Consider the following 72,089-nt stretch of genomic DNA (forward strand, 5'->3'; position numbering starts at 1 on the left):
GAGAATCACACTTTGAAGTCTAGTGGGATTTGATTGCAAGACTTCGACAGGACTAGGGGAAACAGACTCCAATCTTGGAGGGCACACACAAAGTAGGGTGCACATTGGGATGCAGGGGAAGGAGCAGTGACCCCATAGGAGACTGAACCAGAACTACCTGCTGGTGTTGGAGGGTCTCCTGCAGAGGCAGGAGGTGGCTCTGTCTCACCGTGAGGACAGGGACACTGGCGGGGGAAGTTCTGGGAAGTACTCCTTGGCCTGAGCACTCCCAGAGTCCGCCATTAGCCTTACCAAAGACCCCAGGAAGCCTTCAGTGTTGGGTTGCCTCAGGCCAAACAACCAACAGAGAGGGACCCAAGCCCCACTCATCAGCAGTCAAGTGGATTAAAGTTTTACTGAGCTCTGCCCACCAGAGAAACACGCAGCTCCACCCACCACCAGTCCCTTCCATCAGGAAACTTGCAGAAGCCTCTTAGACAGCCTCATCCACCAGAGGGCAGACAGCAGAAGCAAGAAGAACTACAATCCTGCAGTTTCCAATCCTGTGGAACAAAAACCACATTCATAGAAAGATAGACAAGATGAAAAGGCTATGTATCAGATGAAGGAAGAAGATAAAACCCCAGAAAAACAGCTAAATGAAGTGGAGATAGGCAACCTTCCAGAAAAAGAATTCAGAATAATGATAGTGAAGATGATCCAGGACCTCGGAAAAAGAATGGAGGCAAAGATTGACAAGATGCAAGAAATGTTTAACAAAGACCTAGAAGAATTAAAAAACAAAAACAAAAAAAAACAGAGATGAATATGACAATAACTAAAATGAAAAATACACTAGAAGGAATCAATAGCAGAATAACTGTGGCAGAAGAATGGATAAGTGAGCTGGAAGACAGAATGTTGGAATTCCCTGCCATGGAACAGAATAAAGAAAAAAGAATGAAAAGAAGTGAAGACAGCCTAAGAGACCTCTGGGACAATATGAAGGGCAACAACATTCGCATTGTAGGGGTCCCAGAAGCAGAAGACAGAGAGAAAGAACCCAAGATAATATTTGAAGAGATTATAGTCGAAAACTTCCCTGACATGGGAAAGGAAATAGCCACCCAAGTCCAGGAAGTGCAGAGAGTCTCATACAGGATAAACCCAAGGAGAAACATGCCGAGACACATAGTAATCAAATTGGAAAAAATTAAAGACAAAGAAAAATTACTGAAAGCAGCAAGGGAAAAACAATAAATAATATACAAGGGAACTCCCATAAGGTTAACAGCTGATTTCTCAGCAGAAACTCTACAAGCCAGAAGGGAGTGGCATGATATACTTAAAGTGATGAAAGGGAAGACCTACAAATGAGATTACTCTACCGGCAAGGATCTCATTCAGATTCGACGGAGAAATCAAAAGCTTTACAGACAAGCAAAAGCTAGGGAATTCAGCACCATCAAACCAGCTCTACAACAAATGCTAAAAGGAACTTCTCTAAGTAGGAAACACAAGAGAAGAAAAGGACCTACAAAAACAAACACAAAACAATTAAGAAAATGGTCATAGGAACATACATATCAATAACTACCTTAAACGTGAATGGACTGAATGCTCCAACCAAAAGACACAGGTTTGCTGAATGGATACAAAAACAAGACCCATATATATGCTGTCTACAAAAGACCCACTTCAGACCTAGGGACACATACAGACTGAAAGTGAGGGGATGCAAAAAGATATTCCATGCAAATGGAAATCAAATAAAGCTGAAGTAGCAATACTCATATCAGATAATATAGATTTTAAAATAAAGAATGTTACAAGAGACAAGAAAGGACACTACATAATGATCAAGGGATAAGTCCAAGAAGAAGATATAACAATTATAAATATATATGCACCCAACATAGGAGCACCTCAATACATAAGGCAAATGCTAACAGCTAGAAAAGAGGAAATTGACAGTAACACAATAATAGTGGGGGACTTTAACACCTCACTTACACCAATGGACAGATCATCCAAAATGAAAATAAATAAGGAAACAGAAGCTTTAAATGACACAATAGACCAGATAGATTTAACTGATATTTATAGGACATTCTATCCAAAAACAGCAGCTTACACTTTCTTCTCACATGTTCATGGAATATCCTCCAGGATAGATCACATCTTGGGTCACAAATCAAGCCTCAGTAAATTTAAGAAAATTGAAATCATATCAAGCATCTTTTCTGACCACAACACTATGAGATTAGAAATCAATTACAGGGAACAAAATGTAAAAAACACAAACACATGGAAGCTAAACAATATGTTACTAAATAACCAAGAGATCACTGAAGAACTCAAACAGGAAATCAAAAAATACCTAGAGACAAATGACAATGAAAACACGATGATCCAGGGCTTCCCTGGTGGCACAGTGGTTAAGAGTCTGCCTGCTGATACAGGGGACATGGGTTTGTGCCCCAGCCTGGGAGGATCCCACATGCCGAGGAGCAGCTGGGCCCGTGAGCCATGGCTGCTGAGCCTGTGCTCCACAACGGGAGAGGCCACAACAGTGAGAGGCCAACGTACCGCAAAAAAAAAAAAAAAAAGAAAGAAAAGAAAAAGAAAACACAACGATCCAAAACCTATGGGATGCAGCACAAGCAGTTCTAAGAGGGAAGTTTATACCTATACAAGCCAAACTCGAGAAACAAGAAAAATCTCAAATAAACAATCTAACCTTAAACCTAAAGGAACTAGAGAAAGAAGAACAAACAAAACCCAAAGTTAGCAGAAGGAAAGAAATCATAAAGATCAGAGCAGAAATAAATGAAATAGAAAGAAAGAAAACAATAGCAAAGATCAATAAAACTGAAAGCTGGTTCTTTGAGAAGATAAACAAAATTGACAAACCATTAGCCAGACTCATCAAGAAAAAGAGGGAGAGGAATCAAATCAATAAAATTAGAAATGGAAACGGAGAAGTTGCAACAGACACTGCAGAAAAACAAAGCATCCTAAGAGACTACTACAAGCAACTCTATGCCAATAAAATGGAAAACCTGGAAGAAATGGACAAATTCTTGGAAAGGTAGAAACTTCCAAGACTGAACCGGGAAGAAACAGATAATATGAACAGACCAATCACAAGTAATGAAATTGAAACTGTGATAAAAATCTTCCAGCAAACAAAAGTCCAGGACCAGGTGGCTTCACAGGTGAATTCTATCAAACATTTAGAGAAGAGCCAACATCCATCCTTCTCAAACTCTTCCAAAAATTTAAGGAGGAAGGAACACTCCCAAACTCATTCTATGAGGCCACCATCACCCTGATTCCAAAACCAGACAAAGATACTACAAGAAAAGCAAGTTACAGATGAATATCACTGATGTATATAGATGCAAAAATCCTCAACAAAATACTAGCAAACAGAATCCAACAACACATTAAAAGGATCATACACCATGATCCAGTGGGATTAATCCCAGGGAGGCAAGGATTCTTCAATATACACAAATCAATCAATGTGATACACCATATTAACAAATTGAAGAAGAAAAACCATATGATCATCTTTATAGATGCAGAAAAAGCTTTTGACAAAATTCAACAACCATTTATGATAAAAACTCTCCAGAAAGTTGGCATACACGGAACCTACCTCAACATAATAAAGGCCATATATGACAAACCCACAGCACACATCATTCACAATGGTGAAAAAATGAAAGCATTTCCTCAAAGATCAGGAACAAGACAAGGATGTCCACTTACCACTATTACTCAAGATAGTTTTGGAAGCCCTAGCCACAGCAATCAGAGAAGAAAAAGAAATAAAAAGAAAACAAATTGGAAAAGAGGAGTAAAACTGTCACTTTTTGCAGATGACATGATACTATACATAGAGAATCTTAAATATGCCACCAGAAAAGTACTAGATCTATCATTGAATTTGGTAAAGTTGTGGGATACAAAATTAATGCACAGAAATCTCTTGCATTCCTGTATACTAATGACGAAAAATCTGAAAGAGAAATTAAGGAAACACTCCCATTTACCATTGCAACAAAAAGAATAAAATACCTAAGAATAAACTTACCTAGGGAGACAAAAGACCTGTATGCAGAAAACTATAAGACACTGATGAAAGAAATTAAAGATGATACCAACAGATGGAGAGATATACCATGTTCTTGGATTGGAAGAATCAGTATTGTGAAAATGACTATACTACCCAAAGCAATCTACAGATTAAATGCAATCCCTACCAAATTACCAATGGCATTTTTTACAGAACTAGAACAAAAAAATCTTGAAATTTGTATGGAGACACAAAAGACTCCGAATAGCCAAAGCAGTCTTGAGGGAAAAAAAACGGAGCTGGAGGAATCAGACTGCTTGACTTCAAACTATAGTGCAAAGCTACAGTAGTCAAGACAATATGGTACTGGCACAAAAACAGAAACACAGATCAATGGAACAAGATATAAAGCCCAGAGATAAACCCACACATCTATGGTCAACTAATCTATGACAAAGGAGGCAAGGATATACAATGCAGAGAAGATAGTCTCTTCAGTAAGTGGTGCTGGGGAAACTGGACAGCTACATGTAAAAGAATGAAATTAGAACACTCCCTATCACCATACACAAAAATAAACTCAAAATGGATGAGAGACCTAAATGTAAGACTGGACACTATAAAACTCTTAGAGGGGGCTTGCCTGGTGGCGCAGTGGTTGAGAGTCCGCCTGCCGATGCAGCGGACACGGGTTCGTGCCCTGGTCCGGGAAGATCCCACATGCCGCGGAGCGGCTAGACCCGTGAGCCATGGCCACTGAGTCTGCGCATCCAGAGCCTGTGCTCCGCAACGGGAGAGGCCACAGCAGTGAGAGGCCCACATACCACACACAAAAAAAAACTCTTAGAGGAAAACAGAGAAAGAACATTCTTTGACATAAATCACGGCAAGATCTTTTTTGATCCACCTCCTAGAGTAATGAAAATAAAAATAAACAAATGGGACCTAATGAAACTTCAAAGCTTTTGCACAGCAAAGGAAACCATAAACAAAATGAAAAGACAACCTTCAGAATGGGAGAAAATATTTGCAAACGAATCAACGGACAAAGGATTAATCTCCATAATATATAAACAGCTCATGCAGCTCAATATTAAGAAAACAAACAACCCAATCCAAAAATGGCAGAAGACCTAAATAGACATTTCTCCAAGGCAAGGAAGACATACAGATGGCCAAGAAGCACATTAAAAGCTGCTCAACATCACTAATGATTAGATAAATGCAAATCAAAACTACAATGAGGTATCACCTCACACCAGTCAGAATGGCCATCATCAGAAAATCTACAAACAGCAAATGCTGGAGCAGGTGTGGAGAAAAGGGAACCCTCTTGCACTGTTGGTGGGAGTGTAAACTGATACAGCCACTATGGAGAACAGTACAGAATTTCCTTAAAAAATGAAAAATAGAATTACCATATGACCCACAATCCCACTACTGGGCATATACCTATAGAAAACCATAGTTCAAAAAGACACATGCACCCCAATGTTCACTGCAGCACCATTAATAATAGTCAGGTCATGGAAACAACCTAAATGCCCTTCGACAGACGAATGGATAAAGAAGAAGTGGTACATATATACAATGGAATATTCCTCAGCCACAAAAAGAAACAAAATTGGGTCATTTGTAGAGACATGGATGGATCTAGAGACACTCATACAGAGTGAAGTAAGTCAGAAAGAAAAAAACAAATATCGTATATTAACACATATATGTGGAGCCTAGAAAAATGGTACAGATGAATCGGTTTGCAGGGCAGAAATTGAGACACAGATGTGGAGAACAAACGTATGGACAAAAAGGGAGGAAAGCCACAGGGGGGTGGTGGTGGTGATGTGATGAATTGGGAGATTGGGATTGACATGTATATACTGATGTGCATAAAATGGATGACTAATAAGAACCTGCTGTAGAAAAAAAAATAAAATAAAATTCAGATATATATATATATATATATATATATATATATATATATATAAATGGCTAATACACATTTTCAAATTGTTTTCCTTTACCAGTAATCAAATATATATATATATATAAATGAAAACAAACTATCTAACATCTACCATATTAACAAAGTATTTTGCTTCTTATGAGAATATACAAAACTTTTTAGCTGTGAGAGCCTAAGACATGACATTTTGGGAAAATAATTTGCAATAAATACCAAGCACCTAAAAAGTATTCTAACTTTTTGAATTATTAATTTCATTTTTATGAATCTAACTCAGGGAACCAACCCAAAATACTGTGAAGAAAAATTATGCCATCTTTTTACAGCAAGGAAAAATTCGAAACAACCTAGAGCTACAATAAAGAGCGAAATATGCAGTGGAATGGAGGAAGGATGGGTTGGGAGTTTGGGGTTAGCAGATGGAAACTATTATGTGTAGAATGGATAAACAACAAGGTCCTAGTGTACAGCACAGGGAACTATATTCAATATCCTGAAAAAGAATATGTATTTATATATATATATGTATATATATAAATCACTTTGCTGTACAGCAGAAATTAACACATTAGAAATCAACTATATTTCAAGAAAATAAATTTTTAAAAAGAGAGGGGAAATTGTTACATCTGTACAATAAAATATTATTCAATCATTAAAACTTATGCTTACCAAACTTTTAACAAAAAACATGTTATAATCATATGTGAAAAATTAAGTATATAAAACTATATGTAGGGTATAGCTAAAGGACTAGATGAAAAGTATATATCAGAATGTTGACAGTATGTATTTCTGGGTAGTAGGTGTATTGGTGACTTTTTTTCCACCTCATTATATGTTTTTATACCTTCCAAATATTCCATAATGAAAGTCTATTATTTTTATAAATTTAAAATTAATTAAGGATTTTTAAAAACTTCCTCAATAAATTGGAAGGAACTGGATTCCATCTTAAATTCTTCAGTCATCCTCACCCTCTTCCCCTTCAAAACAAGTCCTTTCCTCATCTTTCCCATCAGGACTGTTGGATTATATTGGCCAGGGGGTAATGGGTCAAGTTGAAAGTGAAAAGTACAAATTAACCTGAGCAACAAAACTCAGGCATTTGACAGCACTTCTCAAAAGCAGGCATTTCATGTCTGAGATGTTGAAATGTGTTAGGAAGATTTAAGAGTAAACTGTCCTATGGGAAGTTGCTAACTTGAAATCCAATATTTTAAAAATATGATATCTCAAGATAAATAGTTTTCTTTTAAATTTCAGGTTGTGGTCAATGGGGATTCCTAAGACTAAGAATCAGCTAATTTTTATTAAAAACTTAAAAATGACTTAGTGATTAAGGAAGTTGTGTCAGTTTGAGTCCCTCAAGAAACAGACACCAAGGCAGAATTAGAATTTTCAGAGATTTATTGAGAGAAAAGCCTGTGAAGGATGAAAGTGAGAGGGGGTAGTTAAGTAGGGAGAGCATACAGACCAAGATGCCAGTCTGACATCCAGGAAAGGAGAGGGGGAAGGGAAGTGGGTTGGTAGGAAGAGCCCCAGACTACAGGGCAGTTCTGAGAAAGCCTTGGTCAAGTCAAAGAGGACTGCCCAATAGTGGAGTCCCATGTTGGGCAGAAATGGCCCAAATCTAGCACCTCTGCTGGGCCCAGTCAGTGGCAAGGAGCAGCCTGGGGTGAGCCTGATCTCAACATCACCACTGCAGTGGACCCTGAGCATAGCATCTGGAGGCTGTCAGCCAGGTGCAAGAGGTGTGATTAGTGCCCTTCATGGCTGCCATAGAAATGTATTTAAAGTATGCTCTCTTCCAGAGCCTGCTTTCCAACCCCCAAATAAAAGCAAAACCAAAAAACCCACTCCCTAAAACAGCAACTGGTAGACTGCTTATATCTAGAGAAAACATTAAGCTTTCCTTTAAGTGAGATCGTAGAAGAATTCAGAACCTAGCATAGTGCCTGGCACATTATATGGACCTGTATTTGCTGACTAAATTATGTCACTTCATGTCTCATGAAGTATAATAACATGGCACTCTTGTTTAAACCAGATACCGTAGACAGGACATTTCTACAATGTGAACATTGTTAGGTGTCTTTACAGGTAGATACATTGAGGCTCAGAGACATTAAGTCACTTGCCCAAGGTCATACAGCTGGTAAGTGGTGGTTCTGGGATTCAAACCCAGTGCTGCCCTAGACCAGTAGTCCTCAACCCTGGCTAACCATCAGCATCACCTGATGATCAGACTTTACCTCAGACCAATAAAATCATTATTTCTGGAGGTGGGCCCAGGTGCCAACGTTTTTTTACAAAGCTTTTAAATATAAGAAGTTCTAATGTTTCCAAGGTTGAGCGCTACTGGTCTACTCCAACCCCTTCTCATATTGCAAATTGGGTAACAGTCTCATAGAGAAGTTATCACACCCCAATCACATCCCAAAGCTTGAAGAGTTGGAACCAGAGCTCAGATGAAGAGTTTCCTAATCTATGCTGCCCTCTGGCAGCTCACTTGGGGTTGGCTATTCTTCCACAATCTGTTGTACCACATGGACCAGGCAAAGGCAGAGGGCTCGGCCTATACGACAGTCCTTGTGTGCCCCCTGATGGGTTAAAATGGTAAAGAGCCACTACCTTGGACAGTACTTAATAGGTAAAAGGATGAAGAACTCTATAGGCCTGTGGCTTGTCTCATCAACGTGCTGCATGTAGGTTTATACAAGCCGGCTGTTAGCTGGTGGCGCTTTACATCATCCTTGTACTTGGAAGGAAGAAAACCACAAAAACACATCAACACCAAAACACAACCACTCTGGATTTATACAGTGCCTTGCCTCTAAGCCTTGCTATTCAAGGCCAACTTTAAAGCATATAAGGCACTCCCTCATCTAAGAACTCTGGGAGAAATTTTTTTTTATCTTTTATTAAGGCAGTAGAGTCTTGTGGTTCACCTCTCAGGCTTTGGAGTCAAACATACCTGAGGACAAGTTCTAGCTCAACAATTATTAATTTTATAAACTTTGGTTAGCCACATGGCTCAGTTTTACCACCTGTAAAATGGTCATTATAATGCCTAATTCATATAGTTGTTGTGAAGAGTAAATGTGTATGTAAAGTGCTTGTCACTGTGCCTGCAATGTATTAACCCCCCCTCCACCCTTATACCCCATAAAAGGTTATTGTTACTATTACTGGAGTGGACCCATGGTGGGTGCCTTTTTGCCGGGCCTGGACAAAACTCTCAAATAGGAAAAGACTGTGCTCTCTTAAATGATCTCTGCACTGGTGTCTGCTTCCCCTCATCCCTCAGAGAGAACCTTCTGCTCTCTGCTCCCCACTTCACTGCATCCTTTCACACACCCTCTCCCCTGGGAGAAGAATCTGGAACTCTGAACTTTCCTGCATCGAAATATTCTCATCCCTGGGGCAGTCTCATGTGAAAGGGATAGAAGATGAGGAGAAACCAGCAAAGGAAACTAAGAATGAGTGATGGGTGCAACAGGAGAGAAACCAGGAGAGTGTTATCCTAGAGGCCACGTGGAGTGTCTCAAGATGGAGGAAATGACCAACTGGGTCGAATGCTGTGACAGGTCAGGGAAGATGAGGACTGAGGATTGACCATCGGATTTAATAAAACGGAGGTCGCTGGCCACCTTGACAAAAGCAATTTTGCTCTCGTGATTGTGGTGAAATTCTGAGTGGAGTATGGAATTGGGTACATTTTTCTGTAAAGAGGAGCAAAGAAATGGGGTGGGAGCTGGAGGGCAAATGTTTCTGTTTTAATATGGAAGAATTAAGAGTATATTTACAATGCTGATGGGAATAATCCAGTGTGAGAGGGAAATTGATGATGCAGAAGGGAGAGGGAAGGATTGCTAAAGCAGTGCTCTTGATAGAGCAGAAGGAACGGGATTTAGTACACCAGCGGAGGGCTTTCCACAGGAGTGCAGACACAGTTTATTTATGATAATGAGGCGAGGGGCAGGGTCTATGCACAGAGATGCCCTTAGCTGGATAGATGGGATGGTAGCCTGTGCAAGTTCTCTCCTCATGCATCTGTCTTTTCTGTGCAGTAGGAAGCAAGGTCATCAATGAGAGCAGTTACTACTAAGTGAAATAAAACTCCCTAAGAGAACAAGTGAAATCTGAAAAAGAATATATATATATACATATATATATATATATCACTGAATCACTTTGCTGTACACTTGAAACTAACACAACATTGTAAATTAACTATACTTCAATTTTCAAAAAAAGAGAGTAAGTGAAATATTCGTTTTTAGAAATATAACTCAAAGAGTGATGGTGAAGTGGTCTACTGGGTAAGAGTCTTTGCTGAAAACCCTTAAATAATGAAATTCACATGAAATGCCAACTGAAATTTGGATAGCAATAAACACACGTGATGCTCTGAATGTTCTTTATTTTCTAACAACTATTTAAACCACTCAACAAAACACTCTGTAACATAATTTAAGAAAACTTGTGCAAATTTTAGTGTAGAAAGTAGACCCCGTTTACCTACCATCAAAACATCATGCAAACACTTATTTTCTTAGAAGCTATTTAGCTTTGTGGTATTACTTTCAGGTGATGGTACATTTTAATTCCATACACCACAATGAGCATTCACTCCAAGCACGTAACTCTTTAAAATAAAACAACATACATTTCTTTTGAACCATTTCAGATTCAGTTGTTTGGGGTTTTTTTTTCCATAAGTTAAAACTAAACTGAATCTCCTTCCCCCAGTCACAGCCTCGAGCTCATGGCAGATTTGTACAAAGTACACCAACCACTCCTCAGAAACCTCCGCTAGGGATGCCCGTGGTTCATGTCATCACAGGTAGAAGAGAGAACTGGCTAATTCCAAACTTGGTTCTTTATGAGTGCTTTGTGCCACCAGAAAGGTCAGCTTGTGTGCATACTGACACGGGGCTGGAACACTGATGAGGCCCTAAGGAGGAAAAAGTATTTGTAATGATTAAGAGGATAACTTCCTCTTCAAAGTGATACTTTTTTCCTGAGTTTTTTCATCCACTAGTTTTATACACGATAGAATGTAAGTCAACTGGAACCAAACCCAATCAACAAAGGGCACCCTTTCTCCTGGGAACTTAAATTCACTGAGCAAGATGGGAGAGCAGAGAGGGCCAGACTGGCTTCCCGGTGCTGGGACCTGCGAGCCACATGCTTAGGGCTGATCTAAGTTTCCTACGACTTGATGTTCCAAGGGGCTCAGAGCAAATCTTGGCTTTGGACTTGGTGAGCAGCTCTGGGCCTAAAGTATAGGAATACAGAACAGAGCCAAGCCTGTTACTTTCCCACCGGCACAACATCTGACTTGTCTTCAATTGCCTCATCTGTAACTTGGAAATAACAATACCCTGATTTCCTCCCAGGCTGGCATAAGAAAATGTATATAATAAAGTCTTCTAGAAAAATTATCAATGCTAATGCATTATAGAGTTACTGCTATTTTATGCCTATGATAGAGTGGGTTTCATCCACTGTGGACTTAAGAAGTCATTCATTCATTCATTCATCCCTTCTTTGTGGAAAATCAGGCATTGTGCCAGGGGTTGGGACACAAAGGTGAATCGGGTGACAGTTCCCTGGTAGGCACCTTGAGTACCACTCTGTACCTAAATAAACAGGTGTCACTCACTGGCCAGTTGTAGTAGAGGTGGCACAGTTTGAATGTGAGTCTCTGCATGTGGTCGGGCTTCAGACCGTTGTCATCATAAATGACATTATAGTAGGTGGGATTAATGGTTCCCTGACCGGCGACCCGGCTGATCAAGTAGAAGTCATACCTGAGGGGAAAAGGACTGTGAGAAAGAAGGCTCGCAGAACAGGACCAAACCTGACCACACACAGTCGAAGCTTTGTTACAAACGGGTTTTCTAACAGACTTGCCATTCAGGCCGCGTTGCTCCTGAATCCACGATGGTGCCAAGTGGTGGGTTCTGCAGAGTTCGGCCTGTTTCCGTCAAGAATCGTGGCGTGCACTTCTTCCTGACCACGATCACTGATAGTTTGGGGCTTGGAACAAGAGAGGCAAAATAATTAATTAATAAGTAAGTAAGTAAATAAATAAATAAATAATATGGAGAGAACTAAACCAAGCCATGCAACTTTCTATTTATTTTTTTTTTGGTAATTTTAAAATGAAATAAATTAATTGACCAGCGGAACATTGCAAAACAAAGAAAAGAAAAATTACCCCCAATCTCCCCTCCCCCAGAGACACAAACAGTTTTTGAAATCAAGGATTGTCTTCATTTGTTGCAAAAGCGTAGTATGCTCAGTCCTTTGACCAATTTATATCACTGAAGGGCGACAGGGAAGAGTGGTTCACAGGACAATAAACCACAGTCAGCACTTCTAAAGAAAGAGTTTTCAGAATTATCCATGGAGACAAGATTTTCTTCCCATTAGCAATCATCTCTCTATTTTCGCCTTTACTCTTCTCAATTTCTGAATAGCAAAGGAAGAACCAGAAGTTCCTCTTATGCTTCAAATCAACGCTTCTGAATCCTGCAGAACACACACCTGGGAGGATCAGTGGACAGTCCACATACACATATGGGCCAAATGCTAAATGACCAAGTGTTAAGTCAGTATTTGGTAAAATCCAAATCCAAACATTCACCCATCATGGAAGAAACCTCTAGGATGCAAGGGTCACTGAAATTTCACTTTAAGTGTTTTAATTTTTTTTTTTTTTTTTTTTTTTTTGCGGTATGCGGGCCTCTCGCTGTTGTGGCCTCTCCCGTTGCGGAGCACAGGCTCCAGACGTGCAAGCTCAGCGGCCATGGCTCACGGGACCAGCCGCTCCGCGGCATGTGGGATCCTCCTGGACCGGGGCACGAACCCGTGTCCCCTGCATCGGCAGGCGGACTCTCAACCACTGTGCCACCAGGGAAGCCCTAAGTGTTTTAATTATTTAAAAAATACATTATTAATGTTTTCAATCTTGAAACTTTTTAAAAGTTGATGTTATAGTGCAGGAGAACTAACTCCTTAGCACCGTCAGCTGCTAAATTTACTCCTGTGATCCCCAAATTGCATGGAGGTGATTCTTAATAAAATCTAACTAACCCAAGGTCAGCGGGGAATGAGAAATTTTGGCTCTGACAGTTTGGATACAGCTAAAGGTGGTTCTGCCTCCAAACTATGATTCTCTCCCTCCTTCCTGATCGAGGCTCAGCTCCTTTGGGGCTCGTGGCTGCTACACTTTGGTTGACAGTGGTGATGACATTGTAACCCTACAGACCAAGCTCTATGCACAACAGAATAAGATGCTTTCTGAGGATTTTAAGAAGCCAACTTAAGATTGTCATCTTCCTCCGTTTTCTAGTTCTAACATTTTTCTTGCACTTAACACTTGACACAGTCACGGAGGAAAATATACCAAGACATTGAATCTAGAAATGTGACAGCAGAGCAAGGTACTTGGTGTTTAGCATGGTCTGGTTTTCATATGCAGCCCAGCTTTCACAGCACACATACCACTCTCAGCACCTTCTGCAGACCTGAGCTGCACATCAGTGCCTGCATGTCAGAGGCTTTTGCCCTGTGTGTTGATTTAGGCCTCAAATTTGAAACCACAGCTTGTTTTTTTCCCTAGCATGTTAATAGGTATGAAGCATCTTCACCTGCCAGCAGTCCTGCAGGCTTCCTGCTGAATCTCAGCGCCAGGTGCTCTGGAGGATTCCCGCCTTCTGCTGCTGCCCCGACCCAGGGTCCCCAAAAGCTCATACCACCCAGACTATTTACATAATACCATCCCAACTACCCTCCAACCTAGGGTTGGTTGTACTCGCATAATGCAGAAACGGAGTGAAACTTAACTGCATGGGGAAAAAAAAAGAGATGCTGGCATATAGTAATTTTAATAGTTGCGATGAATGTGCTAGAACTGGAAGTGGGGAAAGGATACTAATTTGATACCTGGTATTTGAACTTGCTTCTGTCACACTGCTCAGTAGCTGTGGAACTTCATATTCAATGAGTGTTTTTAGCTGACCATCCCCTACACCGTCACGGTACACAATTATCCGTGCTGGCAAACCATGGTTATGCTTGTACCATCTGTTCAGTGCCCCTGCAGGATTTGGTGTTAGTAAGAAAAGAATGACTTGCCTGATGCCAACAAAGAATAACATTCCCATAGATTTCAACATTTAAATAGCTTGCTAGTTCAGACCATGATAAGATAGGGTAATACCTAATTTGGGTTGTATTTGCAATAATATAAAAATGGTTACCTTTCCAGAACATTCCTGCAACTCTGCTATTTAAGGAATCATTATGGTTTCTATGGCATAATATATTCTCAAACTTAGCATATCTCTTTAGTAAAATTTTAATATTTAAGCAATAAATTAAAATTTAATTCATGCAATAGACATACAAATTTCCCAAACCCAAATTAATACTAATTTAGTTTCTTTAAATCTATAAATCCTCTCAATAAGGATAGACTGGGTAATTTTATGTAAATTTCTTCTCTAATGAGCATAAATATGAAAACATAAGGAAAAGACTTGGCTGTTCCTCTGAAAGCATCTCTTCACATGGACTCACCCATCAGTCTTGCTGACAATATGAACTCTGAAAAATTTCCACTCGCTCTAAGAAATTGCCTAAAGAGCAGAAACCAGACAGTAACTCCTACCCAACAGAAACTTTTCATAACTGCTACTAAGGTTTTGAAGTGAGGGGAAAGTAATATGATAAAATATTTCTTTTCATGCATATATGGCACCATTGTTTTAGGAGAGTTTATTGTCCAGGAAATTCATTTTAGTTTGATAGAAGATGACCATATATGTAAGTCCACTACCAAAATATGTCACCAAATTCACCTTTTTTGGAAACAAGTATTTATGACCCCCCAAAGTTTATAGTTGGGACGATTTGCACAAGTCACATTGCTAGGGAATGACCAAGCCAGATTCAGACCAGAGTTGGAAAGGGCATGGGAACCCCAGACCCCCTCTTTCTACTGCATCCCATTGTAAGGAGGGCACCCTCCCCATCTGCTGTTTTTCCTATCTTCTCCTGCCATGCCACACTTGATTTGTCAGCATCCCCATCCCAGTCCCAAAAGCTTCTCTCCTATTTCTAGACCTAATGCTGGTTCATAATCCTTGCTCCTCCAGGGTAGGTTTATTTTGACCTTCAAACTGCTTGCAAGAGCCACCAGCAGCTACAAGCTTTTTTTCCTCCTGGCTTTTAGTTTATCACACACAGACACAAATGTATATTCTACAGAGCCTGTCTGTTAGCTTGAGTCCAGCCACAACTTCAGGGTCTCCTACTGGGTGCCAGTCAACTCAGGCAGGCTTGAGAAGTCTGTTTCCACCTGTCTGGTCTGCTAGAGGCTTATGAATTTTGGGTCTGAAAGAACAGTGCTTGGAGCCCACCCCCATTGTTACATTTTTAGTACCAGTCATGAAAACTTTCAAGCAATCTGCAACATCAGCCATTGTTCTCTGAAGGATACAGCGGGAGAACCATCTAAAGTAAGCAAAGAACAAAAGTAAAGTTCAATTTCAAAATTTCTATTCTAAGCATGCATTAGTATTAAGAAATAGACATAAGTAAATTAATGTTCATAACTTTATATACACTGTATGATCACAATTATATTAAAATGCTCTCCCTCACCACCCCCCCACCAAATAAAATTTATTGATACGAGAAACTAAAGCACAGTGCTAGCATCAGACGTCTCTGGGTTCAAATCCTGGCTGGTATACTCACCAGCTATGTGACTTTGCTATGTGAACCTAAGCCTCAGTTTCCTCATTTGTGCCAAGGAAATTTATAAGATAGTAAGGTAGTTAGTACCTCATAGGGTTGTTGTAAAAATTAAACTAGATAATATATGTAAAGTACTTAGCACAGCACTTGGTACATAATAAGCATTGATAAATAGAGGCCACTACACTATTATTATAAGGGAATTTATTAGTTTAGCAGATCTACTTTTAAAATATTCAAAGATTTCTCAAGCATAAACTTCATTTCTACAGGTAAGCTTTTGGGAATTGAAATCTTAACATGATTAACTTATTTAGATTTCAGAAGCAAGTTCTCTTGCTAAAATTATTCATTAAGAGCACTTGGAAAATGAAGATCATGACTTAGTGGTATATATGTGTCCACATTATTCCAGTTCTCTAAATCTGTGCAATAAGAATGATGCAATTAGAAATGCTGCTAACAAGCCGGAAGTCCCTTATGTGCTTGATTAAGGAAGTGGCACACAGAACAGGGATCTCATACAACCTGGACTGAAGTCAAAGGCATGCAGTTACATTGCTGCTTTTCCTGTTTCCCACAATCCCAAATATATACCTGATCACAGTTTAGTGGAGTAAATCACATAGCTTAATTCTAGGAAGAAAACATGGTTCAAAACGGCCTCAAAACACATTGTTTAGTTACGAATATTGAAACACTTCTAAGAACTACAATTTAACATGTACTATGAGTCAATGCTTAATGTGTTATCCCTCATCCTTGCCTATGGTTTTTTTTTTTTTTTTTTTTTTTGCGGTATGCGGGCCTCTCACTGTTGTGGCCTCTCCCATTGCAGAGCACAGGCTCCGGACGCACAGGCTCAGCGGCCATGGCTCACGGGCCCAGCCACTCCACGGCATGTGGGATCTTCCCGGACCGGGGCACGAACCCGTGTCCCCTGCATCGGCAGGCGGACTCTCAACCACTGCACCACCAGGGAAGCCCCTTGCCTATGTTTTTAATAGCTGTGTAAACAACCACCACATCAAGTTTCTGCAAGCATTAAAAACAACGATAACAGCAAGCATGTCTTGAGCATTTACTGAATAGGTAAGTGACAGATCAGGATATAAATCCAGGCAATCTGATTCTCAACTGCTTGACATCGTGTATGTAAACTTCCTAGTATGGAGCCCAATACAGTGCAGGTGTTCAGAAAACAACTGCACAAGAATTTCTACACGGCCATCATTTGGGGACTATGATTTACATACAAGCAATAGCTTGTCCTAATGTATGTATAAAAATAGTTTTTTAATGAAGCTACATTTTACCCCAATATTATCCATCACATTTATATATGTAAGTATAATTTATGACCATAAGTGTCCATATTTTAAAAATGAGTGAAGAATACAAACTATTCCTTGCTGTAAAGTCTTTAGTTAAACCACAAGTAATAGTCTAAATAACTGAAGAATATGTTAGGGTAATTTTAAAAGTACCTGGTGATCCTGGGGTTAATACTGGCCACAAATCCAACCACCACCATTTCCTGGTTGAACGCATCTTTACAGACATCAATACCAACCACCATCAGGGACTTTAACTGTAAAATTAAAATTTTTCATGATTTAATGGAATGAGGTATTTTCCCAAGCAATGATGTAATATGAAGTTTTCAAAAGACTGTCCCTAGTTATTGAATTATTTAAGTTAAGCTATGTGCCAGGGAGATCAAGGTTGAGATGAGGCAGATTATTAAACCAGAAATCAGAGAAACTTAAAGATGGAGGGAATAATAAGAACCTGCTTCAAACAAAAAACAAACAAAAAAAAGATGGAGAGAACAATATAGTACATACTTTGCTTAAGAGACTCATTGTAATAAAAAATGGCCACCATTCTTTATGGGGTTGGGCAAGGGCCATCAGTGGCTCAAGAGATTCTGGTAAAGTGGCCCATCCATTTATCCCGTCTCTAGGCTGAAGGAATCTGAAGGGAAATTCCTTTCCCCATTCTTCAGCTCTCTAAGGAATCCTCACTTGTCTAAGCCCTCCAGGAGGGGCAGCTGGGGGTAACCTTGTACATCCTGGTTAAGGGAATAGGCAACATTCCCTCATTCCTCACCCTCCTCACTTCCTCCCATGGTGGCCATAGTTCAGGAAAGAGGAGAAGATTTTCTCAGTTCCCAACACAACTTGGAGGTTTGTATCACAGGCTCTGCCAGTTCTCCAAGCTCTGGGGAGGTGGGGGCGTCCCATCCAGGGTGCAAGGCTACTCTGCAAAGTATTACCCTGCTAAAAGCAGGTAAAGGCAGAGGCCATGGAGCACAGATTTTAAACCACGGCTGGGAGGCTCCAAATCAAGTGTCTCCAAGTCGATGCCAAACTAGATTCTCTTTCACAAAAGATTCTGTTATTAGCTTAACTGAAGCTCCATGAGAACAGGGGCCACGCCTCACCTTCTGGATACCCTCCCAGTGGCTGGTGTAATGGAGCCCAGAGCAGACAAACATACAACCAACCAACCCAACAAAGCAAATATTTTTAGGATCACGTGAAAAATATCTCCTCCTACTTTGATTTAATTTTTTAAATTCATTAATAGATAGATTGATGACTAAAAGAAAGAGAGTGATGGTTCCTCACAGGGATCTCCACAGCCCACAGCTCGCCTCCGAGTTTACAGGTCATTTGCAAGGCAATCTTGGTGGCGATGCTCATCATCATCCCCCGTTTATTCAACGTCTGAGCAAGCACACACTGGCTGGGGACTGGGCAGTCGGAGCTCAAATATTTTTTAATGGAATCATAATAGCTCTTCTGATTAGAAGGCAGAATACACATTACCTGAAAGCAAAAAAAAAAAAAAAAAAAAAAACAGAAGAAAAGTACACTAGTACCAGTCATGAAAACTTTGTTCAGAGGAAGCTTATGTTCAGAGGACTTATGTTCAGAGGAAGCTTTAAAAAACCCAGAATATATGGATGCAAACATCTTTTGCCCTTAAGTTCCCAAGAAGCAAATATTAACGTACCCACAGTTCTTTTTTTTTTTTTTTTTTTTTTTTTGGCCACACCACACAGCTTGCAGTATCTTAGTTCCCTGACCAGGGATCGAACATGGGCCACGGCAGTGAAAGCACCAAGTCCTAACCACTGGACCATCAGGGAACTGCCCCTACAGTTCTTCTCTTAAATGGCCTTTAAAGAGCAATGAATCTAAGCCATTTGAAATGTCTTCTCATCAGCCATTCACTCTGCAGAGCCCCCCTCCAACCCTACCACTTCCCTTGGCTCTTCCTTCCTCCTTGCTTCTCTGCCAATTTGATTCTGCCAGTCTCCTCAAATTCCCTTCCATCATAGCTCTTCCTCCAGCTGCCTCCCTTACTGCAGTGATCTTTCCCTGTAGGTCTCCAGCTATCATCCCCACTGCCTCCTCCCCAACTTCATCCACAGATAAGCAAAGTGGAGAATTAGCTTGAATTGTGGTCTTTTTCCCATTAGGCACTGGACAGGCAAAATAAAAGGAAGAAGCAACAACACATTTTTTAACTTGGACTTGAGTGTAAGGTATGAGGGGAAGGAAAATAAGGAAAAAGAAGCTTCAGGTGCTCTGGTATTTTTAAATTCCACCCTTCTCTCTCACTGCCTCTACTTCCCATCAGGTACTTCCCTCACAGAAGGCCCTCTCCTGGCCTAACTCCATCTCCTTCCTATGTTTTATTCTCTACTTTCAAAACACCCAAATTACAGAAAAGATAGGCACTGTCATGATTAACAGAAAACAAAGTGATATTTTTCACCTATAGGGCTGTTCATTATCATAATGTCAAGGGCTAAAATTATTTACACTTAATTATATATATAAAGTTGGGAAAATATTTTTAAATTATCAGAAAAATTCTCTTAGCGGGGTTTCCTGCCTTCCATCCCATGAGTCTGGGGTTAAGCAAGGTAGGTGGCAGAACAAGGAATAGCCCAGTGGGGACCAGGACCAAAAGAAGGTGGGAGTCAAGTGAGACTGGTTACACACCAGGGATAAAGAAGTAAGCAAGTATGTGGAGAATAATAAGGGCCATGTTTCTCACTCTTAGAGAGATGAGGTACAAATATGGAAAGGGGGAACACTTTCCTGTGGCACTGGGTTGCAACTGGAGGCGTGAACACGTTTTTAATATTTAAAATTTTAATAAAATATTTTAATATATACATAACTACATATAGTAATAAAACAGATGCAAGTGTGTATGTATATATATGCACACACATACATATACATATTTCTTAGCTTTGCCCATTGGAAAAGCCTAGGGGCAGTGACACCCCAGTAGCAAATAAACACACCCAGTGCCCAGATCTTGGTTTCTAAATACTGTTCTCTACCAAAAGGAATCAGGGCTCATTGGGAAAACATATGATTCTAGAGTTAGACAGTAAAACTTAGATTAACCTGGAATGTCTTATTGTGCCATACAGTAAGGAAGTGTTCCAAGAAAGATGGGAAGGTGTCAAAAAGACACAGAAGTCAGCTTGAATGGGGCTCCCACTGGCAAAACCAAGGACAATTTGGATATCGAAATAAATAACAGTAGTGATAGACTATAAGCTGGAAAATAAAATAGGAATCCATGAATCCATACTGATGTAAATGTGAACAAACAAACAAATGGGAAGAAGAGAAAGCTCTTCCTTATAATGTCAACTAATAATTATAGAAGGAAGTACAAAATTAGAAAGCCACCATTTGGCAACCATCAGAGTAGTAATGGATTCAGACAAGAATTATCAATGTATTCTAAAACTAGTAGGAAAAGTTTGATGAGGAACAGGATATTTACATAGTCTCAAAGTATCTCCCTACCAAAAAAAAAAAACCCTGATTAAATACAAAGAGAAAAAGTGTAACTTTACAATGGAGAAAATTGACAGAAACCACCTTAATCAATGGAGTCCCCCCTGGTAAGATGCAGTAAGAACACAGAAGCATTGATGTGATACTCCTGCCAAAAGTACATAACCTGAATTTAATCATAAGGAAACATTAGACAAACCCAAATTGAGGGACATTATATAAAATAACTGGTTTATGCTCTTCAAAATTGGAAGGTCATCAAAGTCAAGGGAAAACTATGGAACTGTTACAGATTGAAGGAGAGATTAAAGAGACAGGGAAACTAAGTGCAACATATTAGACCCTTTTAACAGAGAAGACATTTTGGGGACAAATAGAGAAATGTGAGTGGAGTCTGTGGATTAGCTAGTTGTACTGCTCCCTGATTTTAATGGTTGTTCTATGGTTCCATAGGAGAGTGACCTGGTTTGTACAAAATGTGTGCAAATGTATTTTTAAAAAGGTAATGGGCATCACGCCTGTAACTTACTCTCAAATGGTTCAGGAAAAAAATAGATAAGATAGATAGGAAGGGAGGGAGGGAGGGAGGGAGGGAGGTGGAAAATGATAGAAAATCATAAATATAATAAAATGTCAAAAATTGGGGAATCTGGGTGAATGCTGTATTACAGTTCTTTGTACTATTCCTGCAACTTTTCTGTTAGTTTGATTTTACTTTTTAAAGTGAAAAATAAATGCTCTTAGGATGATAATTTCCTGTATTATAACATCCTTATGGGCCATTTTTTGTGGAAACAAAGAGATAGCTAAGCTGCTTTGCATGCACTATGAATAGGAAAATTGGGAGCTGGGATGAATGAGCTATGGGGGTCAGACAGGAGATGGAACAGAAAAGCACTGCAGTACTGTGGGAGGCTGAGAGAACATTTCCAAGAAATAGGAATGATTGAGAGATTTTTTAAGAAAGAGATGTCAATTTTAACTTGTCCAGAATGTTGACATGTGATGCCTTGGCCCCAAACCCTCAGCAAAGTCAGATACATCACACACACACACAGGACACACACAAACACATACACACATACCACACGCACACACACACACACACAGTACTTTGGGAAATGAAGCAATTGCAGGTGTCCCTCAGAGTGATGCAATGCAGGAGGAAAAGGCACCCATGAAAGGGGGCAAGAATTCAGAGGAGGCAGGGACATGGGGCCATAGGTGACATGGAAACACTTAAACCTTCCAAGAATCCCCTGAAACAATGGGGAGAACACAGGGTGCCCCAACACTTATGGGATAAGATGGGAGTCAATTTATCTTAAATCTTGAGTAAAAGATGATCCTCCCAGTAAGTTGGAAAATATGTAGACATCCAAGAGGCCGATACAGGAGTAACAACAAGTATTTAGAAATTAATATTAGAAACATGAAAGGAAAACAAAATATTGATTAAAATATCAAGATTAATACTTTCTTGGGTGCTTGGGGAAATGCACAGCAATTTGCAAACATATCATGGGAGAACATGTTCAAATTCCTTCTTTCAAGGCTATTAGATATGAAGAAAAAATTAAAATTATACCTCAAAAATTATCCTGTACTTACCAACTGAACTTCAGGATCAACATATTTCTGTATAGCGTGAAGAAACGCAGCTGGATTTTCTTGTACTTTTATGCTACAGAAAAAGATTAATTTTGAAAATGCATAGTTCCCTTAGTAGCACATAATCACATAGAACTAAAAATAATATTAGTTGATTTTTATAACAGACTATAATTTGAGGACAAAATCATTAAAGTGAAACCTTTTGAGTCTAAAATTGCTTCTCCCACACATGATAGGCCAGAAACATTTCATTACCATTTTTATTAACTTAAAAAAGTTTGGTGAAAAATGAAATTTTCTCCATTGTATAGAGTCCCTACAGATTCTATTTGAACAATTCTGTTGTTCAAAATGGAGTTGAAAGTGAACTTCTGAAACCACAAGTCTCAATATCAAATGACTGAAACAGAGTTCAAGTTAAACTGGGATTAACAATTCTCTAATTCTGAATCTCCCTGGGAACTTTAAAATAAAAATCATTAAGTTAATGAGATCAAGATATTCAGCTAATCTGTATGATTCATACTAAAACATTTTTGTTTTCCTTAATGGCACACTGTGTGGAGCCTGGAATATTTAGCCATAATCAATCAATCAGTGGACAAGTATCAATACTTATCAATTATAAGTTCTGTGGTTACATTATATTGGGGCCATATGTTACAGAAAAAAATTGCCACGCAGAAGAATTTTTAGATCTGTTTTCTTGACATAGGTTCAGCCTCTCATATGTCTATATAATTGGACTTTCCCAATACCCAGTGGCCTTTTGAAAGTAGACCAGCAGGTGGCAGGACCACTGTCTGCCGCTTGCTGGTTCTAACAGGAGTGGCCAGCAACGTTGTTTCAGATGGAAGAAAACTACACATAAAAATCTAGTAAGTAAATGGATACTTCATAGGGAAAAAAAAGGATGGACTAAAATATGAGCTTTCAAATAAAACAGGCCAAGAACCGAACACAAGCATGGGCTTGTTGGAATTTGGGTGAGAAAAAGCCTGTGATGCCAGCCCAGGTTCTGGGACTGTGGCTTCTTTCATGAATCTTTTCCTGCCTTATTACTTCATGGGTTAAGAGAAGTTAGAGCAGGTGAAACTCAAACCAGGCGATTTGTTAACAGATTTGATAAGAGAAGAATTCTATACTACAGTGTAAAATGAGACTTTAGGAACAGCTATGGTTTTCAACAATGCTTATGCTGCTGATGTAATTAATTAGTAACCAGTGTTTAAAGAATAACTTCCCACCCTGACAATTTAGGACATTTGCACCTCCACTACAACAAAGAAAAAGAAGTATCTGTTGCTCTTTTTTATGCATAACGAGCTCAGTGAAGTAAGGTATGGCCAACTTTATGGCTTTTCTAAAGCAAAACAATATTCGACTTTGAGCGTGGCTGTATATGAATGGATCCCTTATTAAATTGAAAGCATCATATTTATCTCATCCCATGCAAACAGCATAGCATTTAGTATGGAGGGCAGATACTCAAATGTTCAAAGGCTAAATGAATGACCTGGTTCTATCAGAAACTATCTAGATGACTAATCTTATGCTACAAGAACAGAATAAGAAAAGCTTATTTCAGATCTATTCTTACATTAAAATTTAAAACATAAAATCTATCAAATAAGTCAGGAAATGCAACATTTATTTGTTAATATCCTGTTTGCTGTTCAGTTTTATAAATAAGTGATATGGAAGAATTAAGAAAAGAAACTGAGGAGGCAATATATGGATTTATTAAGGATTTATACCCCAACTAGTACTGGAAAGATGTTGAGATAATGAGAGTACTGCCTAGGAAGAACTATGAAAATAAAGTTTTATGAAGACCAACATAAAATACATTTCAACTGGATAAAAATTTAATCATTGCCAAATCTATCTACTTATAACTGCTTGGCACTCTACGTTAGGAAACTTTACTGACATTAAAAAAAAAAAACTTTTGTAGCTATATCAGCCATTATCTCCTATCTTTTAACCAAACCAAATTAATATCTGAAAAAAGTTAGGATGATTTTCTGCATTTTCTCACAGTTTGGGGTGGTCCACATTAAATCCCATGGGTCTTCCAACTCTTCTCAAGCAGTTCAAAAAGCTCTCCATCACACTTTCAGCTCTGTTGCTACATATAACCAACCATTTATTCAAAGACTGCGCACTTAAAATCTTGCAAGTTCGCATATCCTTGGACCAGTCAGCCGCGGACACAGGTTGACACTGAGAAAAATAATGATTGTGAAAGGGTTGAACAAATTTACTCAGAGAACAATTAAATAAAAAAGACAGTGTGGAAATAGTTCATATTTGTCATAACAGAACTATTTAGTACAGTTTGCTATTCTCAGACTTAAAACACAGATACAAGCGCTGCACATGTGAACACAACACATGTGCTTCCTGGGAGTGGAGGTCTCAGCATCATCCCAGGTTAGCCGTTCCTTGCCTGCAGATCCTTGGCAAGTCCCTTTACTTCAGGGGGCTCTGCTGTGGGCAAAGAAAGGTGTCTGGTTCAAATCTCTAGGTTCCCTTCCAGCTCTAAAAGTCTACGAGCTTTACTATGAATGGCTCAGGCTACTGGCTGTCCAGTTTGGTCTCTTTGCTTTAGGTACCTAGATATCTCAAATAGAAAATGCTGATGACTGACACAATGCAGGTCATCATAATGAAACTAACAAACCCTACAATTAAAGACTATACATTATGCCAAGAGTAGATACGTCTAGGAGCAAAGATGAGGCCAGGACACAAGCTCCTTTCTCATTCTTTGGAAGGTTCCCCAGGTGACCAGGAAAAACAAGCTCCCTGCCTTGAAGAGGGGAGACTTTAGACTGGTCCCTAGCCTTCTGTTTATATCCATGGACTGGAATCAAACGGAAATGTTCTTGGTGTGGTAAACCAGGAAGAGTCACTGTTAGAATTTAAAAAAACACTGCAATCTAATCTCTTGCTACTTAAAGTGTTGCCCTGTAGCAGCATGGCTATCTCCTGAGAGCTCGTTAGAAATGCAGAGTCCTGAGCCCCATCCCAGACCCACTGAATCAGAATCTGCATGTTAACAAGTTCCCCAGTGATTCATCTGCACATTACCATTTAAGAAGCATTGCAATCCCCTTGTTTTACAGGTTCCAAAGACGTGGCTGAAAAGGGTTATGGAGCCAGCTGGTGGCACTGAAGGTTTAGAATACTGCTCTTGTCTTTGCAACCAGGGCCCTTTCCAGCAAGCACTCTGACTTCCAGGTCCCAGCCAATCTCACGGTGGCCAGGCAGGGGCTCAGCTTCAGGAAGCAACTTTAGCCTGAGAATGAAGGGGAAGGGCTAGGCCTCCATAAAGGCTTCTGTCTGGAGCTAGGATTCGTTCCTTCCCTTTACAACCAGTGTGATGAGAGCCACAGCTCTCTCACCTACACTCCTACCTGTATGGGCTGGCAGGGGCCCAGGACAAATGGCCACGACCCACCCTGAAGCCTGTGAACCTTTAGTGTACTCAGTTCCTCGAACCCAATTTCCAGAAAGCAGGATCAGCTGAGAAGTCGAGGACACAGCCACCTCTAGCCCACCCACCATCGCCTCTAGGGGGCGGGTTCTCCACTTCAGTGCCCCTTCTCCTATGGAGACCTGTTTCCAGGCCAAAAAATGCAAACAAAGCTCTGACAAATGTGACTTTACCTAGAGATGATGAGACAGACCATTTTAACTATTTCCCATCTCACTTCACGTTGTGGAACTGAAACTGAGCTTCTCTTTACTGACTCCTGAACAAGATCTTAATGGGGGTCTACATTTTAGGACTTGACAAAGTTTTGTTTTGTTCTGCTTTTAAAGTAGTTTTTCTTCAGTTTCTCCAATAAGGGTTTCGGTTGTTTGGATAGATTACCAAAAAGAAATGATGAGAAAAATCTCCATTCTGCCAACAAAAAAACATTTGTTTGCTCAGTCATTAGTTTTGACATGTTGGCTTACTTATTATATCAAATAAAGGCAAGAAGAGTGCCTTTAAAAATGAAATGTAATTGTCTTTAAAAATGGGCAAAACAGAGGGGAAAAGTAGAAAGAGAATGCGCAATTTTTGCATAAAATAGGTTCATTTTTAAATGGAAGCCCCAAAGAAGCAATGATTTGTCTCTCCAGATTTCAGAATGCCTCTCTGCCTAAATGCCATGGCTGGGATGGGCTCTGTGCAAATTTCTTCATGTTTATGCCAACTGAGCAGCATTTTACTTTGGGGAAGAAAAAAAGAACTCAGGTACCAGGAAACATAGTCTATTGGAATTAATCTTCAGCAGTTAAAAGAATTTTCTCAGGTACCATAGATTTTTTTTAAGTGATGTAAGAGTACTACAACACACAATAATAGGTTGGCATGTTTTGATTGCAATGGCTTGAAATACCATTTTCTAATGCATCTTTAAATGTGACACCACATCACAGTGACTGACCTAAATTATGTCCGCTGGGTGCCGCTAAGCCTTTCAAAAGTACACTTGGATTAAAAAGGAAAACATAGGGACCTGGAGGTTTAGAACAAAGGAAGGGCAGGGACATGGCCATGGAGAAACCAAATGCATATTCTATTATAAGCCCACTAGTCATTCTGGCATATGATCAAACTGACACACATTCAAGAAAATACTTTTAAATGAAAATAAAATCACTGCACTTACTGTGTGGTCTTGTATTATTATTTTTTCTGAAGGCACAACCCGGCCAGTCAGAGACATCTGGCATCCAAAATGCAGGCCCCAGGTCTCCAGCTCAAAACGGGCATCCTTGTTTCTGTTGATAGAGTTGAGCTTTAAATCATTAAAGGGCTTACTTTCTAAAGAATTTTAATCATTAGAGATAAAATTACAACTTAATTATTCTGATTTTTTTAGGGTTCCTGACTTCTATTTCTACTCACCATTTTTTTCCCTGCTCAAGAGAATTATAGGAAGACTGCACCCATGGGGGACACACAGGGATGGAAAGGCTCCCAGTGTGGCTCACTGGTTAGCAAAATGGGACTTTGAGCCAGACACACCAGACTTCAACTCCGAGTGCTGACATTTAATAACATGTGACCTTGAGCAAACTCTGAAATATTTTAAAGCCATGGTTTCCTTATTGGCAAAAGGTAGGACTAATTAACTACTTCATAGGGCTGATGTAAAAATTAAACATGACAATACATGGACAGTACTACCACACTGCCTGGCACATGTTAAGTGCTCAATAAAGGTGAGATATTATTGCTGATAACAAACTTATCACTAAAGAGATATTGTGAAGCGTCTGGATGTGGAGATGTCCCTGTACCTCTGGATATCATCTGCGAGCCTGGCCAGGCGCTGCTGCCTTCCCAAAGGACTGAGATGCGTTTCTTCAGCCACAGCCTTCATCAGCTGGAAATCAGATGTTGCCTGGCCAGGCAGCCCTATTCAACGTGAATGAAAACAAAGTGAAAAATGAACAGTCCTTGATGTAACCCCAGCCCATCTCAGGCACAGGGTAATAAAAGTTTTCACTTAAACTGAATCAGATTCACTGTCTGGATAGCACCATCTGACAGCAATGAAAGCCACATGTCATTTAAAATTTTCTAGTAGCCACATTAAAAAAAGCCAAAAAGAAACAGATGCAATTATTCAAATAGTATGTACTATTTAACTCAATATATCCAAAATATTATCATTTCAACATGCAGCCAATATGAAAAATTTGTTAATGAGGTAGTTTCCCTTTTCTTTTCATACTACGTCTTAGGCATCCAGTCTGTATTTGACAGTTACAGCACTTCCCCATCCAGCCCCTCAGTCGCACTAGTCATGTGTCAAGTGCTCAGTGACCACGTGTGGCTAGAGGTCACCATGGGGACTGTGCAGACCTGGGATGTCATAGTACCACTAAGAATGGGCATCCCTCCCTGCAAGGATGATGTCCTTGTTAACTTTTCTAATCACAAAAGAAATACATACACATGATAACTGATTTGAGCAATACAAAGTGTAAAAAGTAGAAAGTCCACCCTTAGTCTCACCCTGGTAATCAGACGAACATGATTAAAAGTACCCGAGACAGTTATTCAGATTCTACTATAGAGCGAAGATTACCTTCTGGAAGCTTATGCAGAAAGAAAATAAGGAGCATTTTAGCACCACTCAAAGAACATACCTGAAGAAAATTAAATCATATGGCTTCTTAGCCTAGTGAAGTTCAAAAAATGGGGAAGAACAGGTTGGCTTTAGGAAAATATATGGGGACCATTTTAACATCAAATTAACAAATAGAATACACGAGATAAAGGAAATAGATAGTTTTCACTGTGCTGAGCAATTTCCAAAGAGCACTCTACCCTTCCACTTCCTCTATGATGAAATAAATAACTTAAGGGTCATCCTCCATGGGTTAAATTAGTGCTCTGGCACTCAGCTAACTTAAGGAGGTTCTACCCACCGCAACGTATCAGGAATCTGTGACTGAGAGCCTGACAGAGTATAAAACATAAACATCACCTGTTAGAAAGCAGAGCTCGGGGATCAGGTGGGCCATCCGAACCTCAGCGTCATCATTTCTCTTGCTTTTCAACAGACTAACAAGCACTGGCTGGTTTAGGTCAGATAAGGTAATATCATATTGCTGTAGGATGCAAGATTAATGAGGGAAAAGTTAATATGGAAACACCGTAAAACGAGCATCCTTGCTTATGAGCAACAAGGTAATCCCCAAATGAATAGATAAGCAAATCCTTTCAATGGAGGAAAAAAAGTTCCTACTAATCCCTATGGTTACGTACTCATTTCTACTTCCTTCCTAGGACCTCTCTCTTATATCTCAGGGTCAGTTTCATGATTTTATTATCTTTTATAATGCAATACTGTTTTTTTTTCATTCATTTCCTTGCTCTCTTCTGAGTTTCATCCAGAGACAGAATAGCCTTCAGCTGGCTCCATCCATAATGCCATGACCCCACTGCAGCATTTCCACCATTGGAGACTGAGGCAGACTGCCCCATGCATAACTTACTGGCTCTAAGTACCTGAGTTCATTTTGAAAATACCTATACACAAGTTGGAGGCAAGGGTTATATTGAGTCAATCTCAGATTTCCCAAAAGGGCACAACTGTCCTTCATTCCTAGGATAGTATGATGTTATAGGGAAACAGCTTTGAACTCCGACAAATGTATATCTGATCCCCAGCTCTTCTATCAATACGTAGGTGGACTGTGACACTGGGGAAGTTACTTACCTTTCCTCATCTATGACATGAGGAGAACGGTAGCTCAGAGGTGCCCCATGTAAACCACTAGCATGGTGTCTGGTTTATAATGAATCCTCAGCAATCCTTAGTTCCTACCCCACCCCCTTTCCCTTTGTAAACTTGAATTACAACATTCTCACCTTGCCACGAGTTCATTTACCTTCCAACAGCAAAGTTTTCCAATGAACACTCATTCCCAGTATAATTTACTCAATACTGATGACAGAACAACTGGAATTGTAATTTACCAACTGCCTGGGGACTATATGACACTGACATCAATAATTATAATTAGGGAAGCTAGCAGTGAGTGCTTCTCTATTCAATAAGGACTTTAAGTCATTAAAAACAATTCAGGAAATGTGATCATTGCAACAATGCTATGGCTGAAAAGCTTGGAGAAGCCTTCGCAGACAGTTTTTATACGTGACTTCATTAATTCACATCTCATGCTTGCTACATTCCAGGAACAGCAGGGGATACAAAGATAAAAGAGGCACAGTTCCTATGTTTACACATAACTACATTATCTACAAAGCAAGGTAGACCAATAGCACACATAATATATGCTAAGCACTTATATTTTTCCTCATTTAGTCTTTTTTTAATGGATGTGTACTATGTTTTTTTTTAATTGAAGTGTAGTTGATTTACAATGTTGTGTTAGTTTCTGGTATACAGCAAAGTGATAGTTATACACACACACACACACACACACACACGTATGTATTCTCTGCAGATTCTTTTCCATTATAGGTTGCTACAAGATATTGAGTATAGTTCCCTGTGCTGTACAATAGGTCCTTGTTGTTTATCTATTTTATATATAGTAGTGTGTATATGTTAATCCCAAACTCCTCGTTTATCCCCCACCCTTTCCCCTTTGGTGACTGTAAGTTTGTTTTCTATGTTTGTGAGTCTATTTCTGTTTGGTAAATTAATTCATTTCCTCCTTTAATCTTAACCACGATGAGTCAAATACTATCGTCATCCCCTTCACTGATGAGGAAACAGCATCAGAAATTAAATAACTTTCCCAAGGTCCCATAACTGTACATTAGCACAGCCAGGATTCATCCTTTAAGACTTGGGAACCTCTGCTTGTTACACCACTCAGGACTGGGTCCCTCGCAAGGAGTAGGGAACAGGGTGGTAGTGAAAACAATTTATGGCTGGTAAATCAGGGAAGGCTTCATGAAGGAGGTAGAATCCAAGAGAGAACCTTGAAGAAAACGTGGGAGTATTACAAGTTCCAGGAACAGCTCAAGCAAAACTGGGATATGTTCCAGGAAGAGGATATTCCATTTACCTGGAGCATGGCCAGGAATTCTACCCACTAAGCTGTGTCATCAGCTGAACTTTACTCTCTCCCGTGCCCCAATTTTCTTAGCATTTGAAAATATTTTTTCATGATAAGATAAAATAGAGAAATATAAAGGTTAATATCAAGATGTCTTCCACTTTGAAAGTTGACTGCATAATAATTTAGCATTCCTTTCCTAGGACAGAGAGGAGGACATTCTAGAAATTGGCACCATTTTCTTTCTTTTTCTCCCTAATTACAATATATATGCAGTGAACCACAACTCATTACACAGGAAAGTGAGTGGGATTTTATCATGATTCCCTTTTCAAAATATCACGGGTCCTAAAATACATCAAAGAAAAATGAATTTAACTGTGCAGAAAAAAAAAACCAAATGTTTAACAAACTTTGTGTCTGATAAACGAACACTTATGGAGCACATTTTCTGCACAAGACGCTTTGCCAAATGTCAAATGCCATCCGTGTTCTATAAGGAAGACGTGTTCTAGAAGTAATGTGGAATGTTCTACAAGTGCTCAGGGAAGAGAACAGCTAGCTCTTCTGTGAGTGTGACAGGGAGTAAAGTCAGAGAGGACTTCACTAATGAGATGACATTTGACCTTGAAGAGGAAAGGTGAGGCTTTATGCCAATGTCTCCTGAACATGAGCGAAGGCTGAGTGACAGCAAGTAGACTGGGGTGATGGCAGCATGGGGTGCATGGTGGGAGTGCTGTGGGAGATGAGGTCAAACTGTGTGATGCTACAGTTGAAGAAGGGAAGGCTATTACCCAGTGCTCATCACCCGCAGGAACCGGACTAAAAGCCCTGCGTGGACTATTCAGCGCTTACACAGCACCATGAAGGCAGGCAGATGACTCCCTTTAGAGACAACACTCCACATTTCATGATTCGCTGAAGGTTACACAGCCAGTATCAGGACACCTTACTCCAGAGCTTACGCTCTTCACCACATTTCCGGGCAGCATTTCAGAAAGCTCTCTCTGGAGGCCATGAGGGTGATGGATCCCAGTGAAGAGAGGGCTGGGGCAAGGAGATCATAAAAGGGGACAGAAATCCCCCAGAGGGAAATCCGTGAGGGGTTCTGCACTAATGCAGTGGTAACAGGGCTGAGGAAGGGATGGGGTCCAGGGAGAATTCAAGGATAACGGAGGCAGAACTCATCTTGGTGACAACTGAACGAGGAGGTGATGGTAAAGATGAGGAAGGACGCAAAATGTCTTCCTGAGAGGCAGAATTTCCAAGGAGAGAGGGAAGTGGGAAAGACAATGAATTCAGTTTGAATGATGTTAGTGTGAGATGCCTGCAGGATATTCATGCAAATACAGTCTGAAACGAAGATGAGGATATAATTTAGGAATGAGGGCAAGGTAAAAACACCATATTTGAGCAATCTCAAAATATGAAGCAAAGATCCTCTGCATGGGGACCATGGTGAATAATAGCATTTAATGTCTGGGGGAAATGAAGAAGGAAGATGTCAAAAGAGGCTGAGAAAGAACCACCTGAAACCTAGCAGAGAACCACCAGGGAGGGATGTGCGGAGGCGCCAAGGAAGAGGAATTCAGCTTAGTGGGAGTGGTTACTAGTGTCCAAAGCCACCAAAAGCCCCTCCGAATAAGAACAGTAGCTGAATTTGACCTTGGAGAGCGATTTCCAGGGCGGCAGAACTGGGTACCAGACTGCTGAGGCTTCAGGAAGGAAGAACTGAAGAGGTGCTTAGAGCTAGTTTAGACAACCTTCTAAAGAAATGAGCTAAGGAGGAAAAAGAGATCGCTTTTCCTGAAGGTATAGAAAGGTCAAGCCAGGGTTTTTACTTTCTGTTTGTTTTTGTTTTAAAAAACAGTGAGATGTTGGGAGACTGAAATCCGACTGCACATTAAAGAGAAGGCACCTCTGAAAGGAACTGAAGTTGGATGGTGGGGATGAGGAAATTGTCATCACTGTGACTCAAGCTCCCAGAGTCAGCAGGAGATTCCATCAATAAATGTTTGAGGGCTTCCCTGGTGGTGCAGTGGTTGAGAGTCCGCCTGCCGATGCAGGGGACACGGGTTTGTGCCCCGGTCCAGGAAGATCCCACATGCCGTGGAGTGGCTGGGCCCGTGAGCCATGGCCGCTGAGCCTGCACGTCTGGAGCCTGTGCTCCGCTACGGGAGAGGCCGCAGCAGTGAGAGGCCCACATACGGCAAAAAAATAAATAAATAAAAAATAAATGTTTGAGTACCTACTAAATGCTACCCTGGGCATCCAGAAATCAAGAGCTCAGCGTTGAGGAGGGAAGTCAGACCATTCATGTCCTTTCTGTGATAGTCGGCTGCAGCTAAGTGCAGGGAGGGGACCCGGGGGAGAGCATCCTAGGGTTCCCTTAAGAGTTGACTGCTAAGCTGAGTACTGAAGGGTGTTCAGTGATTGGCTGGCTATGAGTGGGCATCAAGGAAGAGGAAGCAACACGTGTAAAAATGCATAGGGGGGTAACTGACTTGAGGAACCGTGAATGGTGGGCACAGCAGAACCCAAGAAGGAAACAGGGGATGGTAAGTGAGACTCAAGAGGCAGGGAGTGGCCAGACCATAAAGGACCTGGGGAATTCTGCCCAGGAGCTTAGCTCTGACTTCTAAAGCACCAGAGAGCCATGGGAATATTTTAAGCGGGGAAGTGACATTATCAGATATGCTTTAAAGGAAGTAACTCAGACTACAGGAAGGACCACAGGAGACGGGATGAGGGTCTGTGCCAATCCAGGAACGGTGAAGATGGAGGGGAAGGGACAGGTCAGAAAATTATGTCAGAGGCAGACTCAGCCCCACAGACTGGGGGACTTGTTGGATTGGAAAGGAACAGGGACCCTCCTCTGAGCTAAGCAGAGGGGAGATGAGGAGGAAGGAAGAGAAGTCCCACCTGCTTGTAGTAATCCACATAGGTGACCTCAGTGCCATCCTGCTTCTGGAAGGTGTGCGTGGGCTTCACTGACCAGTCAATGTCATCGATGCGATAGGTTTTGTTATTGTATCTGGTAAAGGCAAGAAATCTTTAAGTTCTTTTCCCAAATCCTACAAGGTAAGTGGCTCTTTCACTATATTTTTAATTCAAAGTATTATTCTCAAGAATTTCAGAAATTATGAAAGATAATAACTCAAGAATAGCCACTTAAAAAAAAAGATCAGCTCTTATCTGAGAAGAGCATTAATTAACTCTTCCATTCACAGGAGGACCTCTACCGGTGGGAGAGTCATTAGATCACCACGTGCTTTTCTCACTGAGATACCCTGCCACTTCAGGTAAATCATTCTTAAATGTTCAAAGGCTGAAGCATGGCTCAAAACTTTCCCATCAGCTTCTGGTGCCACTAAGATTTTTTGAATTCCCAACTAGTGCTTCTGATAAAAAGCACCCCAAGCAGGCTGATGGACCACCCAACTCTGGAAGCCTGCTTCATCTCCCATCTAGGGCTGGCCCTGGGCAAAACTGCAAAGCACGTCGGCTAAGATCTTTCTAAGCTCTTTCTCCCCTTCATCAGGTACCGTGTGGCCTGCAACATTCTCTCATGCCACTGCAGCCTTGGGACAGAAACCTCCTTGTCAGGTTTCTTCTGGGCTCTGGGTACCTTGCAAGGTGACTCTGAAATAGTGTGATAACTTAATCCATGAAGATCATGACAGGAGGATAAGGGGGCGGCGTGGAATTCAATCTGCACCACCGCTCTACTCTGTAACCCAGAAAAACAACTTCAAGTGGAAATTCCAAGCCAGACTAGGAGAAGACTAGTGGGTCCTCTAAAAGAAGTGTCCCTGGACTAGCAGCTGCATAGGCGGGGCTTTTTGGTCCTCACGAAGTCACATAACTGCCCATGTCCCATTCAGTTTAAATGTGCATTGATGACAAATGTATACACAGACAAACCTAGAGACTTGAAAGGTCTCAGCCTTAACGGCCTCATAATCTTATAGCAGAGATGAGACACGGACCTGATGTTCTGTTGTTACTGAATCAAACTTGGGTCTGCTCGCCCATGCGCAGTAAAGCGAGTCTACTGACACATCGGGTTGTGGTGAAGGAAATGTGCATCAGATACTGTTATTTGGGTACTTCAGAGAGGAGCTAAAAAAGAGGATATGGGGCAGAGGTCTGCCTGGGAAGGCCCCATAGGGTCCTGCTTGTTTACACTATGATGTAATAAAATGAAATTAAATGGCTCTAAAGAGGTGGCTTACAAACACTGGACTTTGGGAATTGCCTGGCGGTCCAGTGGTTAGGACTCCGAGCCTCCATTGCCGAGGGCGCGGGTTCAAATCCCCGGTCAGGGAACTAAGATCCTACAAGCCGCGTGGTGTGGCCAAAAAAAAAGTAAGAAAGAAAGAAAAGCACTGGGTTTTGGGAGCAGCACAGGGGCGAAACTGAATAATTCCAACTGAATGGACAGGTGGAAGGTGGAAGCTTCAGAAAAGCAGTAATGTTTGAGCTGGACTTTGTGGGAGCAGAAATCTAAAAGGCAGAAATAGGGGTGGGGGAACCAGGCAGAAAGGCTGGAGCAGCAAAATGCAGACCACTGGAGGCTAGGGGAGAGGGTACAGCAGGAGGTAAGGAAGGACCAGTTTAGACTGTGGACCACCAAGCATGCCCCTAGAGGAAGCCTGCACTCTAGACAACTGAGAATGGTCAGGTCTGTAACAGGTGAGTAGACTGATCAGATCTGGGCTCAGGCCAGTGCCCTGTTCCCACATGGCATACATAATGCATTCTCTAGAGAAAAGTCTATTTAAATGCAGGCTTTTACCTTGTAAGGACAATAAGCCCAATCAGCTGTTTCTCACACGTCTGGGTAAAGCAGGACATGCCAGTTGTGTGGCAGAGATTCGTCATGAATTCTAGAACAGTCTCATTCCTGAGTATTTTATAACTCACGTCAGCACCAAACAGGAGACTGCTTTCAAAATATGACACAGAAATGGAAAACCCAGGCCAAAGGGACAACCTTCAAAATAAATAAATAAATAAATAAATAAATATTTAATAAATAAAAAATTTTTTTAATTGTTTTAAATGTTATATCAGGAAAACAATAAACATTTTTTTAAAGAAGATGTTGGGGGTAGGAGTTTATTAATTTATTTCTTTATTTTGGCTGTGTTGAGTCTTCGTTTCTGTGCGAGGGCTTTCTCTAGTTGTGGCAAGCAGGGGCCTCTCTTCATCATGGTGCACGGGCCTCTCACTATCGTGGCCTCTCTCGTTGTGGAGCGCAGGCTCAGTAGTTGTGGCTCACGGGCCCAGCCGCTCCGCGGCATGCAGGATCCTCCCAGACCAGGGCTAGAACCTGTGTCCCCTGCATTGGCAGGCAGATTCTCAACCACTGTGCCACCAGGGAAGCCCCAACAATAAACATTTTTAAATGGCGACTTTACATTCCAATTCTCTAGATTTTATGAAACAATTTTTCTTTAATCTGATTTCTTTCAGTGGCTGACTTAACACTTTAGTTATTTCCAGCTGGAGTGTCTTTAAACATATATTTATGATAAAATACATTCCTGTAGAGCTGCATTTTTTGACCTTTATGCTACTGACATTTGGACTGGATAATTCTTTGTCAGGGTCTGCCGTGTGCATTGCAGGATGTTTAGCAATACCCCAGGCCTCCACCCACTAGATGCCAGTATCAGCCCCCAAACTGTGACCACCAAAAATATATCCAGACATTGCCAAATGTCCCCTGGGGAGCAAAGTCACCTCTGGCTGAGAGTATAGCTGTAGGATTAAAATGTTTATGGGGGGATCCATCCCAGCATGAAAACATCTAGGTTCAGAAAAGCACACTGACTCAATGGTGAAGACAATGACTACACTTAATAATGAGATTAAGGGGCTTCCCTGGCGGCACAGTGGTTGAGAGTCCGCCTGCCGATGCAGGGGACACAGGTTCGTGCCCTGGTCTGGGAAGATCCCACATGCCGGGGAGCGGCTGGGCCCGTGAGCCATGGCCACTGAGCCTGCGTGTCTGGAGCCTGTGCTCCGCAACAGGAGAGGCCACAACAGTGAGAGGTCCGTGTACCGCAAAAAAAAATAATAATAATAATGAGACTAAGAAATAATCTAAGTGATATCACGTACAGACATACAAGGGAAACTGTAGCAGTGGCTACATCCCCTTTCCACATTTATGAATATCATAGTCTGAAGTCTTGAATAAGAAAACGTTATGGAAATGACATGAAAGAATAGACAAATATTTTTAAAAAATCATTTCAGTTTCTATTTTGTGGACTTCATTTGCTGTGATACTCATGCCAGCTTTCACGACAAGCATATGCACTAGGACCAGCTCCAGCTCAGCACAACAATGGCCCGCGAGGATTTCTAATCCAGGTGGAGAAATAAGTGACGGGGTGAATGAATGGGATGCTTTAGACAGACCACTCTGACACACTGAATTAACATAGAGAAACCCTGCCCTTTTCCTCTACCTGGCAGAAGCCAAACACACTACCTCCACTTTCTATCTTTTCTGTACAGATCTCCCTCCACTTATGATGGGTTTTCATCTTGATAAACCCACCATAAGTTGAAAATATCCTCAGTCAAAAATGCATTTAATACACCTCACCTACTGAACATCATAGCCTAGCCAACCTTAAACGTGCTCAGAACACTTACTTTAGCTGACAGTTGGGCAAAATTATCAAACACAAAGCCTATTTTATAAGAAAGTGTTGAATATCTCATGTCATTTATTGGATACTGTACTGAAAGTGAAAAGGAGAATGATTGTGCGGCTCCAGCATTGTTGTAAGTGTGTCGGTCGTTTACCCTCGTGATCGGGTGGCTGCCTGGGAGCTGTGGCTGCCACCGCCCAGCCTCACCAGCGAGTATCATCTCCACATCCGCTAGCCCGGGAAAAGGTCAAAGTTCACAATTTGAGGTATGGTTTCTACTGAATGTGCATGGCTTGCACATCATCATAAAGTTGAAATATTGTAAATCGAAATATTGTAAGGCAGGGACCGTCCGAACTTCTCCATTTGTTTCGTGTCTGTCTTTGGGTTACTGGCTGCCTCTGTCTTTGGCACAGCTACTTATTTTGGAGAGCTGAGTAACAACCAGTTCAAGACACAGCCGATCACATTCCCTGCAGCATCTACCTCCCAGCTTAGGGTAAAAATTCTGCAAGTGTTCCTAACAGTTCACTAGGGCAGCTTAGCCGCTGTGTGTCTGACATCTGCTTACCCAATAATTTCCAATCAACCACCCTGGCTGTGTTAACATTCTATCAGCAAGAAAACAGAGCCCCAGCTATGTGGTATAACGTAATAGAGCTTATTCTGCTCTCATTACGACTTGTCATACACCGAAAACTCAGTTTCTGAATTCCTTCTAGGATTTATGATAATGACCTAGCACACTAATATAAGAAAAGAGGCTGCTAGCTTTTGACATTCACCATTCTATAAAGAACTTGAAAATTTAAAAAATCCATTATTTTTCGTACCACAGAATCTCTCATAGGAGGCATAACAGTATAATATTGCATCATAAATTATGCTGTTCACATTATAACAATTTCAGAGTAACAGAAAACATAAATAAACCTACTTGTGCTGGGGAATTTCCACTGGCTCCGAAGGCTTATAGAAGTTCCGTCCAATTTGGTACATGGACAACTTTTTTAAGATCCTGCAAGTATATATTTTTAAAATCTGTTAAACAACCATTGATAACAGTATACTTCCAAGTTTGTACGCATGCTGAAAGAAAAATAGTAGAAAAGTCCAGAACTCTTTTTGTTATAATACTGGAAGGTTTAGCTGCTAAATATACATATGAGTGTATATACAAGAACTATCACTTCATATTTGGGAATGACACAATTGAAATTAGTTCTATCTTTCTGGGTTTAACTGCAGTAAGTAGGTGGTCACTTTCCAGTTATGACTGTGATTGTAACATTCTGGTTGGTGTGGATGAGGTGAGAAAAGCCATGTCCACAGGCTCTTCTGGCCTCTTTCTTATTTTGAGATGAGGAGGCTGTTTCTCTTTTTTTCTTTCTTTTTTATTTTTTGTATAGTTAATTTACAATGTTGTGTTAGTTTCAGGTGTACAACAAAGTGATTCAGTTATATATATTCTTTTTCAGATTCTTTTCTATTATAGGTTATTACAAGATATTGAATATAGTTCCCTGTGCCATACAGTAGGTCCTTGTTGTTTTTTTTACATATAGTAGTGTGTATATGTTAATCACAAACTCCTAATTTATCTCTCTCCCCGCATCCCCTTTGGTAACCATAAATTTGTTTCCTATGTCTGTGGGTCTGTTTCTGTTTTCTAATTAAGTTCATTTGTATCATTTTTTTAGATTCCACATATAAGCAATATCGTATGATATTTGTCTCTCTCTGCCTGGCTTACTTCACTGAGTATGATCATTTCTAGGTCCATCCATATTGCTGCAGATGGCATTATTTCATTCTTTTTTATGGCTGAGTAGTACTCCATCGTATATATATATCACATCTTTATCCATTCATCTCTCAATGGACATTTAGATTGCTTCCACGTCTTGGCTATTATAAATAGTGCTGCTATGAACATTGGGGTGCATGTCTCTTTTCAAATTAGAGTTTTCTCCACATGGACTGTGGTGTGTATTATTGCACAAGTACATGAAAGGATATGGAAAATTTCCCTAAAGATGACATTGCTGCTGGCACACTCCCTACAAAATGGTTAATACTTTTAATACCCAGGCTCTACAATGACAGGCATCATTAGCCTAAATTAAATTCACATTTAAGGCACTTTACTTCTTGAAGATGATACTGAAGACCTGGATGCACACGGGAGAACTTGCCGGCAGCTCCCTCGTCAGAGTGATAGTCATCTTTACAGTCTCGCCTCTTTGAGTTTCACATGACAATTCCATGACCTGAAAAAAGAAGTACTTAAAATGCACTCTACGGATTATCCTCAAGTGCACAGAATGCGGATATGCTAAAGCCATCACAACTTAATAGGAATTAACAAAAACAAAACTGCAGATGTTAGTAATGTAATAATCTAATGATTACATTACGTTTGGAAGGTTTTTTTCGCTGTATTTTGCTAATACCAGAAAAGCAACGCATCTCTTTCCTCTCGAACTTCTTAATAGAGAATCAAAACCAGCCTTGGGGTTCAAACATTCAATCCAAAGAGAATCCAGAGCAGCGGTTCTTGACCTTTTTGGGGAGTGGGGGTGGGAAGACAGGTCACAACCTATCTTGAGAGTCTGATAAAAGTTACATTCTCCAAAGAAAATGTCACATATGTATATACAGCAACAATGTATATAATGTACCCATTTTCAGACGTTCATGGATGCCCAGAAGCCTACTAATGAACTTTCCTGCCCATCCTGGGTTCTTGGATTTCAGAGGGAAGCCTCTTAAAAGTTCATTCAAAAAAACAGAGGAACAGAGAAGAAGAAAGCAAAGGATAGGGAACAGACGAGAGGGAAACGTAAATGCGGAAAGAGAGAGGAGGAAATGGTGAAAGTTTAAACAGATATGAAATCTGATTTTATTAACTTTTGAAAGGTCTAGAGAAATCCCTAGGGTTCTTATAATCTGGAACAACGTTCTAACAATTATAATGAATGCATGAATAGGTCTCTATACCAGATGCCTAACTAAATTTAAAGCTCTTCAGGGAGGGCTCAGTATAGATTTCTGGAATAAAAAATGACAAATCAGTCAGTAAACATCTATGATCAAGGGTTTTTCAGAAGGGTAAGGAATTAGAAGAGGTCAGTTTATTAGCAGTCATTTATGTATTTTACCCCTACTTTCCATGGTGAAAGTGTGGTTTTAATGGCTTTTAGGTTGAACCAAGAATGTAGGGCAGGGATAGTTCACTTCAGGGAAACAAAGAGAAATGCGTCCTTTCACAGGGGATGAAATATTTCACTCAGGCGTTTCTTGCTTCAGATAAAACTGTAGAGAAGTCAGAGGTGGCGAGCTGCAGGAAGAGCTTATCAACATCCAGAAGTCTAATGGGCAGGAGATGGGGGAGCGGCCCTCAGACTGCTACCAGGATCTCAGGACAAAGGCGTAAGCCAACAAAGTATGTTGGGATGAGTGGCCGGCAGCAGACGGTCCCCACTCAGAGCTTTATTCAGGAACCGTATTCCTAAGAGCCACCAAAGAGCAAAATCAGCTGCACCCCCTGCACTTCCCCCACCAAATACCACTCCTCCTTGCTTCCTGCCTGTTGTGAATCCCACACCCTCACTCTCAGAGTGCGCTTTCACTTCCTCCTCTCTATCCACTTATCTAACGGGTTGGCAAGTCTCAGCCCTTCTACACCAGCAATTTCTCTACTCCATTTCAGCTGTTCCAATACCAATATTCACCACCGAGCCCAAGAGCACGTGACGTGGAGTTGCACAGACCCTGGTTCTCTGCCTCTTGCAGCCTGTATGATGCGGAGCAAGTGACTGCAACTCTTTAAGACCTTTTCCCATCTCTAACGTGGGAGTGAGACCAGGATAATGAAGATTAAATGGGATAATTCATGGATCTTATCCCTATCCGTAGCAGTGCTTTGTACCTTTGTTCATGTTCACTGAACAATCTGGACAGCCTGCCCAGATTATTCCAGTGGCACTTTATTAATCTTCCCACTTTGTTCTGTCAGCCATTCAATAGGATGTGATCAGAGTCACTGAAATTTAACACAGCTCTATGGAAACTCTCTCTCAAAGGTTTCAGTGGTCCACGGAGGACAGTTCCTGTTCCTCAGCAGGACATTCAAAGTTCTCCCTACCTTTGGAGCCACACCTTGCAAGCCTTCCCAGCTAAGCCTGAACAACCAGAAGTTTCTAAACTACGCCCTTCACTTCCCACCTTTGTGCCTTTGCTCCTCTGGTCCTCCCCATCTCCCCCTTCATTAATTCAAATCCTGCCCAGGGGATAAATTAATGACCATTCCCACTGAAGTGTCCTGCTGGGAATAACCTTTCCTTTCATCACCTCTTTTTGAAGACCTTGGGTAAGACACTTAACCTCTCTAAGGCTCCAGGGGTGATGAGAGGATTAAATGCATACAGCATGCCTGGAAGAGTACGTGCTCATCAAATGTAATCCAGTGGTAGGTGGGACATAAAACATAGATCTGCTCATCTCAAGAGAGCTGTGCGGGGGCTAATCCAGAGAACAACCAAGCAGAGCACCTAACACCTCGTAAATGCTCGATAAATGCTAGCATAACAAAACCACTAATTATTATTATGCCGCTTATGTCATTCTATCTTGCACTGAATTTATTTGTAAATAACTTCAGTACTAAATTGAAATGTTTTTGACAACAAGAACCTTGTTTTATTTATCCTGGTTTCCTCCAAGGTGCCAGCACCCTGCCTGGTACACAGTAGGCTCTTTATAAGTGCAGAAGGAATGCATGAGAGTGGCAACTAGATGTGACCAGTGACAGCAACCTGGGTCGTGGCCACAGATGCACAGATGGGGTCTGAGAGACAGTGGAAGGCCAGGAGGCAACAGAACAGGACTTCTAGAACTGCACTATTTGGGGGTGTAATGAGTGAATCAGTGGAGGGGCTCCTTCCATGAAAATAAGCATCCTATAAAGTGTGCAGGGGATGGATGGGAGTACAGGATTAAGCCTGAGTCAGTATTAAGACCAGAAGAAAAAGATGAGACTAGCAACCTTTGTTAGGACACAGTTTCTTTTTACTATCTCATTTCTACTGTCATTAGGTGGCAGGTCATATGTTAACAGATAATAAGACAACACTCTTCTGTCTAAATCTAGTATCCCCTGTGTCTGGAAGACAGAAGCAACAGGTCTGATCTGTCACACCATGTTTTCATCATCTATTTACTCCCTGCCTCCTCATTAGACTCCATGCCCAACAATAAGAAGATGTGTGGCGTATACTACATGCTCACTTTGAATAAGAAATGAGTAATATTAACTTATTCCTAGCATCTGTAGAGTAATATTCCTCCAGTTTCATTAGGTAAAATTGAAGAAAGCTGGACCATTCAAGGGGGCTATATGATTTTAATACATCCAAATTTCAACTGTTACTACAACTGTATTTAGAAGAACAAGATCTTTAATGATAGTAATGCCCTTGAAATATATCATCTAAGTATGAGAGGCCATATTAGCATGCTATCAACATCTAGTCATAGGACAAAATATTGAGGGATCAATAAGGACTCATGACGAATAAAAATGTTTCTAAATTTACAGATCCAGATTTTCCAAGTCCTTAAATTTAATCATATGGTACAATTTTTTAACTCCATATTCAGATGAAATAAACACTCAAGTAGCTCCTATAAATCTCACAGTCTCATAAAAGGAAAAAGGTTCCAAGAGTGCTCAGAAGCATACTTCTTGAGGAAATTTAAAAACATACACATGGAATCTAGAAATTTACATTTATGCTCTTGGTGTTCAAAATGCTGAACTAAAAAAAAAAAGATTAAGCTTCCCAAGGGATAGAAGCGTCAAGTTTTAATCCAATACTCTGTTTTAATTTTTCATACAGAAACCAGTTCTTTCTCATAATTTTCATACTGCTTTAGAACAAAGCATATGATAAAAACCTCAATACCAATATCTTGATTTTAGGGCTAAAAATGTGGAAGGCGTTGAAATAAATAAATAAATAAATAAAGGGCTATGAATCTTGCAATTGCCATATCCAATGGTCATAACCATTAAAAAATATCCTTAAGACTGACATAAATAATTCCTATTTCATATGATGGAACAAGTCATGAAAGAAATGACAGTTTTAGGATCAGGATTGATGTAAAGTTCTTTGGACACATGGACACAATGTGTAGGAGCAAAAAAATGTAGAGTAAATTTAAAGCTCTTAGGCCATAGGCTAAATGGTGTTTTTTTTTTTTTTTTTTTTTTTTTTTTGCGGTATGCGGGCCTCTCACTGCTGCGGCCTCCCCCGTTGCGGAGCACAGGCTCCGGACGCGCAGGCTCCGGACGCGCAGGCTCAGCGGCCATGGCTCACGGGCCCAGCCGCTCCGCGGCATATGGGATCCTCCCAGACCGGGGCACGAACCCGTATCCCCTGCATCGGCAGGCGGACTCTCAACCACTTGCGCCACCAGGGAGGCCCTAAATGGTGTTTTTTAAACTTTTTTTTTTTCTTTTTTTTTTGGCCGCACCATGTAGCATGTGGGATTCTCCAACCAGGGATCAAACCCGTGCCCCCTGCGTTGGGAGCTCGGAGTCTTAACCACTGGACCACCAGGGAAGTCCCTGTTACTTAAACTCTTGCCTATTTGGGAAAAGTTTAAATGGGATTCCTATTTCAAGGACACTTTGCCTTTAAAAAAGTAGTTGAAAAAGTAGTGTTTGTATTACAGCTCTTCTTGTTTAAATGCCAGACCATCAGCTTCTTAATTAAGAAATCAATCCTGATGAGGTCTTAATTAAGCAGTCTTTCGCTCTCAGGCATGGGAATAGGAAAGAGAAAAGGAGTAAGTGATATACTCATTCCAACTGTCATGAAAATCAGCTAACCTCTAAAATCTACACGAAGGAGTATAAATATATGCACACATGTGTGTATTAAAAAAGTAAAAATACTATACCTTTTCTTCTAGCTTTTGGGAGAGAAAAAGGATGACACCATCAAATGCTTTTGCTTTGTTGGAAAGTTCCCTGTGACTATAAAGCAGAGCAATTCTCAGCCTTCTAGATTCTATATCTGGACTATATGTCACATGATACTGGTATAGCTGCCAGTCCTGAGGCAAGTCTAAATTGAAAAGATTTGTGACCAGTTTCACAGGTATTCCACTGGAACCTGAAGAAAACAAATAAAAAACATGTTTTAACCAAAAACAAACAAACAAAAAAAACACACATCGTGTTCATATTAATCACAGCATTCAAAAAATTTCTTTGCATATGCATAATTGTTGCTAGAAAGCAAGGATTCTTGTTCAGTGACACAAGGTAAGCTCTAGTACCCAGCTGCCTGATAACCTTTGGAGCCCTGCAAGCAAAAGGATCCTGTGTAAGGCAGGCCTCATAAGAACCTGAGAGCAGACACTGACATTCTTGTTTTGGGGTGAAAAGAAACATCTGAATTCAACTGCCCTAGGACTCCTTCCAAAGCTTGCCTTCCAGCTGATTCTCAAATCGATCAAGTAAGCGTTTTGTAACCAAGCAGGACCCCATGGGGCCTCCCCCACATCCTCTGCTTTAGCTCCTCTCTGAAGTATGTAGGTAATAGTATCTAGTGTACATTTCCTGAATTGTTTTACAGATGCTAAAACCCCTACCAAATGGAAGAAATTAACTACTTGATGACCATTAGCTCCCTCCACACCTACTGGCACCAAAGGATTGATAATGTTAACCCTTTACCTCACCATCAACCAACCAGAGAATTGTGCAGGAGCTGATCACAGACCCTGGGGCGCCGCTCTTTCACTTCCCCTTTAAACATGCTTTGCTGAAACCCTTCGGGAAGTTCGGGCTTTTTGAGCACTAGCTGTCCTAGACTCCTTCTACAGCGCCTCACAATAAACGCTGCACTTTCCTTCACCACAGCCCAATGGCAGTAGATTGGCTTTACTGAGCATGGGGGAAGGGACCCAGGTTTAGTTCAGTAACAGTTTCAGATGCTGCTCTGGAACTATGGTGCTCTCAGATTATAAAGAAACTCCCCAGTTTTTATCACGAATACTACCCCCATCCTCTTGGAAATCCAGATAATCAAAAGTTCACCATACTTCGGAAAATTCTGAAATCACTTCATTCAGTGATGAGATGGCTCTGTAGGTCCCAGCGAAGGGCCCCCGCACATAAGGGGGCGACTGGGGATGGAAGAAGAAATTTTACATCTTCCCTGTGTGAGAACAGACAGGGCTCTGGGCTTCTGTTTTTTGCAGGCACAGGGAGGCCATGTGGGCTTCCAGGAATTCCATCCCCTACAGAATTTTTATTCACCTCTTCAAAATCTACAGGACAAATTCAGAGATGGCCACGATGTAGCTGGTCAGTGCCCAGGATGGCATAAACTCCATCTAGGACAGACTCTAGGAGGGCACAAAGGAAGTACTTCTCACCTCTCCTTGGAGGGAATCATCCAGTGTTCGTCTTATAGGAAAGAATTATCAAATAGTCACTATTTGCCTTTCTGGTGGAGGAAGTGGAAACATGAGCTCTGAGGTGGTGAGGAAGAAAAAGTATCATGTATACCTTACATAGTATTCCCTCAGTTTTGACCTGTGTGTCTACTGAGAAATCATGCACAACCTAAAAGATAAGAGTTATGTTTTATTCAGCGGACAAAACTGAGGGCTTAAGCCCAGGACACAGCATCTCAATTATGAGGAACTGCTCCGAAGAGGTAAGGGAAGAGCCAGGATATATAGGAGTTTTTGCAACAAAGACCAGGTAGTCGGAACATCATAAGATTACTTTTAATTAAGGAAAACCATGTCTCGAGTTAATGAATTTAGCGCTTTTCTATGTTCGGGAAGATGCAAAAGTCAGGGCTCACTGAAATCATTCCTTTGATATGCACCTCAGGGGCCAGTATCCTGTTCTTTCCCACCCTGAGTCTCCTTAGGGTGCATCATTGGAGGGTGGCTGCAGTGACTGAAGACTTGGCAGCCGGCGCCCCGTTTGTCTCCATCCTGAGTTCCCTTAGGGCTCACCGTGGGAGCGGCTGCAGTGGCTTCCTGGCTGCAACATCTTTTGTGTACTGATAAGGCAGGCAATATTTTTTTCATTGACGTGTAAATATCCAGTAGGAACAAAGAATCTTTCTGCTATTTTAATTAAAGAAAAGGGTTTTTTTTGTTGTTCTCCCAGAGGACATGGCAACATATTTTAGCTGCTCATATTAATGGTCAAAGAGAAGTCATCTAGAATATCAGAGCTGGCAATACCCTTTAAGACCACTTACACCAGTGTGTTCAAGCTGTAATCATGACCCATTAGTGCTGCAGTTATGAAAGTAAGTGAGGTGAACCATCATGTTTCATAGAAAGACTAGTATACAGTAGAATGAATAGGAGTGCCCTGCCCATAGGAAGGGCAAGCATTGTTTCATGAAACTTTGTTTCAGTTGTGTTTGTGTAGTGTGTGTATGCTGGAGAACAATTTATGTACTTATTTTTGCTGCATGGTTTGAAAGAGTTTGAAAAAGACTGATCTGCATCAGAGTCTTAACTTTTAGAGGGAGTTACAAAGCCTTTTGAGAATCCTATGAAAACAATAGGCCTACTTTTCCTGAAAATACACATGCAATCCTAGGTGCAATTTCAGGGGTAAGCCTAGAATCTGCCTAAAGAATTCCCCAAAGAGGCTACATTTTTCTTTTTAGACCTGAAGTCCAGAAAGGTTATTCCCCATATAGGAAAAAGGTTGGGAAAGAGACAAAGCATCTTTGCTGACCCCTACCTCAGGTGTAAGGAGAAAAGGTTTTCAACAAGTGAAATGTAGTTTTGGAGAAAATGTTACTCTTCCTATTAATAAAAGAGAGAATTAAGGCTAAAACAACTAGTGTCTAGATAATGCTTGAATATAGCAGATGTTCAATACATATCTTTTAAGTCAATATATGAACTTGTTTATTTTATTAAATTTAAATTAAAATTTCTTAAGCAAAATTTGGTAACATTAAAAAAAAAAAGTGGGCTTCCCTGGTGGCGCAGTGGTTGAGAGTCCGCCTGCCAATGCAGGGGACACGGGTTTATGCCCCAGTCCGGGAAGATCCCACATGCCGCGGAGCGGCTGGGCCCATGAGACATGGCCGCTGAGCCTGCGTGTCTGGAGCCTGTGCTCTGCAACGGGAGAGGCCACAACAGTGAGAGGCCCGCATACCACAAAAAAATAAATAAATAAATAAAAAGGTAAGAAATTCCCTGGCAGTCCAGTGGTTAGGACTCTGTGCTTCCACTGCAGGGGGTATGGGTTCAATCCCTGGTCGGGGAACTAAGGTCCCACAAGCAGCATGGCATGGCCAAAAAAATAAATAAATAAAAATTAAAAAGTAAGTAACATGAAGACTGGGTACCTCTTTTGCAGTCTCTCACATGGGCCAATTTCTCTCTGGTACAGATACTCAAATCCATCATCTCTCGTCTGATTTTCCCAACTCTTTCCTTGAAGGTACATCCAGCATCACCAGAAGATAGACCACCTTCATCTAAAATATGAAGAGAACACCAAAATGTTATATATTATTAATATTATATACATCAATAACATTTCATGCTAGTGATATCGTTTACAACTATCATATCAAAAATACATCTAGAGGGAATTCCCTAGCAGTCCAGTGGTTAGGACTTCAAGCTCTCACTGTCAAGGGCACCAGGTTCAATGCCTGGTCAAGGAACTAAGATCCCGCATGCCGCTCATCACAGCTGGGAAAAAAGATGCATCTAGAACCAAAGCTCAGATTTTTGTGGCTTTTAATAAAACTGGCCCACATTGCTGAAAACAGTCATGACTATACAGAAGTCTGCAGTCTGAAAATTGAAAACTGTGAAGGAAGCATGGCATGTTTTGTTAGAAATAACAGACTCTGAGTTAGTCCTACCTCATAACATTTGGGGCTGCCCTGATTCTCCTCTTGGCTAAGGAGAAAGCTCTATCTCCCTATATCCCACTCCACACCCATTTATGGAGGGCTGGTCTCCCTCCTGTAGCTCTTGTGTAACACCCAAAGAATTACAGACTAAGATTGGCCACATCAACTTCTGTACAGATTGGGGCTGAACCTTTCCCCTTTCTCAATCACAAGAAGAGAAATGCCCATACACTGCCATCAGTGTTTATGCTAGATCATTCCCCTGAGAATGAAAGTCAGCACGTCACCTTGGGACGTGTCACTTACTGTTAGGTTCTAGAAAATGGGAAATTAAAATCTGTTTCCTGATGAATATTTTCTTTTCTTTCTTTTTTTTTTTTGCAGTACACAGGCCTCTCACTGTTGTGGCCTCTCCCGTTGCGGAACACAGGCTCCGGATGCGCAGGCACAGTGGCCATGGCTCACGGGCCCAGCCTCTCTGCAGCATGTGGGATCCTCCCGGACTGGGGCACGAACCCGCGTCCCCTGCATCGGCAGGCGGACTCTCAACCACTGCGGAATATTTTCTTTTTTAAATGAGTACAAAAAGATGCTAATTTTTTTGGATACAACTTTGGCACTTTGAAATGTGAAAATATAAATTTTATATTACAGAATTATTACTACAAAGTAATGTGACTAATAGTATGACAAACCTCTAGGACACTGACTTGACCACTGTCCTTTGATACAACTACCCCAAATGGCGCTACCCACTTGCCCAAAACTGCTGTCCATACCCTTCTCAGTGGAGTTGGAGTCTCCCAAGAAAAATCACAAAATTTATTTAATTTTTTAAAAATTCGATTATTCTCACTAGATTATCTGTATCATTTACTGCTCTTGCTTTCAAAAGATGTTTGGTGGTTTCTAAAAATTCAATCTGCCATAGAACGGTAGTTCCCAGAGTCTGGGGGGGAGGGGAAAATGAGGAGTTAGTGTTTAATGGGTACAGAGTTTCAGTTTTGTAAGATGAAAAACTGTTCTAGAGACGGATGGTGGTGATGGTTGCACAACAATGTGAATGTCCTCAATGTCCTCAAATGTCCACTGGACTGTACACTTAAACACTGTTAAAATGGTCAACTTTATATTATACCTATTTTACCACAATTTTTACAAATAAAAAAAATCAGTCTACCCTCAAAAGATAAAGAGTTTCCATCACTTGCTAGTCACAAGAAGGCACAGCAGATGCGAAGGAAATTCCCAAAGAAAAGTTGGAATGACACTTGAATGGTGGCAGTAGGGCTGGAATTATGGGACAATACATTTCTACTGTTTAAGCCACCCAGTCTGTGGTACTTTGTCATGGCAGCCCTAGCAAATTAGTGCAGCAGGCATGCCAACTTGTACTGTGTGGTAGGGGCTACTTGGACTAGCACGTTGACGAGTATCTTGAGGCCAAACCTGGATTTGCAGGTGAGAGAGCCACCACCAAATGGTGAGGTCTACCGTGGGTGGGGAAGGAAGAAGAGAGAAGGGGCAACAGGCATGCGAGGTTACTACCATCCCTGCAAGGCAATGGTATTGGCATTTATATGTCATAAAGAATTAAAAAGTATGTTTTCAAAAGTATTCAGTAAACAGACAGAATCAGAAAAACTGGTTTCCTAATATCTGGGGGTTCCCAACTGCTAAGCACCATCAGGAAATTCAGTGGTAGATTCTGTGTTTGGAAGTCCCAAAGAAACACAACAAACACAGGGGGATCCTTCAAAAAAGGAAGATAAGATGCTCAAGAAGTGAGTCTGCTGCTGAAAGGCTTAGTAGAGTCACTCCTATTCCATTCAGATGGGACGGAACTGGATGGAACAGACAGAGCTGCACTTACGTTTCTGTGAAATCCTGCTTGTTCCCACGTGGTCAATGCTAGAAGATGCTTCACTGTCACTAACAGCAACAGACAGAGGCTAAAACGGGGAAAAAATATTTGGTCAGATTTAAGATGTTAAGTTATAAACTAAAACTTTATCACAAGATGAGAATGGTATCACGTCCTATGTCATTAGATTACCGTGAGCTAGGAAAAGAAAATGTTGGCAGGTAAGATGTTTGAGAGAGGAGGAAAGATTGCCCATTTCAGAAAAAAGATAAGGACAAGCTACGGTTTTCCCCATTCATCAATCTTTGATTTCAGTGCCAACTGTGAGCCAGATACAGACCTTAGTCCCTGGAGGTGGAAAGAGGCAGAGGTGTGATCCTTGCACCCGAGGAGCTCATCAGAGCTCCTCTGGAAGGTGGTACAGGTGATCGCAGACCTCATGCTCCTGTAGCCTTCAGACATGGGGCCTCTGATGTGAACATATTTGTAGCAAGAAAATAAACTGAGCCCAGAGGATCCGGGCCACCAGCTCAGATGATGACTCTCCTGAATAAACTGCTCCAAAAGTTCACAAAACAGGTGAAGGGAACCATTAATATTTTCTCTTCAGGGTAATTACTTCTCTGTTCAAGAAGGTATAAATCAGTCTGCTTTAAAAAAAATGGATGATACCAAGAGAAGAACTCTCTATGAGAGTAAAGGCATAGACTACTCACTTGAACACTTCTGGTCTAAGATATTGCTCCAAATACTGAGTTTTTGCTAAGTATTGCTCCAATACTAAATGTAACATCACTCAAAAATTGCTGGTTTGCCACTCAATTCAACCTAGTTGCCTAAGTCTAATAAGGAGCCCTATATACAGTGGTTGCTCAAGAAACAGTGGTTGATTCTAAACTTCATTTGCGTCTGAGATTATTTCTTTTTATATATAAATTAGCGAGACAGATCATATTAGATTATATACCACATAATGGTACCTTTGAAGGGACAGCCATTTTCACGAGAAGACTTACAAACGAATGAAGTAATTAAAACTTAATGATATACTTGCCTCCCATTTTCAGCCCTTTTCACTGACCAAGATATCTATATTAATATCTTACTCAGATAAGCTCCCCAACAGGGGAAAAAAAAATGTGAGAAACCCTGGAAGGACTCAAAGTTGAAAGAGAAGATAAGCCACTACTTCGTAGCAGAGAGGAAGAGATATTTGCCGAGGAAAGCAGTGTCCACGAAGGAAACAGAGGTAGCAGTGAGCGAGACGATGCCAGCTGCTAAGCTTTCTACCCACCAACGGCGAAGCCTGGATGCACCCCACCTCCGCGGCCCTGGGGCTGCGGGCCATGCCTCGCGCCCGCGCGCGGGCCCGGCCGCTCATGTTCCAGATGCACCCAGAGTGACTTCAAAGGCAGCCAAGTCTCAACAGGGTATTTTGTCACCGGTACCCAGATGACAAGGTTGCGACGGAAGCGGTGGAGGTAGTGAATCTCTGGGTCCGGGGCTGGAATGGCAGCCGAGGCTCACGAGTGGGTGGAGCCAAGCGCACAGCCCACCAGGGTCCCGTGGTACGGGCGTGGGGAGCACGTGGGCAGGAGGCGGTGGGAGGACTGCCGCCAGATTTCTCTTTTCATCCACAGCCCCCACCATATTTGGCATTATCCAGCTTTCTAGTTTTTGCCCATCATATGTGTATATAAGGTTGCATCACACTGTTACCTTTTGTCTGTATTATCTGCTCACTTCTACTCCTGGCTTCTAGATGTCTTTGAATATGTCATGTAAATGTTGTTTCTGGGAAATATCTGACTCACCTACTGGGGGATGGGGAGAATTTATTTTAAAATGTGCATGAATGCCAAAGAAAACACAAAAGGGTAACCACCTCTTCATATATGTGATAGCTGTGGAGTTTTTGTTGTTGTTGTTCTGTGAATTGTCTGTTTATATCCGTTGCTGTTTTAAATTGGATTTCTCATGTTTTTCTTGTGATATGGAAGAATTTTTTTTCTTAACATAGCAAATATCTACTCCCTATTTACGAATTATTAATTTTAACTTTGAAGTTCTTTATCTAATCAAAAGTCTTAACTTCGATGGAGTCAAATCTACTAATTTTTAATTTTATGGTTTGTGCTTTTTGGGGTTTTCTTGAAAGAAAATTTTCCCTGCCCTAAATTTACAAGGATGTTATATGACATTTTCTTTTATTAACTTTATAAGTTTACTATTCACATTAGCTATCTTGTATCCTTCGAGTTTATTTATATTTATATATATATATTTATATGATATGTAGGATGTGAGGTAGGGATCTAACTTTATCTCCCTATAGTGAGCCATTTTCCCCAAATGTCATCTATTAAAATTTATGTAATGGTTTGTGCAGCCACAACCAGCAAATCACAAATTCTCATACATACCTAGATCTAATTTTGTGCTTTCTAGTTCTATTCTACTTATCTATATCTGCTCTGCACCAGTACTTTACCACTTGTAATTGCTATTTCTTTATATTACTCCTAAAATCTGGTGGGGCAAGTCTTTATTCTTTGATTTTTTTCAATTCATTTATTTTTTGCCAACTGTATTCTTCCATATAAATTTTTAAAATAAGTTTGTCAAGTTTCTTTAAAACTCCCACTTAATTTCTAATTGGCATTGTATGGAATATATAAATTAGTTTGGGAAGAACTGCCCCTCTTACAGTGTTATAGTTCTTCATTTATTCAAGTTTCTCTTTATATCCTTTAATAGAGTTTAATTTTTTCATAAAAGTCTTGTGTATTGTTTAACTGATGGAAATTTATAGTTTTATTAGTATTTTGAAGTATATCTTGTTTTCATTATATTTTCTAATTGGTTATTATTAATATAGATACATGATATTGATTTTTGTAAGTTGATATCATTTATCAAATTTGCTGAACTCCTTAGTTCACATAGCTTGTCCTTTGATTTCATTGAGTTTGCATGTAGATGATTATATCATCTACAAATAATAGTAATTTTATCTCATCCCTTATTTCTTTTTCTTATCTTATCATGTTGATCAAGTTTTCCTGTACAATGTTGAAAGTGACTGTGATAGCTGATATTCTTGAGTCACTTAAGTGACTCACCTAAGGTACTACAGTTTGTGTGGCAGAGCTGGGATTCCAGCTCTGGTCTATCTACCTTAAAGCCCACATCATATTCCCTCATCTCTTATTCATCTCCCTCCAAAAAGGTGATCTGCCTGACTTTAGATACAGCCTGTACTATAGAAAAAAGCCCCAGTCTTGTGTAAAATGCCATGCTCTTCTTTCTATTTATTTCCCATCAGAATACTCTTTTATTCAGTTGTCTTGGGAAATCATTATCCCTGAGGGCTGGCAAGTGCAAGAGGTATGATGGCCTTGGACAGAGATGGCCAGTCTTGGACTTGGCTCAGTGAAGCCACTCTAATGAATAACACATTTCTTTGAAAACGAATGAGTCTGACAGTTCTGAATGATCATAAACTGCATGTTAAAAAGTAGAGCAGGTGGGCACTTCCCTGGTGGCGCAGTGGTTGAGAGTCTGCCTGCCATCTTTCGGAAGATATTGTTATTCTTAACAAATGCACACTAAAATATTAGGGTGTCAAAGGGTATTATGTGTACAACTTTTTTGTAAATCGGTCATGTATATATATGTGTGTGTGTGTGTGTACACGAAGAGAAAATAATAAAGCATATATGTCAAAATATTAACCTGTGAATCTTGGTGAAAGGTTCTTTATGCTGGTCTTGCAAATTTCTGTAAATGTGATATATTTCAAAATAAAAAGTTAAAAAATGAGACTGTTCAAAATTAATCCAGTAAGTATTGTTGAAATAAGGTACAAAGAAGACAACACACTGATGCACTAATTTCACAGGTTCAACCATCTACACCTGCGCCTGGGAAATAAGTTTTGTACTAGCAGGAACCACAGATAAACCACTGAACAAATAAATTAGCTGATCTGAACATGTCTGCACTTATAAGTTGTCCTTATTTAGTGTTTTCCTAATAAAAATCATTAAAAAAAAAATTAAGGTACAACCACAGGACTGAATAACTGAAAAACTGATTTTACAGCTGTCTTGGAGGATGAGTTTAGGTAAATATTTTAATTTATTTTTCATCATTGATAAAATTCAAATACCCATGCTTAGGTCTACAGTGGGCATGAAAGATGTTTTAAGTGAGTGAATACTATATTCTTTTACTGAACTAGGCTAGCCTAGCTTCCCTCCAAACAGAACCTGAGATGAGGGCTTGCATGCAGGTAGTTTATTTGGGGAAGTGATTTCAAGAAATAGTAGAGAGGGAGTGGGAAGAGTGAAAGAGAGAAGGATGATGTCAACTCAAGAATTCATTAGCGGGGCTTCCCTGGTGGCACAGTGGTTGAGAGTCCACCTGCCGATGCAGGGGACAAGGGTTCGTGCCCCGGTCCGGGAAGATCCCACATGCCGTGGAGCGGCTGGGCCCATGAGCCATGGCCGCTGAGCCTGCACGTCCGGAGCCTGTGCTCCGCAACGGGAGAGGCCACAACAGTGAGAGGCCCGCGTACCTCAAAAAAAAAATAAAAATAAAAAGAGTGCATTACCGAGCTGATTACCACTGTGACATCTGATACTTGATCCCACTCAGACCCTCTGTGAAGCCATAGAATGCACCACAAAACAGTTTGCCCAATGGATGGAGGAGGGAGTATTTATCCACCATTTTCCACGCCACATTGGCTAAACATTGCCCCATGAGATGTTAACTCCTTCGCACTTCTAGGTTTGCTCATGTGTTGGAATGGCTAAGTGGGTTCCTCTGGGCATGTACCCTGCAGCAGCAGAGGTGCCTCAGGACAGAAGGGAGAGAGGTATTGTGCAGCTGAGGTTACGCTGTGTGCAGATGATCACCACAGCAACAGCTGGAGTTAAAAGGTGGGCAGAGGAGAATGTGAAGGGTGGCACAAGACAAGAGTTGTCTGTGCCTAGAACATCATGGCCAGTATGTGCACGTGAAGGGATTTGACACAAATACGACACATGGCAAAAATTGTAGTAAGTGAATTTTTGTAAAATGTGTCCATCACACATTCTTATGATAATAATGTCAAAGCAGGCAGTTAGCTAGATATGAGCAGAGAAAGGGGATATGGGCCAAATGGCAGGAACCCACACATCCTGTAAACAACGGGGGTCCTTGGGCAGGCAAAGAATAGCAGGAATCTCCAGACTGACAGGGAACCACACATTTTGGGGTGATAAATGTCCAGGAGGCAGACAAAGAAAGGTGAGAAAAGGTGGGAATCTCTGGCTTCCAAATGTGACCTTTTGCTTATTATGCTCTCATTACAATAAAATTAGCCTTGCAGATAAGAAGTACCCATCGAGCACCTCCACCATGACACTTCCGATCAAGACTAAATAAGGACAAAAATCCCTCCCCATCTCAGGAAGGTGGAGCTGAGATAAAAATTAGGGAATATAACTCTCAAAACCTTCCCTCCCCAATGAATATTTCACCTCTTCTTTTCTACACCCCACATAACCAGCTTGCCAAAGAAACTCAGGTCAGCTACTCACCTGAGTCTGCCTGCTCTCCCCTTGAGAGCATACTATCACCTAAATAAATCCTCACTTTGCTTTCTTGACCTCCCTGTCTCATCTCTGAATTCTTTCTGCCATGAGACAAGAATGTATCCTCTGGTATTGATAATAACTAATTATCCAATTTTTATTACATGCCAAACACTACACCGTCATTATTATTATTTCATTTAATCCTTGAAACAAGCCTGAGAGGTAGCCATATCAAAGTGGTTCTTAATCTGGGGCAATTTGCCCTCCAGGAGACATTTGGCAGTATCTACAGACATTTTTGGTTCTCACAAGGAGAAGAGATACTGGTGTCTAGTGAGTAGAAGCCAAGATTACTGCTAAACATCCTATAATATATAGGACAGACCCCCTCAAATAGCAAATTATCAGGCCCAAAATGTGAATAGTGCCAACGTTGAGAAATCCTGGCATAACTTTATCCCCATTTTACAGTTGAAGAAACTGAGGCTAAATGAAATTAAGTACATTTTCTTGAGTCAGAAAGCTAGTAGGTGATGGAGTTGGGATGTAAATTCTAATCTGTCTGACCCTAAAGCCCATGTATGCTTGTAACCATGCCGTACCTTCCTTATTACAGGGAATACATAAGTGCCTTTAAAAATCATATGTGGAGGGCACAGTGTGAATGATTTTTATGTCACATATAGTAATTATAACAGGGAGTTGAAAATGCAGATAATGATTGGAAATAATTGATATTTCTGATTTCATAATGAGTTAGTATTTGGAAAATTGAAAGGATTTGACTGTTTGAAGTTGCCTACGTGTGTTCTGAGCATTTCTCATCACTCTTAGTGTTCTCACATCAGTACAAGTCAAATTTACCAGGAGGTGGTCAATTTGGAAAACATGAGGTAAAGATTATTTTTATATTCAGAAACAAAGCACAGATTTTCAAAAGTAGATTCCTTGTCCAGATTCTGTTTTCCACCTGCCCTACTTTTTTTTTTTTTTTTTTTTTTTTGCGGTACACGGGCCTCTCACTGTTGTGGCCTCTCGCGTTGCAGAGCACAGGCTCTGGATGCGCAGGCTCAGCGGCCATGGCTCACGGGCCCAGCCGCTCCGCGGCATGTGGGATCTTCCTGGACTGGGGCACGAACCTGTGTCCCCTGCATTGGCAGGCAGACTCTCAACCACTGTGCCACCAGGGAAGCCCTATAACAGTCTTTATTTTAAAGTCTATTTTGTCTGATATGAGTATTGTTACTCCAGCTTCTTTTGATTCCCATTTTCATGGAATATCTTTTTCCATCCCCTCACTTTCAGTCTGTATGTGTCTCTAGGTCTGAAGTGGACAGCATATATATGGGTCTTGTTTTTGTATCCATTCAGCCAGTCTGGTCTTTTGATTGGAGCAGTTAATCCATTTACATTTAAGGTAATTATTGATATGTATGTTTCTATTACCATTTTCTTTATTATTTTGGGTTTGTTTTTGTAGGTCTTTTTCTTCTCTTATATTTCCCACCTAGAGAAGTTTCTTCAGCATTTGTTGTAAAGCTGGTTTGGTGGTGCTGAATTCTCTTAGCTTTTGCTTGTCTGTAAATCTTTTGATTTCTCTGTCAAATGTGAATGAGATCCTTTCTGGGTTGAGTAGTCTTGATTGCAGGTATTTCCCTTTCATTACTTTAATATATCCTGCCACTCCCTTGTGGCCTGCAGGGTTTCTGATAAAAAATCCACTGATAACCTTATAGGGATTCCCTTGTATGTTATTTTTGCTTTGCCCTTGCTGCTTTTAATATTTTTTCTTTGAATTTAATTTTTGTTAGTTTGATTAGTATGTGTCTTGGTGTGTTTCTCATTGGGCTTATCCTGTATCAGACTCTCTGTTCTTCCTGGACTTGGGTGGCTATTTCCTTTCTCATGTTAGGGAAGTGTTCAACTATAATCTCTTCAAATATTTTCTCAGACCCTTCCTCTGTCTCTTCTTCTTCTGGGATCTCCATAATTTGAATGTTGGTGTGTTTAATGTTGTCTTGGAGGTCTCTGAGACTGTCCTCACTTCTTTTCATTCTTTCTTCTTTCTTCTGCTCCTTGGCAGTTATTTCCACCATTCTATCTTCCAGCTCATTTATTCATTCTTCTGTCTCAGTTATTTGCTATTGATTCCTTCTATTGTATTTTTCATTGCAGTTATTGTGTTGTTCATCCCTGTTTCTTTAGTGCTTCTAGGTCCTTGTTAAACATTTCTTGTATTTTCTCAATCCGTGCCTCCATTCTGTTTCTGAAATTTTGGATCATTTTTTCTATCATTACTCTGAATTTTTTTTTCAGGTAGGTTGCCTATTTCCTCTTCATTTATTTGGTCTTGTAAGTTTTTATCTTGCTCTTTTTTCTGTAACATAATTTTGGTCATCTAATTTTTTTTTTTGATGGGTGGGGCTGTGTTCCTGTCTTGCTGGTTGTTTGGCCTGAGGAGTCCAGCACTGGAGTTTCTAGGCAGTTGGGTGGAGCCGGGTCTTGGTGCTGAGATGAGGACCTCCAGGAGACCTCACCCAATTAATATTCCCTGGGACATGAAGTTCTCTGTTAGTCCAGAGGTTTAGGACTTGGTGTGCCCACCACAGGTGCTCAATCTCGACCCCTGGCCTGGGAACCAAGACTCTGCAAGCCATGCGGCATGGCAGAGAAAAACAAAAACAAAACAAGTAACAGGGGCTTCCCTGGTGGTGCAGTGGTTAAGAATCCGCCTGCTAATGCAGGGACATGGGTTCAAGCCCTGGTCCAGCAAGATTCCACATGCCACGGAGCAACTAAGTCCATGTGCCACAACTACTGAGCCTGTGCTCTAGAGCCCACAAGCCACAGCTACTGAGTCCACGTGCCACAGCTACTGAAGCCTGCACACCTAGAGCCTGTGCTCTGCACCAAGAAGCCACTGCAATGAGAAGCCCACGCACCACAATGAAGAGTAGACCCTGCTCGATGCAACTAAAGAAAGCCCACATGCAGCAACAAAGACCCAATGCAGCCAAAAAAATAAATAAATAAATAAATACATAAATAAATACATAAATAAAAAATTAGAAATAGTGCCATTAATTTAAAAAAGCGATAAACAGAAAAGATCAGAACAATAATGAAGAATAAAAAATAAAATAAAATTAGAAAAATAAATATTAGAAAAAATAACAATAAAAATGAAACAGCAACAACAAAACAAAACCTAAAAATAAATTAGGAAAATAAAATAAAGAAAATTTAAATATAAAAATAAATAAATAAAATTTAAAAATAAAAGAAAAAAAGGTTTTTTTAATTAAAAAAATAAAAAATTCCCTGATGCTCCTCTATCAGTGTCCTTGACCCCATGGTGAGCTACAGCTTACCCCTGCCTCCCCAGTAGTCCTACAAGACCTCTAGGTAGGTCTCTGGAGCCTCTTGTCAGCCCCACCTCTGCCTGTGTTCTTCTTGCCAGTGTCTGTCCCTTGAGCTGGCCCAGAGCACACATGTCTGAGTAGGCCAGCTGGGGTGCAGGCTTCCACAGGTGCACCCACAGGGGCCAGCACGGCCAGAGGAGGCCTTGGAGGGGGGTGGAACTTGGAGGCTTTGGCAGAGGTGTGTCTCAGGCCTGGGACCACACAGCTGGAAGAGGCTCTGATGGAGGTGGGGGTGGTGCTCAGGCCCAGAACCTGCTTGGCTGGAAGAGGCTTTGTCGGGGTGGCACGCAGCCGAACCCTGCGGCCCTTGGAGGCCTTGTGGAGGGCGGTACTCAGTTCCACTGGGATCCATGTGGCTGGAAGCGACCCCGGCTGGGGCAGGGTTCAGGCCTGGGAGCAGTGTGGCTGGAGGGGGCCCTGGGGGTGGGGTTTCAGGCCCAAGAGAGTAGCTGGCTTGCCAGGGCCAAAGCAGGTGGCCGAGATGCTGGCCGCATGTCCCTCAGATCCCCTGAAGGTCCCTCTCCATCCCTGCTGATCCCCTCACTGTGGGATTCCCTCCAAGCGTGGGAACCTCTGCCCTCATCCAGCCCCCCTCAAGGGTGCCGGTCCCATCCCGCCTACACTTTTCTTCCTCCCCACGTACTATCTGGTCGTGTGGGGATCCCTCCTGTCCCCATAGGTGTCCAAGGTCCCCCACCACTGCCTTGTAGGTGCCCTAGTTGTGAGGAGATGCAAACTCCTCACAAAAAGGACTGTTGGGCTTCCCTGGTGGCGCAGTGGTTGAGAGTCCGCCTGCCGATGCAGGGGACATGGGTTCGTGCCCCGGTCCAGGAAGATCCCACATGCCGCGGAGCGGCTAGGCCTGTGAGCCATGGCCGCTGAGCCTGTGTGTCCGGAGCCTGTGCTCCGCAACGGGAGAGGCCACAACAGTGAGAGGCCCGCATACCGCAAAAAAAAATAAATTAATTAATTAAAAAAAAAAAAATGACTGTTATAAGAGACAAGGAAGGACACTACATAATGATCAAGGGATCGATAGAAGAAGAAGACATAACAATTATAAGTATTTATGCACCCAACATAGGATCACCTCAATATATAAGGCAAATGCTACCAGCCATAAAAGGGGAAATTGACAGGAACACAATAATAGTGTGGGACTTTAACACGCCACTTATACCAATGGACAGATAATCCAGACAGAGAACAAATAAGGAAACACAAGCCTGAAATGACGCAATAGATCACAGAGTCTTAATTGGTATTTACAGGACAGTCCATCTAAAAGCAGCAGAATACACTTTCTTCTCAAGTGTATACAGAACATTCTCCAGGATAGATCACATCTTGGGTCACAAATCAAGCCTTGGTAAATTTAAGAAAATTGAAATCGTATCAAGCATCTTTTCTGACCACAACACTGTGAGATTAGAAATCAATGACAGGAAAAGAACTGTAAAAAACACAAACACATCGAGGCTAAACAATATACTAATAAATAACCAAGAGATCACTGAGGAAATCAAAGAAGAAATTTTAAAAAATACATAGAAACAAATGCCAATTAAAACACAATGACTGAAAATCTATGGGATGCAGCAAAAGCAGTCCTAAGAGGGAAGTTTATAGCAGTTCAATTCTACCTCCAGAAACAAGAAAAATCTCAAACAGCCAAACCTTACACCTAAAGCAACTAGAGAAAGAAGAACAAACAAAACCCAAAGTTAGTAGAGGGAAAGAAATCATAAAAATCAGAGCAGAAATAAATGAAATAGAAATGAAGAAAACAATAGCAAAAATCAATGAAACTAAAAGTTGGTTCTTTGAGAAGATAAACAAAATTGATAACCTTTAGCCAGACTCATCAAGAAAAAAGGGAGAGGATTCAAATCAATAATATTAGAAATGAAAAAGAAATTACAGTGTATACCACAGAAAAACAAAGCATCCCAAGAGACTACTACAAGCAATTATATGCCAATAAAGTGGATAACCTGGAAGATATGGAAAACTTCTTAGAAAGGTACAACCTTCCAAGACTGAACCAGGAAGAAATAGAAAATATAAACAGACCAATCACAAGTAATGGAATTGAAACTGTGATTAAAAATCTTCCAACAGGGCTTCCCTGATGGCGCAGTGGTTGAGAATCTGCCTGCTAATGCAGGGGACACGGGTTCGAGCCCTGGTCTGGGAAGATCCCACATGCCGCGGAGCAACTAGGCCCGTGAGCCACAACTGCTGAGCCTGCGCGTCTGGAGCATGTGCTCCGCAATAAGAGAGGCCGCGATAGTGAGAGGCCCGTGCACCGTGATGAAGAGTGGCCCCTGCTTGCCACAACTAGAGAAAGCCCTTGCACAGAAACGAAGACCCAACACAGCAGAAATAAATTAATTAATTAATAAACTATCCCCAACATCTTCTTTAAAAAAAAAAAAATCTTCCAACAAACAAAAGTTCAGGACCAGATGGCTTCTTGGGTGAATTCCATCAAACATTTAAAGAACAGCTAACACCTATCCTTCTCAAACTCTTCCAAAAAATTGCAGAGGAAGGAATACTCCCAAGCTCATTCTACGAGGCCACCATCACCCTGATACCAAAACTAGACAAAGATAGCACACAAAAAAGAAAATTACAGACCAATATCACTGAAGAACATAGATGCAAAAATCCTCAACAAAATACTAGCAAAGAGAATCCAACAGCACATTAAAAGGATCATACACCATGATCAAGTGGGATTTATCCCAGAGATGCAAAAATTCTTCAATATATGCAAATCTATCAATGTGATACACCATACTAACAAATTAAAGAATAAAAACCATACAATCATCTCAATAGATTCAGAAAAAGCTTTTGACAAAATTCAACACCCATTTATGAAAAAAAACTCTCCAGAAAGTGGGCATAGAGGGAACCCACCTCAACATAATAAAGGCCATATACGACAAACCCACAGCAAACATCATTCTCAGTGATGAAAAACTGAAAGCATTTCCTCTAAGATCAGGAACAAGACAAGGATGCCCACTCTCATCACAATTAGTCAACATAGTTTTGGAAGTCCTAGCCCTGGCAATGAGAGAAGAAAAAGAAATAAAAGGAATCTAAATTGGAAAAGAAAAAGTAAAACCGTCACTGTTTGCAGATGACATGATACTATACATAGAAAATCCTAAAGATGCCACCAGAAATATTTGCAAATGAAGCAACTGACAAGGGATTAATCTCCAAAATATACAAACAACTCATGCAGCTCAATATCAAAAAACAATCAACCCAATCCAAAAATGGGCAGAAGACCTAAATAGACATTTCTCCAAAGAAGATATACAGATTGCCAACAAATACATGAAAGGATGCTCAACATCACTAATTGTTAGAGAAATGCAAATCAAAACTACAATGAGGTATCACCTCACACTGGTCAGAATGGCCATTATCAAAATATCTACAAACAATAAATGCTGGAGAGGGTGTGGAGAAAAGGGAACCCTCTGGCACTGTTGGTGGGAATGTAAATTGATACAGCCGCTATGGAGAACAGTATGGAGGTTCCTTAAAAATCTAAAAGTAGAACTGCCATATGATCCAGCAATCCCACTACTAGGCACATATTCAGAGAAAACCATAATTCAAAAAGACACGTGCACCCCCAATGTTCATTGTAGCACTGTTTACATAGCCAGGACATGGAAGCAACATAAATGTCCATCGACAGATGAATAGATAAAGAAGAGGTGGTACATATATACAGTGGAATATTACTCAGACATAAAAAGGAATGGAGCTGGGTCATAGAGACATGGATGGGCCTGTCACACAGAGTGAAGTAAGTCAGAAAGAAAAAAACAAATATCGTATATTAACACATATGTAGAATCTAAAAAATGGTACAGATGAACCTATTTGCAGGGTAGGAATAGAGACGCACTTGTAGAGAACAGACAGGTGGGGAGAAGAGGGGGAGTGGGATTAATTGGGAGATTGGGATTGACATATATACACAACCATGTGTAAAACAGACAACTAGTGGGAACCTGCTGTATAGTACAGGGAGCTCAGCTTGGTGCTCTGTGGTGACCTAGATGGGTGGGATGAGGAGATGGGAGGGAGATCCAAGAAGGAGGGGATATATGTATACATACAGTTGATTCACTTCGTAGTACAGAAGAAACTAGCACAACATTTTAAAGCAACCATACCCTTATTTTTTTTTAAAAAAGTAAGTGTAAAAGTAACATCAGATTTTGTAACAGTAACTTGAATGCAAGAAAACAATAGATATTGTTTTGAAAGAAAAGAACTTCATTTTTGTACTTTCACAACCAACCAGGCTATTATTGAAATGTGATAGAAAAATAAATGTCTTTTTGGGCAAAAAAAAAGAAGAATATTTTCCATTTCTCATATAAGCACAATCCAGTTATAAAATTTAACATGGATAAAACACTGTTGTCTAATCTACAGTAAATAGTTACTTTTGACAACTGTCCCCAAATGTCCTTTAAAACTTTTTTCATGTCCCAAGTACAGTTAGGACAGTACTTTTTGTTGTTACGCCTCAGTCTTCTTTTCTCTGTGACGTGAACAGTCTCTCTCTCTCTTTTTCTCTCTCTCAACAAATTGTAAGAAATACGTTATTAAAATATCGAGAGACTTAGGTTGTTTCCATCTCCAGGCTATTGTAAATAGAGCTGCAATGAACATTTTGGTACATGACTCTTTTTGAATTATGGTTTTCTCAGGGTATATGCCCAGTAGTGGGATTCCTGGGTCATATGGTAGTTCTATTTGTAGTTATTTAAGGAACCTCCATACTGTTCTCCATAGTGGTTGTACCTAAGTGTCCATCATCCAATGAATGGATAAAGAAGATGTGGCACATATATACAATGGAATATTACTCAGCCATAAAAAGAAACAAAATTGAGCTATTTTTAATGAGGTGGATAGACCTAGAGTCTGTCATACAGAGTGAAGCAAGTCAGAAAGAGAAAGACAAATACCGTATGCTAACACATATATATGGAATTTAAGAAAAAAACTGTCATGAAGAACCTAGGGGTAAAACAGGAATAAAGACACAGACCTACTTGAGAATGGACTTGAGGATATGGGGAGGGGGAAGGGTAAGCTGTGACAAAGCGAGAGAGGCATGGACATATATACACTACCAAACGTAAGGTAGATAGCTAGTGGGAAGCAGCCGCACAGCACAGGGAGATCAGCTTGGTGCTTTGTGAACCACCTGGAGGGGTGGGATAGGGAGGGTGGGAGGGAGGGAGACACAAGAGGGAAGGGATATGGGAACAGATGTATATGTATAACTGATTCACTTTGTTATAAAGCAGAAACTAATACACCATTGTGAAGCAATTATACTCCAATAAAGTTGTAAAAAAAATATCGAGAGAAAGAAAAATTCCCATTATCCATGTTAACTGCTTAGCCACTGTGATGGAAATCATCCTCAAACATTTTATCTACATCCTGCTCTATAGTAAATGCTCTAAAGGTCAATTAACTCCTTCTGGAGACATGAACTTACAAGCACTAAATATTCCATGCTGCAGAGGTGTTCTGTTTATCTGTGTGTGGTCCCATTGTGCTCCAGGAAGGATTTACAATTATTTACACACATGTACAAGATAAAACAAAAGGAAAATGTTAACAGTGGAGAGCTTCTCTATTTCCTAGTTTCTCCTCTAGCTCTCTAGCCATTACCTTTACACCTTCCTCACCCAAGCACTCATTCCATGGGAAAATCCATCCATCTTCAGCAAGAAACCTCACCCCAATGACTGCAGGCTGCCATTTTGACTTTCCTTGGTCATAAGCACCTTCACTTGGTGGGCTCCTTTTTCAGTTAAAAATATTAAAAATTATATCTTATACGTTAGATGATATAAAGATGAATATATTAATATTATATATTAGAACATTTTCTTGGAACAAAAAAATTGTTTCCTTTTCTAATTTAAAAGAAATCAAACATTTTCTTGTGCCCCCCCCCAAAGTACTGTGGGCCTTAGACACTGTGCCTACTGCATCTAATGCATAAGGCAGCCCTGCTGTCACATCCATATGCATTTGCCAAGTTGAGTGAGTTGATGTGGAGGCCTACTCAGGCACTACATCAGGAGGGTTATGGATGGCCCCTGGCTCCCAATCCCCACCAGAAGTATGCAGAAGGTGGATGAAGGTGGATCCCATACTCAAGATCAACAGCCAAGGGTAGACGCAGGTCTTGCAGGTCAGATTTCCTTTGCAGTAGTCCCCTCTGTGTGAGTGCAGGTATGTCCGCTTGTTTTATTTAATTATGGAAACTCTTTGGTTTTGTTGATTTTCTCTATTGATTTCCTGCTTTCAATTTCATTGATTTCTGCTCTAATTACTTTTCTTCTGCTTATTTTGGATATAAGTTGCTATTCTTTTTCTAGTTTCCTTAGGTGGAAATTTAAGTGATTGATTTTACATCTTTCTTCTTTTCTAATATATGCATTCAATGCTATAGATTTCCCTCCAACACTGCTTTCACTGCATCCTGCAATCTTGATAAGTTGTATTTTCATTTTTATTTAGTTCAAATGTTTTTTTAATTTCTCTTGGGACTTGTTCCTTTACCTGTGTATTATTTAGAAGTGTGTTGTCTAATCTCCATGTATTTGGAGATTTTCCAGTTATCTTTCTGCTACTGATTTCTACTTTATTCCCATTGTAGTTGGAGAGCAGACATTGTATGACTTCTATTATTTTTAATTTGTTAAGGTGAGTTTCATGGCCCAGAATGTGGTCCATATTGGTGAATGCTCCATGAGAACTTGAGAAGAATGTGTATTTTCCTGTTATTGGATAAAGTAGTCCATAGATGTCGATTATATACAGTTGATTGATAGTGTTATTGAGTTCAACTATGTCCTTATGATTTTCAACCTGCTATCTGTCCATTTTTGAGAGATGGATGTTGAAGTCTCTAACTATGAAAGTGAATTCCTTTATTTCTCCCTGCAGTTCTATCAGTTTTTACCTTATGTAATTTAATGGTCTGTTATTAGGTGCATACCCATTAAGGCTTGCTGTGTCTTCTTGGAGAACTGACCCTTTTATCGTTACATAATGCCCTGCTTTATCCCTGATAACTTTCCTTGCTTTGAAGTCTGCTCTGTCTCAAATTAGTACAGTTACTCTTGCTTTTTTTAATTAATGTTAGCATGGTATAATTTTCTCCACCCATTTAACTTTTAATCTATATGTGTCTTTGTATTTAAAAATGGGTTTCTTGTAGACAGTATATATATATATAGTTGGATCTCATTTTTTGATCATCTCTGACCATCTCTGTTTTTAGTTGATGCTTTAGACCATTGATGTGCAAAGTGATTATTAACATAGGTGGATTAATATCTACCATATTCATTACTGTTTTCTTTTCATTGCACTTATTCTTTGTTCCTACTTTTGTCTTCCACACTTTCTTTGCTTTTGTGGTTTTAATTTATTTTTATTGAAGTATATTTGATATGTAACATTGTGCATATTTAAGGTGTACAACATGTTAATTTGATACATTTGTATATTTTAATATGATTGTCATTGTAATGATAGTTAGCACTTCTAACACATTACACAATTATTTTTTCTTTTTACTAGTTGGAATACTTAAGTTCTAGTCTTTTAGCAAGTTTGATGATTATAATGCAATATTATTGTCTATATTCACTATACTGTACATTATATCTCTCTGGCTATTTACTACTTGTTGTAAGTTTGTACCCTTAAACACCATCTGTCCTATTCCTCAATCCCCTTACCATGATAACCACTATTTTAATCTTTGTTTTTATGAGTTTGGCCTTTTATAGATTCTATGTATGTGATGTCATATGGTACTTGTCTTTCTCTGTCTGTGCTCAAGGCCCATCCATGTTTTTGCAAATGGCAAGATATCCTCCTTTCTCAAGGCTGAATAATATTCCACTGTATACATATGCCACATCTTCTTTATTTATCGATCCATTGATGGGCAGTTAGGTTGTTTCCATATTTTAGCTACTGTAAATAATTTTGCAAGAAATATGGGAATGCATGTATCTCCTTGATATCCTGTTTTCATCTCCTTTGACTATATACTCAGAAATGGGATTGCTTGATTATATGGCAGATCTATTTTTAATTTTTTTAGTAACCTCCATATTGTTTTCCATAGTGGTTGAACCAATTTACATTTCCACCAACAGCGTACAAGCATTCCCTTTTCTCCACATCTTCACCAACTCTTATCTCTTGTCTTCTTGATGATAGCCATTCTAACAAGTGTGAAGTGATATCTCTCTGTGGTTTTGATTTGCATTTCCCTCATGATTTGTGGTGCTGAGCCTTTTTTCATGTACTCATTGGCTATTTGCATGTCTTCTTTGGAAAAATGTCTATTTAGTTCTTCTGCCCATTTTTCAGTCAGATTGTTTGCTTTTTTGTTATTGAGTTGTATGGTTTCTTTATATATTTTGGATGTTAACCCCTTATCCAAATATGATTTGCAAAAATCTTCTCCCATGGGTGCCTTCTCATTTTGTTAATTGTTTCTTTTGCTGTGCAGAGACCTTAAGCTTGATGTAGTCACATATGTTTTTGTACCAGTGCCACACAGTTTTTATTACTATGGCTTCACACATAGTATTGTTTGAAATCAGGAAGTGTGATACCTCCTGCTTTGTTCTTTTACTCTGGAGTGCTCTTGCTATTTGAGGCCTTTTGTGGTTCCATACAAATTTTAGGGTTACTTTTTCTATTTCTGTGATAAATGCCATTGGTATTTTGATAGGGATTGTGTTGAACCTATAGAAGGCTTTGGGCAGTATAAACATTTTAACAATATTAATTCTTCTGATCCATGAACAGAGGATGTTTTTCCATTTGTGGCTTCTTCAATTTCTTTCAGCAAATTCTTGTAGATTTTGTTGTATACATCTTTCCCTTCCTTGGTTAAATTTATTCCTAAGTATTTTATTGTTTTTGATTGTAATTATAAATGGGATATTTGATTTCTTTTTCAGATGTTTCATCATTTGTGTATGGAAATGCAGCTGATTTCTGTATGTTGATTTTGTATTCTTCAACTTTACTGAAATTGTTGATTTCAGTTCCAACCATTTTTTTGTTGTCTTTGGAATTTTCTATGTAAAAATCATATCATCTGCAAATAGTGATAATTTTTTCTTATTTTCTGATTTAGCTGTATTTTATTTCTTTGTCTTACCTAATAGCTCTAGCTAGGACTTCCAGTACTATATTGAATAAGAGTGGTGAGAATGGGCATCCTTGTCTTGTTCCTGATCTTAGAGGAAAGGCTTTCAATTTTTTTTCATTGAGTGTAATGTTAGCTGTGGATTTGTCATATATGGCCTTTATTATATTGAGATATGTTCCTTCTGTACCCAATCTGTTAAGGTTTTTTGTCATGAAAGGATGTTGTAAATATTTTATCAAATGTTTTTTCTGCATCTATGGAGATGCTCATGTGATTTTTATCTTTCCTTTTATTAATGTGATGTGTTACACTTATCGATTTGCATATGTTGAACCATCCCAGGTATAAATTCCTCTTGGTCATGGTTTATAATCCTTTTAATGTATCTTGAATTTAGTTTGCTAATATTTTTTTGAAAAATTTTGCATTTATATTGATCAGGGATTTGGGTCTACAGATTTCTTTTCTTGTGGTTTCCTTATCTGGCTTTGGTATCAGGGTAATGCTGGCCTTATAGAATGAGTTTGGAAATGTTCCCTTCTTCTCAATTTTATAGAAGAGTTTGAGAAGGATTGGTATTAATTCTTCTTTAAATATTTGGTAGAATTTTCCAGGGAAGCCCTCTGGCCCTGGTTTCCTCTGTTGGGAGATTTTCATTATTGATTGAATCTTGTTACTAGTTATTGAATATGTTCAGGTTTTCTTTTTCTTCCTGATTCAGTCTTGGTAAGTTGTGTATTTCTATAAATTTATCCATTTCTTCTAGGTTATCTAATTTGTTGACTTATAATTGTTCTTAGTAGTCTCTTTTGATCCTATGTATTTCTGTAGTATCAGTTGTAATGTCTCCTCTCTAATTTTATTTGAGTTTTCTCTCTTTTTCTTAGTCAGTCTAGCTAAAGGTTGGTCAATTTTGTTTATCTTTTTGAGAAACCAGCTCTTACTTTTGTTGGTCCTTTCTATTGCTTTTCTGACCTTTACTTCATTTATCTTCACTCTGATCTTTATTATTTCCTTCCTTCTGCTAAATTTGAGCTTAACTTGTGCTTTTTTTCTAGTTCCTTGAGGTGTAAAGTTAGGTTGTTTATTTGAGGTATTTGTAATGTCTTAATATATGCATTTATTGCTATTAACTTTCCTCTCAGAACTGCATTTGCTGCATCACATAAGTTTTGCTATGTTGTATTTCTATTTTCATTTCTTTTGAGATAATTTTTATTTCCTTTTTGATTTCTTCTTTGACCCATTGGTTATTCAAGTGTGTTGTTTAGTTTCCACATATTTGTAAATTTTCCAGCCTTCCTCTTGTTGATGATATCTGGTTTCAAACCATTGTTGTCAAAAAAGATAGTTGGTATGATTTCAATCTTAAATTTGCCCAGATTTGCTTTGTGTCCTTTCATATGATCTATCCTGTAGAATGTTCCATGTGCTCTTGAGAAGAATGTGTATTCAGAATACACACTATATTATAAATAGAACAACAATATAAAGTTGTTCTCTATATATCTAAGTCCATTTGCTCCAAAGTATGTTTCAATTCCAACATTTCCTTGTTGATTTTCTGTCTGGATGATCTATCTATTGCTGACAGTGGGGTATTGAAGTGTCCTACTCTTATTGTATTGTTGTCTATTTCTCCCTTTAGATCTGTTACTATTTGCTTAATATATTTTGGTGCTTTGATATTGGGTGCATATATAATATTTACGATTGTTATATCTTCTTGAAGTTTGACCCCTTATCATATTATAAGGGTCTTCTTTGTCTCTTGTTGTCATTTTAGGCTTAAAGTTTACTTTGTCTGACATAAATATGGCCACCCCTGCTTTCTTTTGGTTTCCACTTACATGGAATATCTTCCATCCCTTCACTTTGGGCCTATATGTGTTTTTAGAGCTGAAATGAGTCTCCTGTAAGCAGCATATAGTTGGGTCTTGGTTTTTTTTTGGGGGGGGGGTTGATTTGTTTTGTTTTGTTTTGTTTTTAATCCATCCAGCCACTCTGTGCCTTTTGATTGGTGAATTAAACCCATTTACCTTTAGAGTGATTATTGATATATAAGGCCTTACTACTGCCATCTTATCATTTGCCTTCTGGTTATTTTGTATCTCTATTGTTCCTTTCTTCCCTCTGTTTCTGTCTACCTGTGTAAATTGGTGCTTTTCTATGGTTATGTGCTCAGACTCCCCTCTTTTTATGTTTTGTGACTTTATTCTAGATTTTAGCCTTGTGGTCACCATGAGGATTACAAAAAAACACCTCATAGATAAAGTAGTCCATTTTATGCTGACAGTAACTTATCTTCATTCTCCTATAAAATTCCACCCTTTATATTTTTGATGTCACAATTTACCTCTTTTTACACTGTGATTTAATTAACAAATTATGGTAACTATAGTTACTTTTAATGCTCTTCTCCTTTAACCTTTTACTATAATAAAGTGATGAAAACACCATTCTAATATAGTTACAATTTTCTAATTTTGACTTTTTATTTTTCACCTTTACCAGAGTATTGTGTACTTTCCTATGTTTTTATGTCACTAATTATCATCTTTTCATTTCAGCATGAAGGACACCTTTCAGCATTTCTTGTGAGGCAGGTCTAGTGGTAGTGAGCTCCCTCAGCTTTTGTTTGTCTGGGAAAACCTTTCTTTGTTCTTCATATCTGAAGGACAACTTTGCCAGATAAAGTATTCTTAGTTGGCAACTTTTCTCTTTCAACACTATGAACATGTCATTCCACTCTCTCCTGGTCTCAGGAGAGTTTCTTCTGAGAAATCCACTGATAGTCTCATAGGGGATCCTTTGTAGGTTGCTTTCTTTTCTTCCAAGGCTGCCTTTAAGATTCATTCTTTATCATTAATTTTTGACAGTTTCATTATAACGTGTCTTGGAAAAGGTCTTTTTACCTTGCAATAATAGGGTGTTCTATGAACTTCATGGACTTGTATTTCCACTTCCTTCCCCAGGTTTGGAAAATTCTGATCTCTAAATGAACTTTCTGCACCCTTCTTCCTCTCTTCTCCTTCTGGTATACTAATTATTCTTATATTTGTCTTTCCAATTAAATTTTATAACTTGTAGAGCTTCTTCCCTTTTTAAAAGTCTTAGCCTCTTTCCTCTTCTGACTGAATTATTTCTAAATTCCTATCCTCCAAGTCACTTATTCTTTCTTCCATCTGATCTGCCCTGTTGCCTATGTTCTCTAACGTATGCTTTATCTCATGCATTGAATTCTTCAGCCCCAAGATCTCTGTTTGGTTCTTTTTTATAATTTCAATCTCTTAGGTAAAGAATTCCTGTTCGGGCTTCCCTGGTGGAGTAGTGGTTGAGAGTCCACCTGCTGATGCAGGGGACACGGGTTCGTGCCCCGGTCTGGGAAGATCCCACATGCCGCGGAGCAGCTGGGCCCGTGAGCCATGGCCGCTGAGCCTGCGCGTCTGGAGCCTGTGCTCCGCTATGGGAGAGGCCACAACAGTGAGAGGCCCGCGTATAACAAAAAAAAAAAAAAAAAAAAAAAAGAATTCCTGTTCAATGATTTTATTC

General features: G+C 40.1%; 1 protein-coding gene across 1 annotated transcript; it reads right to left on the reverse strand.

Annotated features, from left to right (window-relative positions):
• Positions 1 to 10,872: 10,872 nt before the first annotated feature.
• PIWIL4 (piwi like RNA-mediated gene silencing 4) lies at positions 10,873 to 51,652 on the reverse strand. Its single transcript, XM_060104411.1, has 20 exons — positions 51,566 to 51,652; positions 50,281 to 50,359; positions 47,889 to 48,020; positions 44,446 to 44,660; positions 39,625 to 39,746; positions 38,414 to 38,494; positions 35,604 to 35,801; positions 33,728 to 33,839; positions 28,759 to 28,882; positions 27,563 to 27,680; positions 26,929 to 27,040; positions 24,300 to 24,484; positions 22,256 to 22,328; positions 18,440 to 18,640; positions 17,294 to 17,397; positions 15,490 to 15,560; positions 13,989 to 14,142; positions 11,952 to 12,077; positions 11,701 to 11,848; positions 10,873 to 10,989 (listed from the first exon to the last, which is right to left on the reverse strand). The coding sequence occupies exons 1-20, from the start codon at positions 51,650 to 51,652 to the stop codon at positions 10,873 to 10,875; spliced, it is 2,559 nt and encodes an 852-aa protein (XP_059960394.1).
• Positions 51,653 to 72,089: the final 20,437 nt, after the last annotated feature.

Source organism: Mesoplodon densirostris, chromosome 7 (genome assembly GCF_025265405.1).
Source record: "Mesoplodon densirostris isolate mMesDen1 chromosome 7, mMesDen1 primary haplotype, whole genome shotgun sequence".
NCBI classification, from domain to species: Eukaryota; Metazoa; Chordata; class Mammalia; order Artiodactyla; family Ziphiidae; genus Mesoplodon; species Mesoplodon densirostris.

Excerpts from the sequence above, each read along its gene's own strand:
- PIWIL4 (XM_060104411.1), bottom strand. The coding sequence starts at position 51,652 with ATGAGCGGCCGGGCCCGCGCGCGGGCGCGAGGCATGGCCCGCAGCCCC. Across the intron at positions 50,360-51,565 it reads GCATCCAGGCTTCGCCGTTG|CCTCTGTCTGTTGCTGTTAG; the intron begins GTGGGTAGAAAG and ends TCCCCGTTTTAG. Across the intron at positions 44,661-47,888 it reads TGTGAGAGACTGCAAAAGAG|GTTCCAGTGGAATACCTGTG; the intron begins GTACCCAGTCTT and ends TGTTTTCTTCAG.